Genomic DNA, 72,089 nt, shown 5'->3' with positions numbered 1-72,089 from the left:
CACTGCTCCGCTCCCTGTGTGTGTTTTTTTGTCAACCTCTTTCTCACTACCCTCTCTCCCTCTCTTTCTCTCTCTCTTTCTCTCTCTCTCTCTCTCCCCCTTTCAGCTCAGTTTTTGCTCTGAGTCACGGTCAAGGGATCTGGAGAGTCCTCTTCTCTCCTGTTTGACTTTAGCTGGATTTATACCGACACGTTTAATAATGGTGGTGATACTTGTGTTTCACCATCAACTGCTACTTTATTTATGTAATTGAGACATATGCTGTATGACACCCCTATCCTTAGTCAGGGGCATAAACAGCATTTTAAAAACACTGAAATGAGGCCAGTTACTGAATATAAACTCCTCTTCATGTCAATAAATCCTTGAAAAATAACCAAGGACCTGATCTTTGTGTCCTACAGCCCTGTCCTTACTTCAACTCAAGAGAAATCTTAATTCTGCAGCATCCAATTACATTTTAGCCAATGGTGTGCGTCCAACTTTGTGGCAAAAAGAACTTTCCTGTTTCTGCTTGACAATGCATGAAGGTCCATATAGAAATGTTTTCTCTGAATTTGGTGTGAGTCTGAGCTCAACCCATTCCCACCCCTTAGGGATGAACCTGAGGAGAGTGGAGGGTTATATTGCTGCATATTAATTATACCTATTGTTTTGTAGTTACGCTTTTATAGCCATTGGTATAAGGTAAATGATTCTCTTTTCTCTCTGCCCCCTCACCCCCACCCCCCCTCGCCACAATGTGCTCTGGGTGATTCGGACACAGGTTGTGAGCGTGTTTCGGACAGATTGTGAATGTGTGTGTACATACACCTATTTGCACAGCGTTATCCAGCTTGTGTGAGGCCAACAGGAGTCGCACAACTGTCAATAGTAGAAGTCTATAAAAACCCGTCATTGACAAAGAGAGAACAAACAGCCGCGGTTTGTTCAGGATTTCCTAACAAACACTCCACAAGGAGGGAGTGGAGAGAGGGAGAGAGAGCGAGAGAGGCAGTTAGGATTTGACTGTCCCTGAGGAATGACAGATGAAAGGGTGGGTGGGTGTGGGGGTCCTTTTAGTCTTCAGGTTATGCTACAGAGAGGTAAATGATGGCAGTGAGTGGATGCTGATGTCTAACCATACACATAAACACAATCAGGCAGTGTGACAGATGCATTCAGATCCTTGACTGGAAAAGCAGCAGCAGGCTAACACGATGTAAAAGTATTCAACTATAAATAAATGTTCTGCATTCAAAAGTAAGCAAAGTCTTTCAAGTGAAATTGAGTCGTGAGACGTATTATCAGCAAAATGTACTGAAGTATCAGCACATATAAACAAAGTAAAAGCATATACAATACACAAATTGGATTATCTGATTATTATTACTGAAGAATTGACTTGTGAGCAGCATTTTCATTTCACTTTCTATCCTGCTGAGTGGTTTAATCCTAAAATTGCATCATATTTTATCAGACTTTATTTCATTTATTTACAAATCTGAAAAACACTGAATCCTAACTTAACCTCCAAGAACAGACAGAAAGTTGAACATAAAATCAAGTAATCCTTATTAGACACCCCCTTTTTATATGAAAACCTGAAAATGACACACCTAAAACGAAATGAAAATGTTTTCTTCTTTGTTGAAACCTTACATTACACTCCTGATGTCTTACTGTCATGGGCTTAATGTCAAAAATTCACTGTTCTTTTCCCTCAGTGCTCCCGTTGCAAATGAAACTACAGTTGTAGCAGCTTTGTGCTTTCGAATGATGTAACCTTAGGACATGGTAACAACCCCTCGATGAAAAAGTACAAGATTTCATCAAGTGAAGTAGAAGTGAAAAGTAGCATCGAGTGGAAAATAAGTTCCTCAGATTTGTAAATTACCTTATTTACTTTCCGCACTTGCAATCATACCACAAAGATCTGGAGTTCACGGTGTGTGTAGATCAATGAAGTTATTCCATAAGTTACTGCACTTGTAGCTGACATCACCATGAAGAATTGCCTGACCCTCTCATGTCGTTGTAAATGTCTAATGCTGGTGCAGGCAGTAAGGCCGGGACAAATGTGCAGGCTGACCGCCTGTGGCCTGCGGAGAGGAAATGAGGAAGGACTGTGGGACCTTGTAAAAAAAAAAAAAAAAAAAAAAATCTGTCGTTAAGTGTCACATGCAGTTTGGCTGGTCAGGAAGCCTACATGTGTTGGCTGCGGTGGCTTTTACTTCTTCTGTGACTACGTTCTTCAGTTTCTTTTACTTGCTAATTTCAGTGGATGTTACACTTGCTCCTCTTACGATAATATGCTTTTACTCTCATGTTTTAAAGTTGTATTAATGCACTTTTACTTCTTTAAGAGAACCTGCTAATTAGTAAATGTGTGAAATGTGAATGACAACAGTGTCCCTGGCTCGCACTGTCCCTCGGGATAAGTCACCACAATGGGAGCACAACACTAGAGCCCTTGTGCAAACAAAGTGTTCTCAAATGAAGGAGGCATTTAAAAATGATCGCTCTTCACAAACAGAATGCAGCCCTCCTCTCTTTGTGCTGCCCACCTCAACCCCCCCCACCCCCCTTAAAACTCTCTCTTTTTGTCATTCTCGCCATCTTTCTCTTTCCTCTCTCTCCCAATTCTCGCTTGTCCCTGTTAAAGACATTTGGCCTGTGCTAAACCTGGAGTGACAAATACTCCCTTCCTCTCGTCATCAAAGGGCTATATCTGTGTACTTGTTTTCCCAGATCCTTTCAGGGGCTGATCGCTGGAGGACTGGTAAGGAGAGAAGGTGCTGCAGTGCCTGATATATAAGTTGGAAACAGGGAATGAGCGTCCAGACTGGCGAAAGAGAGGGGGAAAAAAATGAGGGGAAACTGGGATCGGAGGTGGAGAGTGGAGTGATTAAAATTCATCCCACGGTGCAAACAAAAGGAGGAATGAAAAAGGGGGAGAATGCAGGAGAGAAGCGAGGGTGAGTGTTGGGGAGGGTAAGAAAGATTTGGGGTGAAAAGAAGATTGTAAGCCTCAGCAGATCCCTGAACAGCCCCCCCCCCCAACCCGTCCCCCTCCCTAAATGACTGCCTTTGACTCACAGCACAATTATCCTGTGAGACAACGGAAAACAAGGCAAGGAGAAAGAGGGAACGTGAAGAGAAGTAGGAGATGGATAGATGAAGAGCAAGAGAGAGGGAAGGAGAGAGAGCATTAATTATTCGGCAGGCTTTTCCTCCCGAGGTTTTGCCGAGGCAGGCTGAACAGGGGGTCAACAATTGACTCAATTACAAGACAAACTCTCCAAGGGCCCTACACCACCACTCACCACGGACCCTGCCGCTCTTGGGCAGGCTGTTGATTTTTTTTCTCCCCCTCTTTTCTTTGCCGGTAAATGTTTGCCCCTCTTCAGGTGCCCCTGGCAGACGCAGGAACTCCAGCCCTCGGCTAGACTTTAACCTTTTCAGCCACTGAATGATTCCCCTTCTCTGTTCTCCATGAAGAGCCAAAGGGAAAGAGGGAGCGAGGGAGTGAAGAGGCAGATGAAGGACTAGAAGCCTTCTCTTTGTTAGGCTTTATAGCTGGTAATGAATAAGAAACGTCTGGTGACCCAAGAGGAGGGTTTTTTTTTTTTTCTCCATCGCACAGGTGGAATTTTCTTCTTCATTCTAGTCAGCCTGGAGTAATATGGATAGAACGTTTGAGGGAATGAGAACAAATTCAGCATCAGGATATTATTGCATCCAGCATCATCACTGTGTTACTGTTAACAGAAATGTGTTAAAGAGTTAAGAGTAGGTTTGTATTGTTTTTACTATAGCTTCTGTTCCTGCAATCAAACCTTCAAACTCAGGTTGTTATTCTCCTGTGATGGTGTGGAGTGCAGTTACTGTTTAGTGGCAATTTTGTCATTTTGTAATTTGGGAATAGTTTCATTTTACTAATTGGTATGTAAATGCACGATGCTAGATCGTGTCAGTGATTTATATCGAGTTAGACATTTTGGGAATTATGCTATTTGCTTTCTTGCAGAGAGTTGGATGAATTTATCATCTCAGTCTGATAAAAGTATGGCTTCAGCCAGCTGACAGTTAGCTTAGCGCAAAGAATTGAAACAAGGCGTTACAGCTAGCATGGCTCCATCCAATGGTAACACAAAATCAACCTCCGACGCTCGCAAATTAACATGTTATATTTTTATTATTTCATTTGTGCAAAAACCGAAGATTAACAAAGGCAAGCTGCAGTTTCATGGGAGGATGGACTATTTCTTGGCTGCGACCAACTTCCAGAAGTCTCAGCAGGTTCACAGTGCCCAGCCAAGAAATAGTCCAGTGCATAATCCCCCCCATAAAACCACAACTGGCCATTTTTGCACTTCCACAGTTAAACAAACAAGATATAATGTGTTAATCAGTGAGCTTTAAAGGTACTACTTGGTGGATGTTGATCATTTTGGACAGAGCCTGACTACCTGTTTCCTGTCTTTTTGCTAAGCTAAGCTAACTGGCAACTAGTGCTAGCTTCATATTTAAGAGACAGACATGAAAGTGACACTGATTTTCTCACTCTCATCAAGACAGAAGAAGTGAATTTCCTAAAATGTTGAATTTGAATGTTGATTAAATAAAATTCAATTAAAAATTTAATTAAATATAATTATTGGTAATCATTATTTTTGTTATAGGTAATAGGCAGATAAATGCACTGCAATTTGATATTTGTAAATCAAATAATCATCATATTAAACAAAGATAATAGAAAATGAATTTTTCATGAACCCCATGAAGAAATATTATTTTCAACTGAACTAAACAATAAATTATTAGTGTTTATATTAGCATACAATACATGTGCCGAGGATATTATATACTTTATCATGACTCCTTCAAAGTTTTACAGATACAAGGTTTCACAACAACTGAACTGAACAACTGAGAACTTATGGGAGCGTTCACCATTGTTCCGGATGACCCTGCATTGATAAGGTCGCTCAATACAGTGAGGAATGGGATTTCAACAATGGGTCCCCAATCCTTCTCTCGTCAGTCAAAAGGACTGCTCAAGCATAGTGCCGCTCAACACTGCTCGCTCTCTTTCTCCCTCTCTTTTTTTTTTCTCTGTTTCTCTTCTTCCATCAAATCGCTTTTTCTTCCGTTGTTTCTCTTTGTCACTCTCATTTTCTCTACCTTTCTGTCTCTGTCTTTCTCTCTCTCTCTCTCTCTCTGTCCCGTCTCATTCCCCCCACTCCTCCTTTGTAAAAGAGAAAGGAGGGCATGAATGCCACACACAGACTTTGAGTCACTCGCTGCACAGCAACGTTACTGCCGCCAGATTTTTTCCATCTCAAGTGAATCACTTTACCTCTTTTTTTTTTCTCTCTCTCTACAGGAAACGGTGGTAAAAGTGTACTCTCCTTGGCCTCCTTTTATCTTTAATTTCCCCTATGTCAAGTCCAAAAGCTCAGTTTTTTATTGAGTTTATGTAATGAGTTTTATTTATTGAGAGTTTTATCTCAGGATATTAAGGGTGCTTGAGTCCTTTGGCAGGGAGTGTGTGTGTGTGTGTGTGTGTGTGTGTGTGTGTGTGTGTGTGTGTGTGTGTGTGTGTGTGTGTGTGTGTGTTAACATTTGACATGTTTGCGTCATGACATGTTTGCTCCTTGCATTTTGGCCCATTCCACGTCTTAGTTTTGCTGTATTCATATAATACTGGATGGATTGTTGAGATGGGAAAGGTTTCCATTGTGAGTGTTCATGTCATTGGGCAACTCACCATGGTTGCATGATTTCAGAGTTGGTCATATAAGGGTTTAAAATATTCTGCATTGACTATGACTACTAACCCTGTGTCATTAAAGTTTGGTTTTAATTCTGCCATCCTGAAAAAGCCTACTGGCAGTTTAAGTGTCAAGTTGGATATATCAGAGTTTCCCACTTTTAATTATGACTTGGATGTTAAACGTTATTTAACGGTATTTACAACTTGGAAATTAGTAATTACAGTAACCCTGACATGAAATGAATGTGGAATTAGGTCTCCTTATAGGGATGTCATTGAAGTTACTGACTCAAGAGAATGTACCAGTTGTGACGACAGTGGCCGCTGTTCAGCTGAAGTTACATACACTCACTTTAAAGACAAAACAAGGGATGAATGCTCTGGAGAAGCTCCTTGAAGGATAGTTTGTAAAATCAATAGCAGGACAGACACAAGACGTGTGTGTATGTGTGTGTGTGTGTGTGTGTGCGTGTATGTGTGTGTGTGTGTGTGTGTGTGTGTGTGTGTGTGTGTGTGTGTGTGTGTCTTTAGTGAGCCATTCACTAGCTGGTGACGCAAACTGTGCCATTCTTATGTGTGTGTCACATCAGCTCCCTGGGTCATCAGAGCCATCATCCTCCCTCTCGATTCCCTGTGTGTCTGTTTTTGTTTGTATACGTGTGTGTGTGTGTGTGTGTGTGTGTATGTCTTCGCCTGTGTACGCATGTACATCTTGTATCAGTGTATAGATTACAATTTATGTGTAAATAAGTGTGCACTGTGTACAACATGCCTTTGTTTGCTTGAGTCTGTGTATCAGAGAGAGTGAGTGTTTATGTGTGTGTCTGTTTTGTGTGTGTGCGTGCGTGCGTGCGTGCATGTGCTCCCTGCGCATCACTGAGCACTGCATGGAGATACAGGGTGGAATTTAGGGCTGAGACGCAGTGAAAGGGAGCCCCTTCCTCATGCATGAGATAGGATCAGTGTTTACATGCACACATAGCAGAAAACTCCTGTGATTGCAAAATATCTCCCACATTTCCTGATGAAAACTGCAGCATTTGACAGACAGTTAAACATCTTTATCTGGCAGGTCTCTGACCGAGTGTGATATTGATTAACATTGATTGTGTAAAGACAGTGATTCTTGTTGCTATGTTTAGTAAAAAGATATTGTCGTTTTTGCTTGTTTACCCACTCTTCTGTGAACAATAAAGTTAATGCATTTCAGAATACAAATACAATAAGATATGATCCCCTTTCATTTATATTGATTATGATGATGATAGTGTGTCGTGTCAAAGGATAAGACAAGGATAAAGTTGATCTTGATGCTAATTTTTGTGTTGCTTGTGGGCTATGTTGAGATTTACAACCTGTGATGGATCAGCTTTGTGTGGAAAGTGTTTGAGTGGACACCTTTGCTCTTACCTGGTGCTTCCCCTGCAACTGGCATCACTTATTCCATAGCTTAGTGAGGGAAACACACTGAACTATTTGAGATTTAATGTGGGAACCGGCACTGATTCCAGCCGAAACGCCCTCTTTGTAAGAGTTGATAACCGCTGTCTGGCGCTCATTCTTACCCTACACTTCACATACTGTGTGTTAAATGTACCCTGTGCAGTTTTCATTGTAAACAAACTTGGTTTTGTTTACTCTCAGCGTTTCTCACCAGAACACACTGTGCATTTCCTTAAGGTCTAGAAAACACACGTTGAATGCATTTCATGAAACATTTGCAAAGAACTTTTAATGCTTTGTTTACCACGGTTTAGGTTCTTCCTCTTCTCTTTTATTGTCGCACTGCCTCTTTTTGCAACACATTACTGTCGCTGGCTGTCGATTTGCCTCTGCAGTCTGCCAGAATGCAACCCAATGTCTCCTACAAATTATGTTTATATAGAAACTAATTTGCAACAGCAAATATGTTTTGAAGGAAATGTCATTGTAACCTATAAAGACGGTGTGGTCTGCTTTAATACAGAAAGAGTTCACAGTGACTTCAGACACAGCATTTTATTTGCATTTATCCAAAACCACCATCTTTCCCTGATTTTAACCAAAGTGCTTTTGTTGCCTAAACCTCATAGTCACAGATGTGGAGTAAAACTTACAAGTTTTGTATTCATACCTTAGGAAGATGTGTAATATACATATATACATGTACTATGAATACCCTCCATACAGAGGTATTTACTGGAGACTCGTAAATGATTTCATGTCAGCTTAAATTGACCACTCACACTCTGTGTGGCAATACCCAACAACAATCATCATCCCTAATTTTCATGTAGTGTGAGGTTTGTAACAATTCAGTCTCGACTCCCTTGATCAGGTAACATCCCCACTGCTTTGGGAAAAAACAGCAACGTGTCCTGTAGTGTTCGCGAGTCCTGGAACTGCTGCAATGACAGAATGTGAAAAGTAGTTAAAATTATTCATAACATTTACTTACGGTTACAGATGCAAACAATCATTCATTCGTCAATTTTTCTGACAAACACACTGACAAAACTTTTCACAGACAGTTTATGCTCTCTATCCTTTTGTTTCTCTTGAAAGTCTACTAGTGTGGACAAAACAAGTGGTTGAAGACTTGCGTGCATCCAACAAGTGAATCAAGAGAAAAGTTTGAGTGACAGCTCTGAGGTCAGTCTGACATCTTGTTATTGGGTGATGTCTGCTGTGCCCACACTTCAGTGGGTTATAATAAGTGACAAAAAAAAATGGTGAAGACATTCTTTATGTGTGTGGTCTCCCACAGCTACAAATGAAGAAAATCTTATAAAATGTGTTCCCAACTTACGGATTGATTTCTCAATCGATTTAAATGAGCTGCAGTTCAGATTGTTGACATTCCTCATGTGTTTTTGATCTCACAAGTTTGTGCGTCTGTTTATCCGCGAGCAAAAACTAAAATGTGTCTACAATAACAAGCTTCAGTTTGCGTGTTTGTGAGTTCGTGCGTGCTTTAAGCTCCTCACCCCTCCAATTCACAGCCAGCTGATTAGCTGATTTGTTGCCTTTTAGTTATGTTAATGCCACTTAATTACAGCCCTGGTGGGAACTCAAGACACACACTCTCTCTCTCTCACTCGCTATCTCTCTCTCGCTCTCTGACACACACACACACACACACCAACAACCACCTTGTTTGCGTGGATGTGTAAATGTGAAATGTAATGTAGCAGGATGATTCTGCAATTCTTGTTCCTCGGTTCTCACCACCACTTTGCTTTCTCTCCCGTCCCTCTTACTCCCTCCTTCTCTCTCCTTCTCTCTGTCTTTCTCTAACATGCATCTTTTTACTTCATGCTGTAATAATCAGCTCGCCAGATATCATGGCCGCTGCTCTGTGCAGTCGTCAGCAGCGTGGCGTCAGTCAGTCCTGGGATCTCCGCGCGCACGCGTGTGAGTGTTTGTGTGTTTGTGTTTGTGTGTGTGTGTGTGTGTGTGTGTGTGTGTGTGTGTGTGTGTGTTGTCTGCGTTTGTTTAGTTTTGTAGACTCCTCTGGACAGCCATGACTCGTCTCTTCCTGACAGCGTATGAGACTGCTGCCTTGTCAGAGCCCGGCCAAGCATTTCATTCGTTCAGGGAAAGTGTGTGTGCCTCTGTGAGTGCATATGTGTGTGTGTGTGTGTGTGGGAGCTTGTGCGTGTGTGTGTCCCTGAGTCACATGCTAAGCCCCAAACATCAGCTCAGGGATCCCAGCCAATTAAAAGCTAACGCAGGCCCGGATGCCTTGCCCCTACCAACATCTGGGTATTAAACTAAACGCCTGCGATATATTAGTTATGAAGTCAGCAGCTCTGAGGCAGACCACACAGGAGAAGAGCACATTTCGCACTGTGTCTGAGTGTATATGATCCAAATAGTTGCTCTGTAATTTGTTCACTGTGTAAATTGATCAGGTTTATTTAACTAAATGGCAAGCAGAATGAAAAAGGAGATCCTCATTTTCACCCCTACTGTTTTGCATTATCGGACTTGACATCAGATCGCAGCCGTCATCAGTTCTCGTGTGATTGGTAGTTTACTGCAGATGAGTGTGGAGATGAGTTGTGGAGTGATACAAATGTAAGCACATTGCTCATGGAGGATGTGTTGTTTCACGTTAAAGTTGTAAAAACTAAACAAAAAACAGATAAGACAGGCATCAAAATGAAAAGGCAACTGTAAAAGTGTAAAACGTTTTTTCCTTTGACTCTTTGGGAAGGTGAGGAGAGTGAGAAGAGGGGAAAATGGGAACAGATAGTGGGGAAACAGGAGGAGGCAAAGAGGGAGAGGTCCAGGGAAAGCACCAGCGTGAAAGTGATGATATAATACGGTATAATACAATGACCCTTATCAAGGGGGGCACACGCTAACACACACACGCAGACAGACACAGTTGTGCACGTTTAGTCATACAACTGTGAAGGGACGAAGACAAGTCTCCACATGCGTGCTCAGCTGCTGGGACAAATTTAAGTACAGTTTGCATGCTGAGGAGAGAAAGAGACATACAAACGAGAGAGAAAGAGAGAGAGACTGTTTTCCTTTGGAGAACAACGGGATTTGTTTATAACTCTGGGTTGCCTGTTTCATGTATCAGGATTTAAAATGAGGGACCCTGGCAGAATGACGATGCCCGTGTTAAAGGGGAACTCCACCGATTTTACACATCAAAGGGCAAAATACGAGTTTGAAAATGAAGAAAATCTGGAGGTGTGGAGTTAGACAGAAGTGAGCTCACCAGACCTTTCGAGCCTGCTCCTCATCTCTGCTTGCGTTGTGTGTAATGTAGGCACCACATAGAAGAGGAATGCATGGAGGAAAATAGAAAAAGAATAATGTCTGGTTCTGCTGCATAGATTCTGATCCGATTTTTAAACCGTCCATCGAGTCCAGCAGTGTTACGAGAACGGCATGCTAAATTGGGGCGGCCTGCTCCTTTAACACCTGAACCGACTGGTCATAGTCAGATGAACTACACCGCTAACATCTGCTCTTACAGTACAGCGACAGCTGGACTTCAGTTTGTGACCGCTCAAGTTTTGCACATGGTCAGCCCCATACGACAACTCCATGCGACTTTTATGTGATGTCTGCAAACTGCAAAGAGCAGCTCATGTGTCTTTTATATCGAAGAGAGAGAAAGGGAAAAGAATCAAGGCCCACAAGTCCAGGTTTTCCAGGCTGAATTTGAGCTTGATTGCTAAAGTATATGTGTCGGTAGTATTCATATTGAAAACTGTTAAAAATCTAAAGTTTGCATTGAATGCTTGGTCAGATCAGATTTGTCCTGTTTAAATTAGGACATTTTGAAACATTCCTCTATGGCTGCTTGTGCTACAGGATTTTACAACTGCTTTGGCTCAAATGTCAGTGTGCAGAATTCCTAGTTTTAAGACTCCTGGTAGTAAGGCCACATTTAACACTGACATATTGAGATGTTTGACATATTTTAGGTTTGATGTGTGTGTTGCTGTTGGAGAGAAGATTGTTTAACAGTGACCACGCTTCGCACCAGACCACCAGAGATGCTTCATTTGGCCAAATTGAACAAATCTACAATGTCTGACTAAAGGTGGCATATAATATATTATATATAATATGCATCATATATACAAGCTGTGTTCATTCACTAAAAAAACACAATAATTGATAATCATGCATTACTATGAGAGAAAGAGCTTTCCTATATCCATCTAATGGGCCATATATTTACCCACCAGTTACCATTATCATTATCTGTCGGTCTGAGGATGACCCTGCCTTTAAATCTACACATTACCATCTCCCTTTCTATCCATCCATACTGCCGTCCTCTGTGATCACCTGCGCAGAAAAGACCTTTCAGACCCTGAAACAAAAGCCAAGTAATGAAAAAGTTAGCGGTCAATAAATTCAACATGGCTTTCGCTCGATTCATCCAGACGGCTGAATTTTAGTTTCCCCTCTGTGAGAGGCTCTCAGAGCTGCGGTCACTGTGTTCGTCTGGTGGCCCGCAGGCCTCGTCCACTGCTGTCGTCGTCGTGGAGGGACCGCGCCGCGGTTTCTCCCACACGCCGAATACAAATACACACACACGCACGATCACATAGTGTACTCTTCGTCTATGTCTCTCTCTCTTTCCGCCTTTCTTTGTCTGTCTTGATCTCAGCCACACACACAGACACAGACACATGCGCACACACACACATGCATTGGATATCCGCCTACGCGCACACACACACATACACTCTCCCCCTCCATCCCCTGGAGCCCCTCTGTCTCTCTTTCCTCTGTCTCTTTTTTTCCTCACAAGTTTTCCACCTCCTCTCTCTCCTCCCTCGCTTCCAGCTGTGTTATACAGCTAAGGAATATAAGTAGCAGCAGGCTGGCTATAAATATCGCCTGCCCACCCAAGACTGTTAGGATTATTATTTTTCTTATAATCACTGTGGTCTTTCTATAAACCGAACAGATTATTATCTGGTTTTTGTTCCCTGGTGCGGGTCCCCGTTTCAGTGTGTAGCAGCCAGCTCCAGCGAGTTTCTGTGCCGGACATTTTCCTTTTTCCTGGTGTCAGGGAGATGATTGACTGGGGAAGATTTACAAGGCCTTGATTTGTACTTTAACTGCCGCACTGACAATATGGCCTCAGCTGTGATGAGTAGAGTGGACAAAGAGCCAGGAGAGACAAATGACGTAGAGCTGCTGTAAGGATGGGAGGGAAAAAGCAACAAGCAAGTTGGGTGACGTTCAGGAGCACTGGTGAAGGTGAAGAGGAGTGCTTAGCTGGATTTACGATGACGACGCTCTGTTCGTTTTTTCTTGAAATTGGGGGGTTGGGTTCCTAGTTGTTTATAGATGGAGCAGTACTGCGCGCTGCCTCGGTCTACAGCTGGGAGCCAGCTGTGTGAATCAGCCGCTCCTCATCTGCTTTATCCATCCATCCCTCTCTCCCTCTTTTTTTTCCTCCCCCTGTTTCCTCCGGCTCTCCTCCTTAAAAGGAGTTCAAAGAAATATTTGTGGTCGGGGCATTGCGTACCTGATACACCGACATGCAGTAGTAGAAGAAGTAGAAGAGGGGAAGACGAGACAAGAGTTGGGTGTTACATGTTAGACAGAGGAGAGAGTAAGGTGTGCTTGGGGGGAGGGGGGAGAGTGTAGGTAAAGAGAGGGGAGGGAGGAGGGGAGCGGGGTACAGGAAACCACAGGTATGTGCAGGATGGCGGGTGGGTGGCCTGGGGAGAGGACAGAGAAAATGTGGGATTGTGGAGGAGTAAGGGAACAGCAAGTTACGGGGAGACTGAGGAGGAAGGAAACACATTCGCATGGTTTGGTAACACCATGTACGCCCTCTTGATGGAGTTGTTGGTTGAAATCACCAATCTGGCAAATGTTACAACATCGAACTGCCTCAGAGAGAGCGAAGCTGCTCAGTGGCTGGCAGTACAAAACTGCGCTTGTACAGGCAAATGAAAACAAGGAGAGGTGAACCACTCCTAATCCTAAAACAAACACTATCAAGTCACTGACTGATCAAGCCAACATTTACGGAGGTGGTAAAACAGTAATCATGACTGCGCAGCCAATGCAGTGTGTTATTGAGCAAATACAAAGAAGCCCCAGTGAATGACAGTGCTTTTTGGACCGAAATTGATCCTTTGTCGTTGTATTTTTACCTTCTTTGTTATTTTGTACCTCTTCATGCAGCATGTGCATAACCCTCTTTTCCTCTGCAACTGCTGCTTGAATAATAATATGGCTTTCAGCTTGCCTTGACTTTAAATCTGCTGTGTTTGCTCTACTCATTTATACTGTGGTTGGTTAAGCCCAGCTCCTGCCTCTGCTGTTTCTAGTCAGGTTGAGGTGCCGCGCTCGACCCCTCTAGTGCCCTGATGTCTGTCATCAGTCACTCCGGCTGTGTAGCAACAAGGGATCAACGTTTCATTCTGCCATTTCGACAAGGTGAGAACCCCAGCAGTGAGACATCAGCACCACAGCTTCCTCAGCCCACAGTTTACAGTACAGGGATATGTGAGGTGTGAATCCGTGGGGTTGAAACCAGGGCTACGGTGTTGACTGTATCAAACCACAGTGCTCGTGTAGTAAACATTAGTTTAGGGCTTCGGGGATTGACATGGCTACTGAATTACAAGTTTGTGGTCTTACACTCTTGAACCCAAGATTATTAGCAGTGCTGTTGTCATGTGAGAGAGGGAAGTCTGGGGTACTTGAGTGTATGGACCCATATTTTCACTGACATCATCACTTATCTGCTACACTTATACTTTCAGTAGCTGAAGAAAAAAGATCATTTCTATTCCAGTTTCTTAATAAGCTTACTTCCTTTTATTATGTATTTTATTGCTTCTACAGAACAAAATGTTTGCTGATTTATTCAATGCAATTTCTACATTCTACATACATGAGACAATATACAGCAGGCTACTACTGTATATGTATATTGTGAAATTTAAGATCGCAAGTGTGTGAAGGCACTGTGAATCACTGTCACGCCTTACATCAAACAGAACTCTTCAAATGAATAAATCAGATCCTTCAATTGCTAATTTTCATTTTTATAATGCTACATTTTTCAGACAAAACTTCATGACAGAAACGCTGCATTTTCAATAAACTTATTGCTGAGAGTGCGCAGGAATCCAGTACTTTCTTTTACATGATTTCAGTTTCCTACATACTTGTCGAACGGGTGTGCATTAGACAACAGTAAATGTCAATTTGCTTGCAATCATCAATTTGAACAACAGTTTCACAATATGATTGTATCATCTCAATACAATATCGCTGAGACTATCACTGAACAATAATTATGCTAAATTGTTTCTCAGCGTTAACTGTAAAGTGGTAAATAGTTGCTTCTCTGCACTTGTTTTCTTGTCACAATAATTTGCATTTTTGTTCAGTATCTTTTGAAAATGTCAGTTTGCGGCTTTACAGGGATGAAAGCTGTTTAAATCAAACTCAAACTGGCTGTTCATAAGTAGATATGACATTAATCTTCCCTGCAGCAGGTCAGTGAGTAGGGCTTATTGTACATTACAGTGATGTCTCCAGCCCTGTGGCCTTTCAGTGGTCACACCATTGGCCCCCATCACATTACAGCAGCTGTAAGGAATTCACAGTGTGGGTAAAAGGGGTAAAAAACACAGGGGAGGGTGGGTGGGGGAGAAAAGCAGGGACGGAGGAGAGTCTGTGTTGGGTGGGGGGGGTTAGAAAAACAAAGCCAGAATTTAAAAACAAAGTTTACCACTGAAGGAAAACAACTGGGCTAGAAGAAGTCGGTGGGTGAGGAGAGAAAGACAGAGGAGGGGGAAAAAAAAGAAAAAGAAAACGAGGTAGATTCTGGACTGTGGTTGGCTGAGGGCCCGAGCCCCGCCTCCATTCCCCCCCCCTCCCTCCTTCACTCCGTCTCCAGCCCTAACACAACAGAATCTCCCACAAGCCCAGCCACATCAGGAACGGCTGGCTACATTATAGCTGCCATTATCGTCTCTCAAGTCATAACAGCCAGAGAACACCCACCTCGACTGCAGCTCCGCCAGGAGGGGGAGGGGCAAGGGAGAGGTCGCAAGAGCAGGAATGAGCTGAGAGAGAGAGAGAGAGGGAGAGAAGGAGAGAGGGAGGGAATGAGGGAGAGGGTGGAGGCAGCGGGGGGAGAAGAGGGAGCAGGAGATAGCCAGAGATAGCGATACAGAGCCATGGAAAAGGCAGAGTGAGAGGATGAAAGTAAGGAACAAGGGAGAGGGTGGGGGTGAAAGACAAAATACTTTCAGATGGGTGTTTACACTACACAATATACTCCAAAGATGTGTGTTGAGTGTTATTTTGGCTGTTATTGTGTGTGTACATGCTGTCTAAGTAATAGATTATCCAGCAAACAAGCAAATGAGAACACACACATGAGCATACATACTGTATACTCATTACATACAATACATTCCCATCTGAGAGTAGAGTAGAAATGAGGTTAAGAAGAGAGGGGCTGTCTGTAAATTCTGCTTTTTATATTGGCTGGGGGATGGGGGGGGGGGTGCATGTGTGAGCCCCAGTTTAATGTTACAACCAAGAGTAGAGCAGTGTAGAAGCAGAGTGGAGCAGGGCCGGATCAGGCCTTTTGTCTGACACGACCAATGACCTGTGGAAATGTCTGTCCTCTCTAGAGACTTCCTCAGAGGGAGGAGGACCGACGCTTTATGGGAATGTCGCAAATGGCCAAACTGTGCAAGACTAAACAATGTTTCTCTTTGTATATACCACAAATACAAACTATCACCTGAGAGCTGAAATCACTTAATACAGTCTAGTCAAAGGTCCTGCAACAAGAACAATTGTGAAAATGATGGTGTTGATCTGCCAAGCAGTAGTTAAGATAATATTACACTTTAGTGTCAATAGAAAGCATTATAATAAAATAAACACAGTCACAGAGACATGTTCCAGTCAATTTTGACATTAAAGTGGAATTGGTTACGTAATGTGAGACTTGCTCAATTCATCACACTCAGGGGTTTTGCTGCTATAACCATACTTGGTCTCGTGTGACCAGTAGAATGGAGGCTAATGTTAGCTAGACTCAAAACACTTGGATCGTTTTTGCGTGTAACGGACATTACAGAGTCAGTTCATTGACTTTATGACTCTACGCTATGGTTACATCATGTTTTAGCGTTTACATTATCTTGTAAATTTTAATGGTAATGCTAAAATGTAGTGTAAAAGTTGCAGGAGTAGAGAAGAGTCATACAGTCAGCAAAATGTCTGTTGTGGAGCAAAAAAGTTTACTAACATTAGCCTCCATTAGCTACTGGTCATGCAAGACTAAGTGGGGCTGTAATAGCAAAACCCCTGAGTGTATTGGACTGGTAGAGCTGCGTTTTATATATTACAATTTTTATGTTCGTAAGAGAAATGTGTTCTGTCTTCTTTCAGAGGTTACATAAATCTGTAAATGTTTGATTCCTATAACAGAAAAGCCAGGACCAGATCTGTTCTTGTATTTAGCATTAGCTTTTGCTGAATGGCGGGTCCTTACAGTGCAGTGGTTGGGTTTCTGGTGAATGAGTAATAGTCCATTAAGGATACAAAACCATATTTTATTTACTGGTGGTAAGCTGGTTTGGTGACTAAGTAGGTAAGTCAGAATGGAAATTTATTGCGATAAACCACAGTCAAGACTTCTTGGGCTTGTTTTAACATATCCAGTAATAAAGGAAAGCTCAGCTAATATCACAGTCCAGGAACATAAAATAGACTTATATGAGTTTGTCTCACTCTGGAAACATAATACAGTGCCCAAAAAAGAACCATGAAAAGTAATAATGAAGGTAGGATTTTCATGCAACAAATGAAATTGGTAATGCTTTTTTAAATTTCTTTCAAGGTTTTTTTTTTTTTCATTAAGTACTTTATTATCTAAAATACACATGTTGAAATGAGTAGTTGTTTATCTGATTTATAAATGAATTTGTTTTTGACATTACATGGACTGAACAATTAGCACATTAATTAAAAAATTATAAGAGACAAATTAATTTTGAAATTGTTTGTTAGTTGCAACCTGTACAACATACACCTTGTTTTCACACTGAGTGTCGTGGTCATTTTATTTTCAAGGTTTTTTCACTCTGGTTTTGTCATAGTCCTGTGTATGGTTATTGATGTTTGAGACAGAATAACTGTGCAAGATGTCTGGCTGTTAGGTGTGGCTTATTTGTATGGGGTGGTGATGTTGCCGGGTAAGTGAACTTGGAGTGTTTGAATGGGGAGGTTTTGGGTGTAGAAAGTGGCTGGACTTCCTGTCCTCATCCTCAGCTCCAGCCCAGCTCGCTGTGCCGCAGTGGAGCAGGCTTGTTTAGTTAGCCGTTTGATTTATGGCCTTGGGGTTTTTAATATGCTGCTGCCCCGTCCCTCTCAAACCCAGCACCACAAATTACACCAGGAAGCAAACTCCCTTAGAGTTTCTCACAAAATATTGACCTAAAATAGCACAATGCCACGACACCTGTGTCAGCACCATGCATGTATGAAATCATCTATCTGTACATACATATTACAGATGGTAAATCCATATATCCATACATGTACACATATAATGGATGGAAAGCATATATACACATGCATTTTGCAAAATATATAGATGGGACTTGTTTAATTCTAGTAGTGAGTAGTATAAAGTTTTGAAAATTTCTCCTGACCTGAAAGTCATCAGTAAGTATATAAAAAATATATATATATGTTCTTCAAACAAATCTTTTTGTATGTAAATGCCCCTGCTTTAGTAGTGTTTCATTTTCACAGAAACAATCAATATTGGTGAGGGAGTGTTATTTTAAATGGTTAATGTGTAACTATATGGAGATCACATATCTTCAAATGATGCACTCTTGAAATATACGTATGATCAACACTTTGCATATTTACAAACATATTGTATCTGAATATGCTAATTTATTTTGTCAAGCATGTTGTGTATGTAAGCAATGTATGCATGTAAGAAGCACAATTACTATAATAGACCATGTCCACTGACAACATTTTAAGAGGTGCTGCAGTTTCTGTACAGAAGTCAAAACAAAGTGTAGGACTTTTACACTTCACTGGGTTCATGTCTCACTCATGTGGTTGGTTTTGCTATTGCTACATAGCTAACTTTAGCATTAACAGCTGTTTATTTACCAGTCTAGACTAGTCAAACAACAATCGCATTTTGTCTCTCCCTACTGGTAAAGAAATTACACAAACACCGTTGACGTATTCTGAGTTCGAAGACAAAAATACATTATTTACAGTAGGTGAATGTAATAGCTACATAGCCTACTTCAAATATTGTAAAAATACCAACCTGTCAAAGAAGAAAAGCCATACCGACCGAAATCTGTGTTTGTCCTAGCCGTGGAGTTGCTGCATGGGTTGTTCCAAGTTGCTGTAGCCTACTCTGTCTCCTTTGTTACGGTTGCTCCCTTCCTCAGCTCTGACAAACCAATCATTGCTGGTTGACGTAAAATGAATCGCTACTGGTGCTCCAGCGCCAGCGGGAATGTCACCACGGACACGGTGCTGATAGGCTTGAATGTAAAAGTCCCATACTCCAACTTTAATGTTTTCAGTATTTGGCGTCTTGGCAAGTGGGGTTATGTTTCTCTAAAGAGCATATTTGCTGTTGCAGATTAGTAGTCTATAGAAGTAATTTCTAGTAGGCAGGGTCGCTCAGACTTGCTAAATATTTATGATGTTGACTTACTCTGCTGTTGCACTGACTTTACAGTAATTCACTGGGTAGCAGTGTAAACTGTGTACCATGCAAATAAAATACACAACACAGTTGAGTGTGTGTACGTAGAGCTACAACAGTAACACTCAGGCACACACTCCCTGCCTTGCTCCCAGGAGAAACACATATAGGCACAAACATATTTTTCTAAAGATTCCAGCTTGCTTAAGGTGGTCTCATACATTATTCACTCTCACTCTGAGATCCACCACCATTTATCATGTCAAACACACTCTCCAACTCACACACACACTCACACACACACACGCTGTGCTGCAAATACACTTGTCTCCAAGACTCTCTTCTCATACACACCTGCCACTGGGCTTACACAGTACAAACTGTATATTCACAGCCACACTCACTCTTTCACACACACACACATGCACACACATTCTCAGTAGACTTGGTGGCCACTGGATTATCATGCTACCCCCTGGCGAGACTGACAGGTGTGTCAGTGTGTGTGTATGTGTGTGTCAGGCTGTCTGGGGACCCCCTTCTTGGTATTTATTAGTTCTGGACAGCTGAGGTGCTCGGCGAGATCTCTATTTAGCACTTCCGACTAATTATCATACACACATCCGAAGCTGGTGCTGAATATGTGCAATTAGCCCTGGACCGCCCACGTTATTTAGCCACTGGCTAACTTTGCCTACCAAATCCCCCTGTTGGCTTGTGGGCTTAAATAGGTCCCTGCTGCCCTTTTAACACTTGTGCTACTACATAACAGGCCTGGCAACCTGTTACACTGAAACCACAGAGCTTTCATCTGCACTGGACAGCAGCTTTCCCACTGGGTTTGAACACTTGTCACATGAACAACAGCAATGTGATATTTTGATTCCACGTGCATGACAAGGACTTAAAGGCAGAGCTAAAGAATGTTGCATCAGAAAGAAAATTTATTGTTGCATTGTTAAAACAAAATAGTTTCAGAGCACATACAAAATAAAGGAAAAAAAGCTATAGCCTGTCCCCATGACGTCGGTGTGTGCAGTACTTTTTTGGTGTTAATTACCTCTGTAAACTTGTAAGAGCCCTCAGTTCTGACTATTAGTACTTGCACTGATGTGGTTGGATGTCTGTAATGAGCAGGTGCTTGTTCCTGAGATCACTCAGCTAGAATTACCTTACACATACACTCCTGTTGAAAGATACCGTCTCAATATGAGTTTGATACAAAAGGCTGCTCTGTACAGAAGCGTAATGCATTCATTTGAGAAAAAAAAATGTTTCCCCTGTTTTTTCTGAATGAATGACATTAATATCTCAGAATTCTGAGAAAAGTTTTCATGGAAAAATAAAACCTCTGAGATAATAATCTCATTAATTCAGGAAAAACAAGAAATTCTACACTACACTGCCCAAAAACAGGGCAAGCCTTTTTCTTCTTAGGTGAATGCATTACGCTTGCGTAGCTCTGTTCTAGTCCCATTTTAATCTGATTTTGGTGCCAGCTTCACCTTAACTATTAGTCTTTTAAGCTTCGAGGCAAAAACCCTGATTTCCTTCTTCAGTGTGTCTTTTCCATGTTGATCACTACTTTCCAGGATGGGCAGGTGTGGCAGGTTTTTAGTTGTTTAGTTCAGCGACGTTTGAGGTACAAGACTGTTTAGAAGAGAGATTAAAGCCAAGCCCGCAGTTTGTGTCACAAGGTTTTTGTGTAATCTGTAGGAGTATGTCAGGGCACATCAGTACCATCACATGACTTGCCTTTAAAGTCTCTGTAATGTATACAGTCACCTCAGGTTGGAGCAGGGCATTTTTTTTTACTTCTTATGTATCTAAAGTCTCTTTTAAATGTGAAGATACTTTGTCTATTCCGTGTACCGGATCAAATTGCTGTCAAGAGGACTCACTTTAACTTTATGTACTCATATGTTCATGATACTTGTGTGTCACGTTTCATCTCTCCAAATGGAGTTTTAAATGCTTATATTATTATAAATGTGTGGCTGCAGAAGGGGCGTCTCTTGCGTTGTGATTTATTTGCTGCAGATTTGACCTGATTGTAAATTGACAACAGTTGTTTTAGTTTTATATTTGTGACTTTTAAGGGATTAAGTACACTGTTAAAAATGTTGTATTGTTTTACAGTTATATTCCAAATATAAACTAATAGAATATAACATATTGTCTATTGAAGCAGGTGGGCTACAGCACTGTGTAAAAAAAAAAACAAACACAAAAACAAAAACAACACATTTCTCAGTATTTTGAATGCAGGAATTTATTTATTTATAGGAGTTTATTTTTAATAATGTTTGATGTTAACTAAATAGTTTTACAATGTGTGTTTCATTTTCTACTACTATTATGTTTTTTATAGTCCTACCTTCACTTAAGTAATGCATTTAGTACTTTTATACCATCTGTTTAAAATAAGTATGACTCATGATTTTCAGAGAGAGCCTTTTTTGCCATTGAACTGTTTTGCTTGGTTTGGTATGTTATTAACATCCTACATTTTCTTTTTCTTTTCACCCAACCACAATTGTTTTTGTGTATTTGGTTTTTCTTTCTGGTGGAGTTTAGTTTTGTTTGGTTGGGCTGGGTTTGTTTGGATTTCCTCTTTCTTCCCTCTAACCGTATCCTTGTCTCTGTGTGTCAGGTCCAGGGTGTAAGGGGAGCAGCAGGTCTCCAGGAGCTCCAATGCCAGTGGACATGCAGCCACACCAGGGGCTGTATCACTATGAGACCTCACCCAGCCAGCCCTCCAGAGGGTAAGACAGCAGTTAGCCTATGGCTGTGTCCTCACGCACTACTCTGTAGCTGCATTTAAACTCTGCTGGTCATGGTGGAATACACAACTGTTTACATGAGAGAAACTGGAGGAATAGTTCAACATTTGGGGAAATATGGTTATTTGAGTACAACGGGAAGGTTAAAAAGCCTACTGCTCTCATGTCTGTGTGTTATGTAATCAGACAGAGTCGGGACATGGTTAGCCTAGCTTAGCATAAAGACTGGAAACAGGGGGAAACAGCTAGCCTGGCTCCCTCCAAACTTAGAAAATATAGACTCCTTAACTTTTTGACCGGGAATTCAAACCAAGATACGCATTTTTTATATAGATGTAAAACAACTTTTCAGTGTATCAACCAACATATATGGAAATATTAATATGAATTAATGCAGGCTCTAGTGATGCGTTGGAGCTATTTCTTGATGAACAATAGTTTATCTAAACTCCCGGCACTTCTGTGCAGCATGTTGGCACGGGTTTCCATATACGGTCAGTGAGCACAGGTTTTGGTCTGTGCACAAGCATGAAAGTATCAAACCTGGCAAGTTCACAGTGACAACAAGGCTTTGGTAAACTGCAAACATTCACTGAGTTCCATATATTCATTATATTTTTGTTTACACACAAGTTCAAAAAGCGAGATACATTTACAAGTGTTTGTAGGTGTATTTTTGAACGTTGGACAAAGCCAGACGAGCTGTTCATTCTTGTTTCCAGTCTTTATGCCGAGATATTGATCTTCTGATCTCACCCTCGAAAAAAAAGAAAATAAGGATTTTCCAAATCATTGAACTCTCTGATCTTGCTACAAGTGCTAATCTCATTCTGTTTTCCCACATGTCTTCAGTCCCTAGAAATTACAAATTATATTTCATCCTGAAGAACTAGAAACTGTTCCTGTTTTAACACGGGGATATTATGAGGGCACAGAAGCAATTGTTGTGGACACAGTACAAGCTCAGCCCCTTCAACCCCCGCCCCCCTCCCCCCCCCCGGCTGCCTTCTACATGCCCCCGTCTCTACTCCTCTCCCCTCCCCTCCCTTTCTCGCCTCCTTCTCATGCCACCCAGGTTGCGGGTGGACTCGGCCTCTCTCTGACAGCTGCTAATTACAGGCTGACCAGGCCCTGCTGCGCTCTGCATGACTGCCTCGCGCCCCGCTCAGGTTACCCAGAGTGAGGGAGAAGCGGAGAGAGTTGGAGAGAAAGGTGGCTGTGCAGGACAGAGAAAGACAGAGGAGCAGGAGGAGGAGGAGGGAGAAAGGAAGAGGAGATAGAAAGAGACAGAAATGACAGAGGGGCTAGAGAGTGAGAGAGAGGGAGAGAGAGAGGGAGAGACAGAGAAGTAGAACAGAAGGGATGAATGGGAGGAGAGAAAGGGAGAAAGGACTGAGAATAGGAGGGAGGTAAATTCGGGGGGAACCGGCACAGTGGATTAGAGAGGACAGATTAAGCTCCTGTGTGGAATACACGTTGTGGCGAAAGAATTAAAGAACTGAAAGGACGTCTTAGGAGAAGGTGGATGGATGAAGTCTGTTCCTTTAGGAGAGGAGCGAGACAGAGGAGAAGAGCAGCAGGGACCGAGTTTGAACTAACCAGTGAGACTGAGGAAAGGTCAGAGAATACATTGAAATTCATGAGAAGACTGGAAAGTTCCATTGAAGCTTCACTTCTAGTTTGGAAGGGGAAAACCCAGATGAGTAAGTTTCCACAGTGTAGACCAAGATAAGGCCTATACGCCATCTACTGGTGAGAAGGAGACATCACAACAGATCAGGGTGAAGTTGGGAATATGGAGTTTTTTTTCCCCCTGACTTCAGCGCTTCAGGCAGTGCGTTTTTTTTTTTTTTTTTTCAGGCTGTCTGTTCCTGCTACTGTAAATGCTTTAGCTTCTATATGAAGTTGTATTTATAGAAGTTGTGTCATTTGTATAATCTTCTCTCACTATGAGGGTTCAAAAGTGACACATGATGAACCTACAAGAAACTATTCCACAACACACAGGAAATGGAAAAATCAAACATTCTTTCAATTAGTTATTGATTAATTTTTTTTTACATTTTAATGAATTCATTAATTAATTAGAAGTTTATCGCACTCATTTATTTATTCACTTATTTATTTCACGTGTTACGTTTGGGCCCTGATACTTTCCTAGACCACCAATGAATATTACTTATCTGCCTCTCAGTGACTTGCAACACTGTTGACTGCCCCTCTTCTCTGTTATTACATTAAAACAGCTCGTCCTCAGGTTGAGGAATAGGAGAGTCAGAAGTCACATTAACAGAACAAGAAAGATGTGCTGTGTGTTGACGTGTTGCACATTTATTGCTTCTCTGATACTTACTCTGATATTTAGAGAGCAATGTACTATGCACTATTTTCTGTTATTTTCACAGCTCCCATCGCGAGTTTTGGCAGCAGCCATGTCTCACATTAAGTTCACTTAATTTTCATAATTTATATATTCATACCTATGATATGTGTGTTTCTTGGATATTTGCAGCCTAGTCCCATCAGACCAGTCTCCCTACAGTGATGTGTCTTCGCTCCGTGCCCCACTCCTCAACTGCCCTCCCCAGGACTGCCGAGCTATGTATAATCCCATGACTCCCAGTATGACTCATGGATCAGGGCCAGGACAGGGGATTGGCCACTGCATGGATCAATACATGAGGCCCCCTCAGGCCCCACCGCCCCACAGTATGATGGGCCACCGGGGCATGCCGCCCACAGAGAGTGAGTCAGAGTATCTTTTACACCTCCTGAATCTCACAGCTGCTACTGATTTGGACTTAAAGATACCTGAGAGACTGAGTAGGAAACAGAAACTACCTAGTGTTCTACGATAGCTTGCAGAAAAAATGGACAAATCAAAATTACTCAGTTAACCTTATGTGAACTAGAGATAAAAAAAAGAAACCCTGTAAACATTAAATATGTAAATAGTGAACAGTGAATCTAATGTAAATGATGTACAGATGCCATCTTCTGACTGTTACGGTGTGGCTTTTACATAACAATGTAATAATAATAATTTAAAATGAGTTACTAGTGTGGATGCTGTTACCTGGCATTACAATGCAATTTCTACCTCATGTTTCTGACCTTGCTGGTTTTTACTATTATGTCTCATCCTCTTTAAAAATACAGTGAAGTATCTCTCTTCCTCACTTCACTGCATTTTCAACATAATGCGTTGTTGAGAGTTTAAACATATGAACACTGGCCTCAGTAGCCAAGCAACCATCTGTCTGCTTCACACACACACACACACAACCTGAGAGATATTAATGTTGCTGTCTGTTTCTGTCTATCCTTAATGCTGTGCAGGTGGCAATAGCACCCCCTACTGTAACCAGAACAACATGATGTCCTCTCATCATAACTTCTGCCAGGTTCAGCCTGGCTCTGATCAGATTGGGTCTGGTGATGGTAAGGGATCACTCACAAAGTAATGGGGAAGTGGTGTGCACTGTTTGGATTTAAATTTGAATAAATCTTTTGTGTCTTCAAAGCTAACCCTCCTGCTCTTGTTGTCCCCCCCCCCCCCCCCCCCCTTCTGTAGGCTCAAGGTTCTCCACACCTCGTTCCATGCTGAAGCTGAGTAAAAAGAGAGCTCTGTCCATCTCTCCTCTGTCTGATGCCAGTGTGGACCTGCAGACAGTAATCCGGACATCACCCAACTCTTTAGTGGCCTTTGTCAACTCTCGCTGCAACCCCAATGGAGCCAGCTCCTATGGGCACCTCTCTGTGAGCGCCATGAGGTCAGATATTTCGCAAATGTCCACATTCTCCTATATATTTAGATATTTATTTTATTGATATATATATATATTTATTTGATGAATTTGAATACCTCAATGGTTCATATTGTCTTTTCTGTTACTTCGCAGTCCGTCCCTGGGTTATTCCAGCAATATAAACTGCCAGTCCAGGCAACAAGGTTCCATGTACAGTGGAGGCGGGGGGACACCTCTAGGTGGACACACACCAGGTCCCTGCCAAGCTTCCCGCTTACCTCCGCACAATCCTCGACTCCACGTTCCACCCAAGCATGGACATGTAAGACGGCTCTCTCACTCACTTTAGAAAGCGGTCAGAGCAGTTCAGTATCAGTGCGCCTTCAGTTACTGACAGCCGGAAGAGGAGGCATGGGAGGAGGGAATAGGAAGCTCAGGCAGGTCTATGATGAGGAGAATTTAAAATCGGTGTTAATTGCATGAAGGTGAATGACCGTGAGAGACAGACACGGATTGTGCAAGACAGATGAAACATAGTATGATGTGTGTATTGTTTTGTAGCTGAAAACGGAGCCAGGGCTGGGAGGTGTGATGGATGGCATGAATGTGAAGAGCCTGGAGGAGAGGTCAGAGGGGGACGTGGCTAGTCCTTCTTCCACTGGCACTCAGGTACAGTATCGCTCTTATTCTCGTAATGGGTATTTATATTTTAGTTTTTGGCCTTGGCAAATACGCATACAGGAATAGAAAAGCTTTTGTGTGTGTTTAATGTCAAAATGATGTGGAGTCAAGAAGAGTAGGTGGAAGTCAAGAATGGCTCTTTGTGATGTTTTTGCTCTGACACATAAAACAGGTATTGTTTCAAAGTATGACAATTTTCTTGCCAAAATTATACGATCATCATCACATACAAAGATACATTTATGCATCTTTTATGGTCAGTTTTTTTTATGTGGCTTTATTTGGAAATTAACCTCCATCATATCAACAGTGGATGGCATGACTGGCTGATATCTAATATGCAATATAAAGAAAACATAAGTAGCTTTAAGACAAGTGCACATAGTAAAATTTGATATGTTTGTTCAGTACTTTTTTTTTTTTTTTTTTAATTTTAACCATTTTTTTGTTTGTGCACATCAGGACCCTCTCCTGAGTCTACTGGACGGCAGAGATGACTTGGACAAAGAGGATGGGAAACCTGAGCCAGAGGCCGTCTATGAAACTAACTGTCGCTGGGAAAGCTGCAACAAGGAATTTGACACACAAGACCAGCTAGTTCACGTAAGAAATACTGATGAAAAAATGGAAGAATTGAGTTGTTCTTGAGCAAATCCAAGGTTGCATTTTCATATTAATCCCTCTTTTACTGAAGCATTTGAGTTAGGGTATCTACATTGTATCACTGTGATCATTAATGTGTCTCCCTTTACTGTTTACTCTGCAGCACATCAACAATGAGCACATCCACGGAGAGAAGAAGGAGTTTGTGTGCCACTGGCAGGAGTGCTCTCGAGAACAGAGGCCTTTCAAAGCCCAGTACATGCTGGTGGTTCATATGCGCAGACACACAGGAGAGAAGCCACACAAGTGCACTGTGAGTCAATCTTAAATCTCCACACACACACACCCCACCCCCCCAGCTTCCAAATGGATTCACTACCAGGTGGCAGGTCAGGGTGACCTCAGTGAGGGGCCTGTCCTCTGTCCTGATCCTATCATACCTTGCTAATTTATTTTACCAAGCAGCACTGTAAGATCTTTTCTTTTTCTCCCTTTGAAGACACAATAACGCCTCTATTTTAGTTTCAATATGAAACTCATTAAGAACAGGTTTTCAGGGGTCACAAGCCTTGTTGAAATCATTAATGCAAGGGGGAAAGGGATATTAATCCTCTATAAAGCTCTTGAAACTACACTGAATGCACTGTAGCTGAAATACAGTCTGGCTGTAGGATTCTAGGTCTGTAGCTGAAACTTTCATTGATTTACTATTTCTGTTTTTAGTCTAGACTATTGGAAGATGTTTTCTTAATTGCAAAAATGTAAATGTATGTGATGATTTGTTATGTTGCCATCAAGTTTATGGTTAAGTGTCTTGTGAGCCTATATGGGCTGGGCACCAGATAAGGTGCAGGACACTCTAATAAACAATATTCATTCATTGATTCAATATTTATATTTGTATTTCTGTCTCAGTTTGAAGGCTGTAACAAGGCTTACTCTCGCCTGGAAAATTTGAAGACCCACCTGCGCTCTCACACTGGGGAGAAACCATACGTGTGTGAACATGAAGGCTGCAACAAGGCCTTCTCCAATGCTTCAGACCGGGCCAAGCACCAGAACCGGACTCACTCCAATGAGGTACCGTAGTGTAAACCACTGAGTAATTATGTAATTTTATGTGCATATAGTTTGAAAGCTAATATCAGCATTTGTCTTGGCTATGTACAACATATAATCAGTCCAAGGCAGATAACTGATAGATGCTTTTTATTCAAATAAGTTAATATGGGAGTCTGGTGGAGATTCACACTTATGCAAATATTTTGTATGTTCACAATGTCAAGTTTAAAAAAGAAGGAAAAACATTTGTGCAAACCATTTTTAATAGTTTAGGCCAAGAATGACCAATGAGACACTCTCAGATGCAGTTACACAAATTATGCTATGCTAGACTGTCTCCACACGAACATCGTTTTTTGTATAGACTGACACCTTGTTCTTTTGCAGAAACCTTATGTATGTAAGATCCCAGGCTGCACTAAGCGGTATACAGATCCGAGCTCTCTGCGAAAACACGTGAAGACGGTGCACGGCCCTGAAGCCCACATCACCAAGAAGCATCGGGGAGACACAGGCCCTCGACCGCCTGGCTCAGCTATGACCCCTGGAGGGCAGAACTCTGAACTGCTGCTGGAGAAAGAGGAGACACGCCGGGAGGACTGCAAACTGCTGGCTCCTGAGACTGCTCTGGTGAGTGCTAAATTTTATTTATAACCTGCAAGGTTCTTTCAATATAAGAAAATAAACAAAACTCGTTACACTTTGAAAAAGACGGTCTGTAATTTAAAGTATACATGACAAGGCATTTACCTCTTTCAGAAATCCCAGCCAAGTCCTGGTGGTCAGTCATCCTGCAGTAGCGAACGTTCTCCACTGGGTAGCGCCAACAACAACGACAGTGGGGTGGAGATGAACCTAAATGCAGCAGGCAGCTTGGAGGATCTCACAGCACTGGAGGATGGAGTAGCAGGTGGAGGAGGAGGGGAACCAGGAAGTGTAGGAGGAGCAATGGGAATGTCGGCACAGGCTTTGAAAAGGCTGGAGAACCTGAAGATTGACAAGCTGAAGCAAATCCGCAGGCCTACTCCTCCTGGCCGCTGTGCCAGCAACAAGTTACCAACGCTTCCTGGTAAGTTCTATGGCGAAGTTATTCATAAATAATCAGAATTTTGTAATCATGCGCATATTCTTTGTTTATATTGATTGATGTTGATTTGCGAATTGTACAAAATAGAATTTTTCTACTGGGCTGAAGGATGTTACAACATAACAGACGTATGACTGACAGAGGGTTCAAGGATTGTTTCAGTGTGATGTTTTAATTCTTCTAAAATCAAATGAAATCAAAATAAACATTCTTGGTTTGTATTGATAAATATATATCTCTAACCTGTTGGATGTACATTTTCAGGTACAGGGGAGAATATGGGAATGTGTGCACCTTCTCCGCTCCTCTCAAATCGACGTGTTATGGAGCTGTCTAACCATGAGTTAGGAGGTGGAACTTCGATTGGCTGCTCTACTAATGACAGGAGAGGAAGCGGCACCAGCAGCCTAAGCTCTGCGTATACAGTCAGCCGTCGCTCCTCCATGGTGTCTCCTTACCTGTCCAGTCGGCGCTCCAGTGAGGTCTCACAAATGGGAGGAACGGCAGGGGGAGGATGTCACGTCCTCGGCCCAGAGCAGAGTGGGGGAGACCCCCTCTCTCCTGAGACCAATCGCAGAGGAGCTCCATGTCCTGGAGGAGGGGGATTGCCAGGTCTTCCTAATTTAACACCCGCCCAGCAATACAGTCTAAAGGCCAAATACGCTGCAGCAACTGGTGGACCGCCACCTACTCCTTTACCCAATATGGAGCAGCCAGGAACTCCGAGCAGAAGAGGTGTTTTGAGTGAGTACCAGGGGCAGCCTCTGCCTCCTTTCCTTCAACAAGCTGGCCCACGTAGGCACAGTGCCAACACTGAGTACGGCACTGGTGTTATCTACCCTCACCAGGCTCCAGGCAACAACATCAGGCGAGCCAGTGACCCGGTGCGGTCAGCAGCGGAAACACAAGCTCTCCCGAAGCGCTTCAATAGCCTTAATAATGTAGCCATGATGAGCCGAAGGAATGCACTGCAACACCGTGGCTCTGACACCAGTCTTGCCCGCCACATGTACTCCCCTCGGCCGCCCAGCATCACAGAGAACGTAATGCTGGAGGCTATGAGTATGGAGCCCCACCTTGCCCCTGTTGATGCTAGGGATCGTTCCATGATGATGCCCCCTGGAGAAAGAAGCTTTATGGGATATCAGCAACAGCATCAAACTCTTGGCGGTGGAGGTCCTCTTTCAAACCAGCTGTCCCCAAGCCATGACTCTATGGGCTGTCCAGAACAGGGTTACATGCAGGGGCACTTCCAGAACCAGGGAGGGGAAGTTATTTCCAGAGCTGGTGGAAATCCAATGGGCCAAGCCAGGCCTATTCACCCAGAGGGCATGTCCAATACACTTCTCCAGCAGGCTGAGTACAGTATGAGCACCTGCCAGCTCAGTCCCTCAGGTCCCCATTATCCCAGTATAAGCCAGGGTGGTGACGCTGGAGGCCCTTGGAGTGACGCCCACAGCCAAGTCCAAACCTCCAGCCATGCTCTCCAGAACCAGCGAGGAATGCAGTATTCAGATCCCACCCTGCAGCCTCAACAGTCACAGGCCCACTTCAACAATCAGACTGGCCTCTATAACGGTCCTGATGGAACCCACAAACTCACCATCAAGCCTGAGCAGCAGTTCCACCCTGGGATGGGAGGCAGAGACGCCTGTCAAAGTGCTAAGCTCCAACAGCAGCGGATGCTCCTTCAGCAGACTCAGGGTTACCCGCAACAGACAGGCCAGGTTATGATGAGGAACTCTAACAATCCCAGTTGTGATTTTCAAGGGCAGAACCAAAAGTCTTACCCCAGTGGAGGTGGCTTGAGTTTAGGTTGCGCCGGGTCTGCTCTTTCAGATGGGCAAAGGTCAGAGACCCCCATGATGCAGGTGAAGGAAATGATGGTCAGGAACTATGTACAGTCCCAGCAAGCACTCATGTGGGAGCAGCAACAAGAACAGCAGCAGCAACAACAGCAGCAGGGTGGAATAAAACCTACTTCTCTTCCTGACAATATGGATATGAGCGGCCAGACAGCAATGATGCAGCACAGTCCACAGCACCAAAACCAGAATCTTTATTCCAACCAACCCTATCCTTCCTACCCCAACCAGAACCTGGTCATGAGCCCTCCGGACCACAGCCGAGGGCCCAGCTCGGTGACACCTAAAGACCAGCAGCTGACAGGTCTCCCAGGCTCATGCTATGGCCAAGAGATGGTGGTGCCCAGGCCTCCTCAGGGCCGGAAACCTCTCAGCCGTCAGAACAGCCTGTCACAGGTAGGAGGAGGCTACCTGGGCAGCCCACCCCATCTCAGCCCTGTCCACTCTACTACCAGCCCCAGACGAGGGGTCAGACTGCCCCCAGTCCAGCATCCACAGCACCAACAAAATGAAATGTTCTCTCCTTCCAATAACAACAACATGTACTACTCTGGTCAGATCAACATGGATATGGAGAAACACATGGACCCCCAGAATGGGCCTTGTATCAATCAGCAGCATAGTATGACGTCCAACCTGGATCCAACAGGTGGCACTAAGTCTGCCCCCATGGCTCCCTATCCTGAGTCGGGCCCCATATCCAATGCCTTAGAAAACCTGGACCTGGACAATGCTCGCATAGACTTCACCTCCATCATTGATGATGCCGAGTCCTCCTCATTCAGCCCAGTCAACAATCCCCTCCAGGGTCAGCCGGGATCCTCCTCCCAGGCCTCATCCCGCCTCACCACCCCTCAGACTTCTGTCAGCCTAGCTGCAGGCTCTGGCCTGTCCAACATGGCTGTTGGTGACATGACATCCATGCTTACCTCGCTGGCTGGGGAGAATAAATACCTGAACACATTGTCTTAGAAGACAACTCTTAGGCATATATTCAGACTATCAATCAATTTTAGCCTTTGGCAAGGTCTTTATGTAACCAGCCTGGGGTTTAAAATGCTTAACTCCTGTTGCTTATAGTGATTTTCTCTTGTACATTGCAAGAAAGGTCAGTTAGGGTAAGACAGACAAACTTTTGAATGGAACATTTCTGTAATGGATCATTACTCTGGGCTGTTTTATACTTCCCCATAAGCCTTTATACATAAACCTGACACATTAACCCTTGTTCGAGCCAGGACCCTCAACTGGCAAGGGGTCTGTTGCTACTGGATACGCATGTAACAGGAATAACGTCATGTTGTAATGCGTTCTGGTTGCAAGTTGAGACGAAGGCTTACTAATGTGGTCCCATCACAGGTTTCAAAATTGTAAGAATCCTCGCCGTAAACCTTAAAACCAAAGGTGCCTGATCAATCTCCCTTGCTGTATTCTTCCTTCACTGCCTTGGTACTTGGTAGTTTTCTGTGCCCGAGACACAGACTTAAATGCCTGATATGAAACTGATACTGAACTTTTTCCAAACAGGCATTCCAGTCACAGGGCTGTGGCAACAGTAGACCAGAGAAGGATAGGCCTACATGTAAATAAGTTTTATATACATTTATATATGTTGTGTATATGACAATGAGACATCCCCTGTCTCGTGATCGACTGCTTGGATTGTGAAGGCCAGTGTTCAGATGGGAGTTAGTAAGATGGTTGTTTTGAAAGGATGAGAAAGATACGCTTTTAGTCTTTGAGAAATAATTTCTTGGTGCTACTAAATATTAATCTGTATTGCTAGGGATTTCTTCCTTGTCATGAACATCGCAATCTGTACCAGTGGCATATCAGTATTCCCACAAATGCACACACAGACACACACATAGTATTCCTACACATGTGCAAATGCAGACACAGATGCACACATAGCCTACACACAGACACTCAGGACTTTGAATTTTGAATCTTTGCTGTTCAAATTATGTTGTAATTGCCTTTCCAGACAGAGAGTTTGCACTCCACATGTTTACTGTAAGTGTTCCTGAAGCAGCTGTGTACATTTTTCAGTGGTGTTTATAACTGCAAAACAGAAAGTGCCTTGCTCTTTCTAAGGTACATACATAAGGGGTTACAAGTAAAGCTCAAATATAATATGTGCAGCAATCCCCTCCACATTAAAATATGTCTGATATATTCATACATACTGCATTCGCTCAACATTAACCAGACCTATGACTCGTACATGACTCAGCTGAGGATGACGGCTATTTTAATTAAACCCGAATCAGCTGCTTTGTATTTGTAAACAGATCAGTAATAGTTGTCTATATTTGAGAAATGGAGGTACATTCATAGTACAGTGCTGCTGCACTTTCTCTCTTATCCCAAAGAGGAGTTATTTGGAAAAATCTGCATTACTAATTCAGGATAGGGGATCAAGAAGCAGGAATTTTATCACTTGCTACCACTGTAGTAAAATACATATTGTATAGGTACATTGAGGTACATTGAGGTACTTTTTGTGCGACTGTTGAGCTGCGTCATGTGAAAGAAGGCTGCAGCTCTTGGCAGGAGAACTAATTTTACACTGTGGCTTTGCACTGACTACAGCACTGTGTGGAAAGGTCTCTGTCTCTTATGACTATTCACATGAACCTCATTTTGATAAAAGTAAAGAATTGTCACAGTATTTTGAAATAGTCATTGAAGAACACATCTGAGCACCGCTAGACTCAATAAGGCCACATGAAAGTGTTGCTGAAGCATTTTATGTGACTTTTCAGAATTTACTAGTAGTGTCACTTCAAAGTGTTACTAAGCATTAGCAGGAATGAACATGCATTCATTTTGGAAAAAAGTGTACGACGTACCAAAGACACCTTAAAACGACTGAGAAAAAGATGCACAAATAGTCTATTTTAACACAACACTAACACTAGCAATAAGCAACATTGACTGATAGTGCTGTTCTTTAGAATGTATGAGATGTTTTGTATAAAATTATCTTTTTATATTAATGAACTTTATGGATGTTGCCTTCTATATGTGTCTGTGTGTTTTTTTGTTTTTTATTTTTTTTTTATAACTGTCATCCTTCATTCGGACTTTTTTGCTGGCAAAAGAATATCACCTTTAGCAACAGAAAGCTATAATAGTAGCATTAACTATAATAGACAAAAGCCAAGTGTTATATTTTGTGTACAATTTTCTACATTTTTATACAAATGTGCTATATTTTACCAGTTTATGAATAAACATGTTCAGTTTGGGATGGATGCAGAATGTTTGTCAAACATTTTTCTTTTTGTGTGTTGTGGTGTGGCTTTGTGTTTCCTTACAGCAGTACTCAGATTGTTGTAACAAGCTATATTTACACATTTAAAATTTTAAGGAGACAGGTTTTTAGCTCATGTGTTGTGATTGTAATTTTAGGATGAGGAGTCAAATATCCATAAAACAAGTGTACTTCTATAATATGGGTATAAAGAATGCTCGCTCTGCTGGATTACATTTGCTTACGTGCCTTGTGGATTAATGCAGTGACTCCTTTCCTCCAATAGAGTGCAGTACCGCCTGAGAACAAGCACAGACAGCCGACAGTATTTCATTCACTTCAAATGAAGGCCCATAGCATAACTTGAATGCAGAACTTCCTACATAGCCCAGCTGTACTATCTGCTTTGCATAATTGTGATCCAGCAGAATCCACCCCATAATTTCTAAAAGTCTAACCAAGTGGGCAAACAGAGGATATTAATCTGACATAATTGTTCCCACAGGCTGATTGGAAAACCCCTTGTTATGAATATGATTTAAGCCTGCCTGTCATGGCAGCCTTTTATGCGCCACAGTGATCTGCTAGGCTGCTATAATAAATAAGTGGATGAGCGTTAAAAATGGCTAATGTTTATGACATCAGTGCCTGGACAGGCTCTTTGTGGTCGATGGGCACTGGCAGTGTGGGCTGCTGAATGCTGTAAGAAAGAAAAACTGCTGCTTGTAAAATATTATCAACATCACATATATTCTCTAAAAGACATCTGTGAGAGGCTGATGGGAAAACTGGGAGAAGAAATGGGAGTTAAAAAGTTCATACCCATGATACTGTGTCATATGACACTGTATACCAGTGGTTCTCAATCTTTTGGGCTTGTGACTCCTTAAAGTGAAGTCATGTCTATTTGTGACCCCACATCACAGGATATGGTGGTGTGGAAGTGAGTTATGAGCTGTGCAACCAACGAGTGATTTTTCCCGCAGATTGAAGCAAAATTAGAGAAAAGGCAGAAGAAATAAACATAATTTTGTGTAACAGGGGTATTTTTTTCCTTCTCATCCCTTTAAACACCCCTCAGATTTATCTTGGCATGCATGACGTATCCTTCTGCCAGGTTGAGAACCGCTGCTGTTCACTTACTTAAACTACACAGCTACAAAGTAAAACTGATATCCTAATTAGAAATAATTATAATTAACGATGAGTAATTAGACCATGACTACTGGAAATATTGAAGTTATAGTTTCATAATTGTTAAAGTCTGTCTCAAAAAAATATTCAGGTACCCGTATGATCATTGAAACAACTTTTTCTTGCTATAATTATTCCTCCAGTTAATACTTTTCAAAATGTGGGTTTATGGGGAACAAAATCTTTCCTCCTTCCTTCCATGTAAAAATATATTGAAAACTTACTTAAGATAATATAGGGATTCAGCCAGTTAAACAAATCAAGTGGGGATCTTCCCAAGTTACAGTCATTTTAGTACAAAGTTATTTTTATCCCTTCACAAAGTTAAAGCTCAACAGAGAAACACAAACAGGGGATTTTAACTTTGGAGGATACCCACTTGATTTTATTAACTACACTGCTTATAGGCCTATGACTGCTGAAGCCTAATAATAACTTCATTTAAACTTTGCAATACATTTTTGGCCATCCCTTGCATTGAAAGTGCCTTAAAAAGAGTTCTTTTTATGGTCAATATGAACAGAAGGAATGATTTAATAAAGCAAAACCTTTTTCCAGTGTTCATATGTGCTCCTATTGTTTTAAGACAGACATGGTGATTAATTTCAAGAACTGCGCAAGCTGTAGCCTAGAATTGTCTGTAACCATAGCAACAATAGCTACAGTACTTCTGCCATGTGCAGCTTTACCAGGTAGGTAAACTAGTTGATTCCCATTTTCAAAAGACTATAAGTTAAACTGTCTACAAGCAAACTTTTTAAAACTTCATGAGGATTTGAACCCAAACCCACACCCATGGAAAGTGGCAATACACTCAAATATTACACTGCCCGCATCAGAATATTCTAATAACAGACTTCTCCGCCCTGTCTGTTTCTTTTTTTTCTTTTTTCTTTTTTGTTCGCAATTTTGTAAAACACCTTGTCATGTGTTATCACTTTCATTTAATCTGCTGTGTTTGGTGAAAGCTGACTTACAGTAACCTTTTAAAACACCACCACTACCATTACTTTTTACAGTGTTGGCTCATATTGCTTCAGGGGCCCCAGTGTGCTTAGACGATATTGGCATTGTGGTGTTGTGGCATGGCACAGTAGACTCACGGCAGCCACTACAGCCTGGCAGTGATGTTAAAGTTGACTCATTTGCTCCGAGGCAAGGGGAAGTTCTCCTGACGGACTACTGATTTGTAATCTGGCGTGTCCATCATTTCTGGTCTGAAACAATAGCTGAATCTCCCCACAACAGGATCGAATAGATTTTTTTTTATTTTTTTGAAGGAAGGGCAGCTCAGAGGGGATCAAAGAAGACGAATCCCACTTTTCAGTTCAGAATTTTATGGCAACATGTTGAATACACACGTTTGTGGAAATATTTGTGCACAAAACAACAACTGTCACAGCCGACAAAACAACTTGAGGTATTCACACATCAAAAGTCAACATTTAACTGTCACCCTTGCGATGAGGTGCACAAGCTAAAAGAGATCGGTGCTATGCTCTGTAGAGGAAATTGTTGTTGAATATATTGAATAGGCTTCCCTTTATTTGTTTAGTGTTTAGATTTCTAACTTAACTCCTTATTCAACACAATGATATAAATGTCAGAGGTAAATCACTGTGACCTTCACTGATTGTTTTCCTTAAACACTTTGGACCTTTTGGAAACTTTGTTTTGTCTCCTGCCTCAGGCCAAAGTGATTGTAATGCAAAACTGCCATAGTTTCTCTATCACAGAATTAGAGTGAGTGTGTGTGTGTGTGTGTGTGTGTGTGCATGTTTTTCTAAATTATATTCTTGAACAGGTTTGTGTTAGACTCTAATATGTATATAAAAAAAAAGTTAAATAGCACTGATGCGATGATAGTGTTGTCGACTCTCCACAACATGATCTCCACTCTTCTGTAGAGTTACAAATGGAAGTGCCAAAATAAGAACTGAGTTTTTCAAATGCAAAGAAGTGGGCAGCATAATGACTTTTCTCTTTTCTTGTCTTGCCATTCAGAAGGAGCCTTTTCTTTTCCTTTGTCACTTAGGTTGGCATATAATTAACTCCTGCTTAATATGCTGTTTAAGGGCTCTCCTCCCCATGCAAGATGCTTTGAACCCATAGACCACAGACGGGGACAAAACCCCAGTGGGACTGCTTCCTCCATGCTCCTCCGTGTGTGTGTGTGTGTGTGTGCGCACATGTGTGTGTGTGAGAGAGAGAGAGCAAGCAGTTGTTTCAACAAGACAACAGAAAACTAAAACTATACCGCCACAGCATTGCTGTGTCCTTGATACACTGCAACTACTGAGCCAAAACAAGAATGTGCACAAACATTCAATGCTCCAACCTTAGTCCATCAGCAATCACATGAGTAAACCCTGCACACAGCAGGGTTTAAAAGAGGTGCAGTAGGTTCATATTTCAAACTAATGAAGAGGGCTGTACCGTGAATGGTTGATTTATTGTATCTTTGACTGGTTAAACATATCAAAGAAAACGCAGCATGGCACTTTTTATTAAAGTCGAATAAACAATAAAACCTACAGCTCTAAACTTTAGGTACCATGTAACAAGCTGCAATTTGTCCATCTGCACATGTAAACAAATCGGCCCTCCGTCAGAAATGTACAATTTGATTGAAATCAGTGGATATGAATGAAAAACATATCGACTTCATTTCAAATACAACTTTACATAACTTTAAAAAAAAAAAAAAAAAACAGCTCCCAGGACCTCTGAAGCACCTCTGCACCTTTGTGACCCTCATCTGTAGCAAAGTTTATTGCCCCCTCCTCACCTCCCTCGCTTTCTCCTCCCTCTCTTCCACCCATCCCGCCACAAAGGGCGGTGATGACCCTTCTGTCCCTCTCTTTCTTCGGCCCTCCGCTCCCTCCCCACCTTCAGGATGCTTTCTCTTCCAGAATCCATTAAGAGACAAACCCCCCAGCAGTCGTGATGGGTGAAGGAATGAAGGGGGATGTAGTTTTGTGGTTTTTTTTTAACTATGAGCTGGTAATGTAGGGAAAGGGTCTTATGTAAAATGTGACCTTGGGCTCATGTAGAGTTGAAAGAGTAATAAGGTGGAATTTTTTAATCATTGTTATCTTCGTATAAAGTGTAATATGTTCATAATTAAGTATGATTATGGTAGATTATGAGGATTTCTACCAAAATGGCTTATCATTAAATTATTGTTTTAAAAATATAGGCTATGCCTCACTTCAATAATGCCTCTGTCTAGTCAGTTGTGACTTTTTTTTTATATGGGCAACAAATCTCATATGGCAGTGTAATAAAAGGCTTATACATGTGATAATGCTGTATAATTATTGGAATTTAACCTACTTTTTTTTTAAATTTCTCTAATCTCCTTCACTGTGCCAGTTTTGTTTACTCCGTTATTTGGCAGGACACATTATGCGTCGCGAAAAGCTACCCCACTCGCTTTTATTACCTCACAGAGTTACTAAGAGGTGGTGGTGGTGGTGGTGGGGCACTAGAAAGCCAAGGTGGGGGTCCTGAACGCTGCGTTAGAGTTTATTTCGGATGTTTTTTTCAGTTGCAAAACAGATTAAGGTCCAGGTTGCAACACAAAGGACCGTCAATGCACCACTTCCTACAGCCATCCAGGGGTGAATGGGGCGCAGGACGGGGTCCACTCCAGGGTACTTGAGCGCAGGTGCGACGTGCATAACAGTCGAGCCATAAACCACTGAGTGGAGGAGGAGGGGTCGAGGGGGGGGGGGGGGGGGGGGGTGCGCACATACCTGTTCCCATTAACCTGCAGTTAGTAGAATCTTCACCTCGTGGTGAAAACGTAGCGTGATGAGCCCAATTTGCATCTCGTCAACAGCCTGTAGATTAAGAAGATTTAGAAGCTCACAGCTCGGGCTCTGTGGGAGGATAAAGATAAGATAGAGAGGAATGAGATTTTCTGATCAGTTACAGCATCAAAAGTGATGAGGAAAGTCCCACATGAAGTCCATAAAGTCCCCCAATCGCTCTCATAATTTCTTCTGAACAGATTCTGAACAGTAGCCTAACTAAATTACCCAGAAGAAATGACTTCTTTTCATACATGTCGTTAATCGGCTTTGGATGATATGGTGGAGAAAAGTTAATGCCGTGAATTCCCACGTTTACATGAAGGAAACAAGCACATGCTGGGACATCGACGATCCTGGGATTCCCTCTCTGAAGAGGAGGTGCAGTGCAGCGAATTCGGGGGAATACATTGTCAAAGTATAACGGATGTTTTAACATGTTCACAGGCTGAGTGTGCGGGTCTTAACGCCATTTCTTAGTAAATGAGGAAGGTGAACGTCCACGATGCCAGGGGCTGACCTCAGGGCCAACCTCTGCTGCTGACATCACTCCTCCTCACGGCTCGTCGCCTCCGCTTGGAGTCTCATCAAGGTCTGAGTCTCCCGCTGTGACCGAAGGCGATGCCTCAACACCATTCATTCTGCAGGCAGGCACTCGGGACAAACGCACACACGCGCCGCTCCCCGGACAACTTTTTGAGACGAAATTAAGTGCGATGATGACAGAGGAAAGTCGGGGCAAACGAAGGAAACAAGCCAACCCGAGGAGAAACCGAGGTAAGAAAAACGCGCAGCGCTGGACAGTTTGAAGAAGTTGCTGAATGATGCAGGCAGATGTTGCGGACACGAGCCCTTCATGCGAAGCGCGTCGATTTCCTCTGGAGTTTGTTGAAAAACGAACATTAGACAGTGTTTCATCGCAGTTTGCACTACAGTCATATTTCAGACATACGTTTTTCTTTACATCCATGGCTTGAGGTTGTCTGATAGTATAAAGTACAGGGATGAGCAGTCCAACTTTCTACAGGCTGTCAGCCGCTGGGATTATTCTGTACATATAGGCTACATACCTGGGAAAAGCCGTGTAATAAAAAGTGCGAGGTAATCCTCAAGAAAAGCCCACAACCTATGGCTGCACGCGTTTTGTGAAATCTCTTGTATATTTTATACACCAGAAAAAGAAAAAAAAAAGTTCTGTCCAAAATCAAAGGCGGGTCGTGAACTATTTAGAAGAATCCACACTGCCTGAAACCTAACAGAACCAGATTTTGTTTATTTAACTAAATCGTTTTAATCAAACAGAAAGACTTCTTACAACACTTCACCTCACTGCGTCTTTTTTCTTTCTTCTTGACTTTAGTTTTGTGGCTGTTCACACTGGAAGCTTTACCTGCTCTGACATCTCTACTTTCTAGGATTTTGTTTCCCTTATTTTCTATATTCTGTGCCATGATAAAAATGATTCGGTATTTCACATCCAATTTTTCGCGAGTTTGATACAGTATTTTTTTTTTTAAAATAGAGAGTGTTCTCCATCAGAAAGAAAGAAAAATAATTTAGATGGTTTTGTTCATTTGATCCTCTAAATTGAAGGCACATTTTGTATATTTGATTAGGGTTTTTTTTCTTTCTCTAAATCCCTAAAGGCCACATTTACAACAGAATAGTATAGAATAGTTACTCTGAAAAATATGAAAGTTTTTCTGTCAAATGTAAAGGTTTAAAAATATGATTATTATATCACTTAAATGCAATTAATCTTGCAGATATTTAATCTTTTGAAACCTTCTGTATTTTCTTACATGACTATCAATCACCTCATCAAGAATTTGTGGATGGCCTGCGTTGACATTAAAGCTTAAGATGATGTCAGTTATCAGTTTCTGTGAAAGCACTTCCTATGGCAGTGCTAAGGGGAACTTGTTGACTGTACTGTGCTGAATATAGGGACTTTGTTGAGACTTTGTTCTGTCTGCATCAGGCAGTGCCTTGTTCTCAAGTGTGTGGCTCTGAACTCACACACTGGAGTAAGGATAAACACACTTGCACATGGATACACATGTAAACATTTGTTCTTCTCTCCTTCTGAAGAAGACTGAGCATTTATGTTAGAATCAAAATCCTGCCTCCCTAAAGCCAGACCTGCCAAAACTCTGAAATTATCCTCAGCTTTGAAAGTTTCTCCAACCCTGAATTAAACTGGCAGCCCCTGCCTAAATAACTCACATCTAAATCTGACCTTAAAACTTTAGAATAAACCTCATTCTGAATCATGCTAATACTAATGTAGTAAGTGGGAGATTACAGCCAGTGTCTTGCTGCTGGCTTTCTATTTAGTGCAAAGTTGTTGGGTAATGCAGGGATACCCTTAACAAACCCAACCAATAGCCCAAGTGCAAATGTAGCCTCCAACTGCCGTCATCTTTCTATCACAGAGAGAAGATTTTGACCCCAAAAACACACAAGACCACACACACACACACACACACACACATTTTGCTGGTTTTATTCTGTACTTTCTGGAGGTTCATGAAGGCCAGTGAAAGTCAGGCAGCTTGCTTGTTTGCCTCTGATCTGACACACAGCCGCCACAAACCTGTTTGCTGCGAGGACTCTGTTTATTTATATAGTTTATTAGTTTGCTGTAAGTGTTTCCTCATTTTATTCAGAGAGGTGTGACGCTCAGCAGAGTGTCACCAGGGTGAGATCCTCTCTGGCTGCTCAGCATTAACGTCCTTTTTTGTGTGTGTGTGTGTGTGTGTGTGTGTGTGTGGGTGTGTGTGTGTGTGTGTGTGTGTGTGTGTGTACACACACGCACACATACACTCTCTCTCACCTTTAACTGTCATGTAGCAGTTTGTCGACCGATTGCACCCTATTTAACAAATCAACAGCATCGCAGTACTGTGAAAGCTATCAGCAAAAAAAAAAAGGCACACCTACTGACATGGACCCTATCACTGTCCAGTTTCTTTAATTCCTGTAGTCAGAGCACAGATAAGCATCACTTCTGGTCAGTTTCCAGTAAATTAACGATGGGATTAAAAAGAACTGAGGGTATCTCAAAAGTGAATGTAAAGAAAGAGGAAACTGATTACAAGTTGATCTTCAGCTGAGAATCTGAAAACTGTCTTAAATGTCACGTTGACGACTGTTATCCTTACTATGTTCTACATCAACTGTTATGAGAGAGTTGTGTGACTCCTTCTTTCTTTTGTATTTATTTATCATTTCTTTATGAATCTGCACGGGTGGTAAGCTTCTGTGCGTGTGCTGCATGTTCATCCTCACGTCGGTGTAGATATGTGCGTATTAAAGCTGTGTGTGTAGGATTTGTTGGAATGTGTTGGGCTGTGCGAGCAGGGAGTTAAAGGTCCTTGATAAAACCAAATGAATTTGGCAGGCCCGACTCTTAAGACAGCGATTTGAGGATCTTTTCCAAACCAGAAGAAAGAGAAAAAAACATAAGCTGACGTTTCTTCTCTCTCCAAGGCGCCTATTGATTATGTCTCTGTCTCCCTCAATAAAACTGTCAATGTTCACCAATATCAAGCAACGTGAGGAAATTACTACTCTTCATTCCTGGCAGATTGAAAACAGTCCTGGGACCAAGGAAGGAAATGTATCTATTGGAAATGACGACCTGTATTTACTGGCTGTGAGCGAGAGTTTAAGTTTCAAAGAGTGTGAAGTAATTAGCTGAGCACCCCCCCACCCCCCCATTTCAGACCTCCACACACAGTCAGCTCTCACACCATGGGGTCATTTGATAGTTTAATGCCTTTTTTCCATATCGATAGAGATGATGCTAAAATTCCTCCCAGAGGTTTTCATTATCACTGTTTATATATGAGACAAAAATTTCAAACATCACAGGATCATTTCTGAAAAATAAAGGTGATTATATCTCTGTTTTTCCTCAACAAAGAAGAATGCCATGCTTATATTTTTTTTACATTGACAGAAATTGAAGAAAATCGATTTATTTCAGTTTCAAGACAACTTTAATGAGGCAACCTTTTAAAATCCAGTCTCTGTCATTTTAACAAACGCCACCTCATTGGTGCAGTAACTGCTCTTTGCTCTTGGTAGAGGCAACACTGTTTAGATTCCAGTTTTCAAAAGTGTTTTCATTTATTTAAAGCATGCCGACTGTGTTGTGCATGGGCTTTCCCCTGCTCTCGAACTCAGCGGGCATCTTCGCCAGAATGACATCCGCACAACTGACCAGGCTCATTCAGTCCTCGCTCCTAAATCAGATGTGGGATTGCATTTCATGAGCACCCTCACAAACATATTTAGTCCTTGTGCTTTATGTTTTGTTAGTCCGTGAAAAGCCTCGCTCTGTTGTTGAGTTGATGTGCCTTTTTAAGAGAGAGAGCTCTCTCTCTCTCCCTGCTTCCCTCACTCCCTCTTTCTCGTTTTTCTTCTTTTTTCAAGTGCCAATTTATTTAAACTCCTTTCCCCTTTTCTTCTTTCTCCTTCATTGATTTCCAAACCCCAGTCTTTGTATGCAGCTGGGGCCCAGCTGTGTGTCTGTGACTGTGTATGTGTGTGCATGCGTGTATGTGTGTGCGTGTGTGTGTGTGTGTGTGTTTGTGTGGGTTTTTCTGGCACACTGCTGCCACAGTGAGCATAGCACACTGTACACAAAGGACTCAAGCAGCAAAAAAAAGAGAGGGAAAAAGAGAAAGAGAGAGAATAGGGGGGGAAAACATTGGAATGAGAAAGACTGACGTGCTTGTACTGTACAGAGTGCAGGGGCCGGGCCTTTTGGACCGGGCCTGCGTTAACGGCAGATGTATCGGCGCTTGGGGATGAGGGGTGGAGGAGAGTGAGACAGCAATGAAGAGCTCAGGCACCAAAGTTTATTACCAGGACTCTTCTAGGGGCTCAGCTCCGGCGTCAGAACCAGCGGGTGGGAGGGACAGAGGAGGAAGAAAGAAGAGGAGGATGACAGAGGTGGGGAACTGATGGGGTTGACAGGGCTGAAGACAGCGAAAACAGTTCTTCACCGTGAGAAGACAAGGGATGGAGGGGGTTGAGGGGGTGGGGGGGGCGTGAGGGGGAGAGACAGAAGAGACAGGAGGACGGGCGACAGAATGTGGGATAAACTTTTAAGTGTTTCCTTATTTGTTCCCCAACGTTCCCATAGCTCCAAGTGTCACAGATTTTCTTCCCATCCCAGCTCTGTGTGTTTGATGCCAAATCAACACAGCAGTAATGGGGAATCCCTTGATTGAGTCCCTCTGGTATTTTTCACATGTTTATTCAATTATTGCTCGTTCTGATGTTTCAGATGTAGCCCAAGCAGTCCCATGTCTTACTGTACATTCCTGCCGTGTGGCTGCCACACTGATGATCCACTCCAGGAGGAATTATTCGGAAAGTTTTGCGGTGCCATCGCAGGATGAATAATCGCACAGCAATATTAGCTCCTGCATATGGCCGTTTGGAGTTGAAGGATGTCTTTTGTCGAGATGTTACAGCAAAGTGTCCTTTTCTGCACGTTGCAAAATCGGTGTGGCCTCCTCTGCAGGATTTAAACTTTTGTTCAAACGATCACAGTCTGATCCCTTAGTAGATGAAGGTCAAATTCTGTGTAGTTATCAGGAACAGTTAAATTGTCTCAGTAGATAAGAAATAGCACAATAGTGTACACATGGCTTCACTAGAAACTTTTGAGTGAATGTCTGAGGATCATACTCCTTTCAACTGCAAGATAACACTAATGACTGCAGAGCCCATGAGGTGTGTATGCATGCGTATGTATATCTAGGTGCCTTGGTGTGTACTTTTCACACGTTTAACACCAACTCTATGCGGCTTCTCACTCATTTCTATTTTCTTTTTTCACATCAAAGGCGTTTTATCTGATTGAAAAAGGTCTACAGACTGTACAGTATGATGTTGCAAATTCATCCCCTTTTCATTCTCGACATATTCCATTTCCAGCGTTATTAATACGTTCTTTGTCATTGCTTTGGCAAGACTCCCCACCGTTAAGTCTATTTGTGGGTCTTCCTTTTGTGCAGACAGCTTGGGTATTGTGTGTTTGATATGCTGCACATGTTTGACAGAAGAAAGAGGTTAAAACTATCCAGATAGGCAGGCTCTCTCTGCACACAATTTATAGATATGTGCTGTTTTATCACACCTCAAATTAAATTTGGAGACCCTGCTTCAGCTGTCATGTATTACAAGGCCCAGATGGGTGGCAGAGAGAGAAGGAGAAGAGGAAAAGAGAAGAGACAGGGGGAGAGAGGGGAGAGAAGCCTGGCAGGCAGATCCACTCACTCAGCTGGCTGAGAGTGTGCCAGCGTTTGCCAGTACTGAGGAACCAGATATAACAGGGCAGCAAGTTGAAAGAGGAGCAGTGTGTATCGGCTACAGACAGGAGTGGGGTGGCTTTTGTTTGCTTTGATCGTCTCTGAGGCCAGAAAACTTCACACCTGCTGGTTCGAGAAAAGGAGTAGTGTTTTGTAGTTTCAGTTTGACACTTCTTTTTTTTTTTACTTGCTTCTCATTCTTTTTCTTTAATTCTTGGTATCTCTCCCTGAGGCCAAGTTTCTTTTCTTATTTTATTTCTCCATTTTTCAGTTTTTGTCTCATGTGCATCCGTCCTTCCACTTAGCACCACACACAGCGACCCCTGCAGCGCACTGAATTACTGTAGGAGCAGTGTTGACAAGAGAAATAATCAGTTGACATGTTTAGCTGTTTCTTTAGATAAATGAAACATGCTGTATATTAATTAATAGTCGAAGTCTACAGCGAGAAACAGAGTACATGTAGTTTTATAATACGATATCACTATATATCACGATATATTACGGTTTCTGGAAAGTCAGTTAGACAACTGTGTATGGATAAAACAACCACACTGGGCTATCACTAAGGGTTATTTCTGTTATTAATTAATCTGTCAATTATTTTTTTCAGTAACTGATCAATTGTTTAGGAAATAAAATGACAGTAATTAATGAAAAATATCTCTCGGTGACATCTTCAAACTGCTACTGTTTTGTATGACCAACAGTCTAAAAGCCAAAGTTATTCTATATTTACAATTGTACTAAACAGAAGAAAAAAAGAAAGAAAAAAAAGGAAATCCTCACATTTGAGAAGCTGGAACCAGGAATGTTTGGTATGTTTCGCATAACTGCTTGATAAATTATTGAGACAATAGATAGTAGTCAATCAACTCATCATCACACGAACGCGGTCTTGCCATAAAGGATGCCACCGTGATAGTGAAGTATGACAAAATCTCAGTCAGATGAATATACATCATCTCACAGTATCTTCATATCGCCTGCTCTGCTGTAAATCTGTACGAGCGCTCCTCGAAGGCAGACTTTCCAACTGACCTGACCTGCCCAGTCCGCCGCCATAAATCCTGCCTGTGCTTCTACCAGCCCAGGCCGGCTCCTCCTCTCTCACTCTGTCTCCCTGTACCTGTGATCACCTGGTACCACCTTCATCTGACCTGCACATCCCACTCTCTGGTACACACACACACACACACACACACACTCACACACACAGATAATGTACATACACATAGTTACCTGGTAGGGAGTAAACACATTCCATTGTGAAGAGAACATGCTGCACTGATCTTTAGGCCCACCTGTAACAGTCAAGGCTTTAAGTCTTAAATTTTACATCTATCTGACTCCCTTTCTTTTTCTCTGTCTTTCTTTCTATCTCTCTCTCAATCTCTTGCTGTGTTTCCTTTGCTGGCAGCATTTAATTTTGACACATTTCCACTTTGTTTCTAACAGACACTTTTAGAGGCAGTGAATGCATCGCCTCTGCAGATGTGAAATTTTCACTGGCAATGAATCACCTCAAAAAATTTATCCATTCATTTGTTCGTTCGTTCGTTCGTTCGTTCAGTCAGTCAGTCAGTCAGTCAGTCAGTCAGTCAGTTAGTCAGTCAGTCAGTCTATTACTTGTGTTATAAAAAAGTACCCCCAGTATCAGTCATTACACATCAAAAAGCTCACAATGAAATTGAAGCGTGAGAGGTTTTGGAAAGGAATGAGATGTAGTCTGCCTCAGGTCTGATCAAGACAAAACAGACTGAGCTGAAAAAATGTTGATGTTTGCGAGCAGCGTGCAATATTAGATCATGCGAATGGATGTTTAGCTCAGGTATGATAAAGAACCATATGCCGGAAGTGTTTTGTGCTAGAAAGGAAGCAACGCAAATAATCAGCCTTCTCTCGTCCACTCTGTCGTTTATCACTGTGTAACAATCTCGTAGAGTGTCTTATCTTTTTTAAAAGAATTTCACATGATACATGACAGGTTATCATGTATTTGTTAGTGTTGCAAAATTACAAACCGTTGAAGGTTTTTTAATTAAAAAGGTCAGTCACTAATAAAAGAAAATGAATAGGCAAGGAGCACATTCTGAAGTTGTACAAAATCAGTTTCTTCTTTTCCTTCTCTGCCGTGCGGTCAACTGTGGTACCTCAGGGAAACAGTGTAGTTGTGATTATACGGTGCATGTGTCCAGCATTGCTGGAGGGATGGAAGGGGAAGTAAAGTCATAGGGCAGCCTGGCAGCATATCAGAGGGAGGTAACGTCATCTAAATGATACTAGTAATAGGTAGGTGTGAATGCGTCTGTCCATGCTTCATTTTGGGACGAGGCTCTCAATGTCAAACACAGATCTGAGTTTGTTTGTTTTTTTGCTCTTTTTCTCTGACTTGTCGCTTTTCTTTCTTCTCTCACTCTTTATTGTCTCTTTCTCCCCCTCTCGCTGTTTCACTTTCTTCTTTCTTTGTCATCCCTTTGATTCCTCTTTATCTCCTCTTCCCCGTCTCCACTCCTCTACCTCCTCCTCACTCTTTCACTCTTCTTTTCCATTTTTATCCTCTGCGCCGTCTCAGGCTTTCTTCCCCTCTCCTTCCATCTATCCATCCTCTGCTCCACCCAGCCTGGGCTCCACGAGCGGCCTGTAGGGTCGCCATCGAGTCCCCCCACCACCCCTCTCCCCCACCCCCCTACTGCCTCCCCCCTGTGTGCCTCCCCTGTCCCACTGACACCACACACTGCTCCCATCCCCCGAAAACCACTTCAAACAGCCAGCGCCATCAAAGCCCACAGTCAGTCAGCCAGGCAGTCAGCCAGCCAGCCAGCAAGGCAGCCAGTCATCCAGCCAGCCTTCTGCTTCGACTTAAAATTACTGTCGTCCCAGTCGCAAGGCTGCTTTCCTCTTCTGATACACATCAAAGATCCTCTTAAACTCCCCAAGTTTGCTTTTTAAACCTTTCTTCTTGTTGAGTCTTTTTTATATACATTATTTCGCTGGTTGAGGTTTTACTCTCCCTCCCATTCTCTCTCTTTCTCTCCCTCCCACTCTCTCTGTCTGTCTCTCTCTCTCTCTCTCTCTCTCTCTTTCTTTTCTCTCTCACTTCTTGCCATCACTTTTTTCTCCAACATGGGCCAGGTCAGTAATGACATGCACACACTCTCTTGTGCGGTTCTGCTGCCTTTGCATTTCTCTCCATGACTTTAATTAGTTTCTTTTTCAAGGCGTTGGTTCAGGCTTCACATGCACAGAACACACACACACACACACACACATGCACAGGCACATCAAGCTGTAACTAATGAACATACGGATGTGTGTAAATTAATATGATATGTGACTCATACATCTTTCTAATCAGAACTGCATAACCACAAAAAGACTTGTTTAACAGTGCGTGTGTTCCTGTTTTTTTTCTGCCTGTATTTCTTTATGCGTGTGTGTGTGTGTGTGTGTGTGTGTGTGTGTGTGTGTGTGCTTAACGGGCAGAAAAAGGGATGAAAGAAAGGAGAGTTACTTAGAGACAGAGACAGAGAGAGAGAGAGAGAGAGAGAGAGAGAGAGTAGACGTGTGTGCTGGCGTGTGGAGAACAACTGAGAGAAAGACAAAGCAAATAAAAGCACAGTGACACATTAGAAAGGCATCTTTTCAATGTTTCAAAGCCTTCAAGGTCACATGTGGTCACTTGAAATGTTTCGCTCTATTATCGTCTCTCATTTGGAGGATGTAATGTCCACATGCGCCAGAGGATGGCGCCCTGTCTGTATGTTAACCGGGCAGGATCTAACTTCTAGGCCTCATCTCCAGTACTCTGTCTGTAAGAACAACATTTATCATTGTAAAGTAAATAATTTCATCACAATGATGCAGTTGCATCTTATAGTTTCTAATTTTACTCAATGATTTCTGATCCCAGCAGCAGAGGAAAAAACGTTTCTTGTTGTCTCTTCATGTTCTTTGCTGACAGTCGGGACATTACAACTTATTGGTCTTAATTTTTTATCTTAATTGTTGAAAGTGTAGTGAAATAAGGAGGCTTTTTTTTAATTATTAATATTGTCAGTTGTAGTGGCACTAACAGCTGTAAGAAGTTGGACTGGTGTTTCTGTAACTGCATGTGTAGTGAGTACCTTCACATGTGTGCTCTGATCTTGTATATCTTAATGTGGGTTCCCCAGAGTTCTTGTATCTTGCATTTTAAATCTTCTTTGAGTGGTTAGATTAAGACATTTTGGGTTTTTAATGCAGTAAATCGTCCTTTTTCAAGAACACCACATCACGCAAAACACCTCTCACAGATCATATACACAGATGTTTGAAGTAGACAAAGTCAGTGGGATACCAGGCATATTTGTTTCACCCTCAAAACAAATCTCCCGTAGTGAGTAACTAAAAGTCGAAGCTCGAGTTGAACTAACCAAATCCCACATTGTATAGCTGTTAAACTCAAAGAGAAGTTTTATTTAGCATGCACCCCTATTAAAAAACTTCAGAACCTTTGTGCTCCGTCAGAGAATGTTTTAATATTCAAAAGGAGCCACTATTGTGTGGTTTCTTGCGCCAACGTACAAAATAAAGAGCCACATCAGAAAGCTGGAACAGTCCCTGAGCATTTTCATGTGTAAAGAAAAAAGAGGGAAAACAAATTTGGAGGGGGGAGACAGGGGTATTTATAGAGTGGTGTGAGAGTCTTTGCAATGACAGGAGCCTAATGAAGTGGAGTTTGGGTTTTGATTCACAGTGTGGTGAGTGCGTGGGTCCCTCTGTGACCGTTACTGCATTCCAGCACCGATTCCTCGCTACACGGAAACCAGCGCAGGGCCACAGGAGGAGGCAGAGGGCCAAACTCCAAATAACGTGTTCCTCGAACCGAGCTAACCTTTTCTCAGCAACATCAGCCCTGCTTCCAGTGCAGCATGATACACATCATGGGCATGGTGGGGAGGCTTTACTCATATGTGCACGTGCACACACACACACACACACACACACACACTCACATTGATAAATACAAGACGCTCATGCACAGTATACATACAGTAGTTAAATCCGTTTGTCATTGCTGGTGAGTCATTGACATGGTAAGTGACTCAATTGTCACAATTCAGCATGACGTCGTAGGGAAGTCCAGAATGATGTTAGCAGTGTTTCCTATGTTAACTTTGTGTGGCAGGTCAGTGGAAATTATATTCTGCGTGAGAGTTTGTTACAGATCTCTAATGAGGATAGGAGAGCGAGACAACGAATCAAATCAGAGGCTGTAAGTAATCGTGACTGTAGTTAACGGTGTAAATGTTCAGGATGTTATACAGCTGAAATTCATAAACTGTCAAAACAGTTTTGTACTTTGCTAAAATTTTAAGAATCAAACTAAAATATCCTTATTTTAAGATTTTATTTTTAAATATAAACTTGCTTTATATCATTGTACTGTTCTGACAGCAGAACAGATAAATGAATCCGTAGTCCATTAAAAATGTTTTCTCTTGCTGTGTAACCGTTGCAAGCTCTCCACAAAGTTCAAAAATGTGGTGCTAATGCAGAAGCGACACGTATCAGCTTTGAAGGTAAAGGCCAGTGTGAAATAAGTTTGTTTTTTTTTTTTTGATAAATGTCACTGTGGTGGTCTGTAGGACAGGTAAACATGGTGGCAAACATGTAGGCAGCAGCATACAGGAAACCTCCAAAGGAAGAACAGGCGACCACAAAGGCTCATTGCACACCTCTTAACTCACACCTTGCCTCATTTCTGCAAAGAGAAAAACTGATTGCTGTGTATTTTTTTGCACACAAATTCATCATTGTGTTTGGTAAACAGCTAACAGTCACGGATGGGAGTATCAGAGCAGTGAGTCTTTTTTTTTTCTTTCTTTTTAGTCGTTTTTTTGTGCTAATTTTTCTGTCTCTACCACACAGCAGAGAGGTGAGAGGTAAAGGGAAAAATGAGGGAGCACAGAAAATCTAAACCTTGTCAAATATATTCAAAGCGAGTGATTGAAGTTGATTCAAGTTGTCGAAAACAAACAAAGACAAACTCATAGAAAATGAGACTGAGGTGCTTTACCCCTCTGTGGTTTGTTTTGGATGATCTGCATGCCTCCTATAGCTACAATGCTTCTGACACGATAGCCTATATATAGAAAGAGGCGTCATTATCCATAGTAAAATATAACAGTTATTATGAAACACTGAATGATAAGCTAACGCTATCATTGTCTGTTGAAGCTCTACCTGTGCGAAAATGTAAAGCTATCAATTTTGAAGTTCCTGCGGGGCCAGCTGTGCAAGTCAACATCATTACAGGCTACAAAAATATATCATGGATTTCTAGAGTTGAGTTCACCACAGTCTAAGAATACATACTGTAGCTAGGGTGGGAATCTATGGCCGGGCGGGGGCGGGGGGGGGTGAAAGTATATACCCTGCAAGTGTGCTTCTCCTTCACCACCCACCTCCTTCCGCTAGCGTTACCCTCCAATGTGAGTCCACAGCTCTGCCGCTGCTTCACCAGCACGTAAATGTACCTTTGTGGTGTGATCACTGGTCTAGGCCACAAGTTATTTGGGACTCTTTTCCTGTCTCTCACTGCTCCTATTTCTATCTTTCTATTTCTCTCTGAGACATAGAAACACACACAGTCATTGGTAGCACAGAGAATGATGTTTAGCATGTTTAAAACCGGTATCCTCACAAAAATGTACTAATCAGAAACAAGTTCAATCTCTATATATAATAATATATGCAATATATATATATATATATATATATGTATGTATATATAAATAGGGTAATGCATGTGGTTAGAATTCCCAAATGTCACAAATGAAACGATTAAAAAAAGGTTGCTCTATTATCTTCTTTACTTACAGTATTTATAGAACACCAAAGCTAAGCAAAAATGTGCAGTATGCATGGGTAAAGTGCAAATATGAGTAGGAGGAGATTAGACCTATCAGATGTAAAAATGAAAAACAACTTTGTCTAGGATAGAAGGTAAAAGATAAAGACAATAGCAGACAAGTCATTATCCTCTCAGTTTCATCACAAGGAAGATTAGCTTGCCCAGCAGTGTACGCATGGTACAGTAAGTTACAGCTTTGTTAACTATTTGCTCTGCATTCTTTAAGCCTGCGTGCTGTTGGTTTAATCTGTTGGTCCGTTGAAGTCAGATGAGAGCAGGTTTCCACTAAGCAGATGTGGTTCACTGTTTGGTGCAGTGATGTGACATGTAGATAGAGAATAACAGATCAGTAATACTGATATCAATCGATTTTCAGATGCTGGGGCCCTTTCAAAAGCAGCTGTACACAACACCAGAGTGTGTTACAGTCGGTGTCTTGGGGGCTGTGCTTTGATTCGCCCGGGCTCCTCTGAAATCGCACAGAGCGCTCTCATATGTGAATAATGAAACTAACACCAGCGCGCAGTAACACTAAAAGTGCAACTGGTTGACAAATCAACTTTGTGAGTGGTATCAGTGAATGGCTCAGTGGCTTTGAAGCTAATAAAATGCCAAAAGGGATTCTGTTTTTGTGTCACAAGGGCCCTAATTGAACAGAGCCATTAAAAGCCACACTGAACAAAGGCAAAAAAGAGTTTCAATATGGTGTTTGTTGTTCATTTAAAGATCACTGCTTAGTGTGCAGAATTGCGTCGCTGTTGTGTGCACTTCTGTTTTTGCAGAGCTTTAATCAATATGAGGAAATTAGCTTGGTGTTTATTTCTTGAGCTGATTGTTCTGTGCGCCTCCGTGTCTTTCAAAGTGCAGATGTTGTTGCCCCTCGGCTGCGCATTCTGTGGTGGCGGTGGTGGTTTAAATACTCTGACAGGGTGGTGTCTCCTAATGAGCGGGACATCTAAAGGCACAGAGCCGTGACTTCGCTGCTGTGGCACCGCATGGGCTTTAACTTCTCTATCTCTGACTGAGGCTCAGATCATCTTGGATCTTTGTGCGTGCGCACACACACACAAACACACACACACACACACACACACACACACACACACGCACAGTGTTATTGTGATGTATTTCCTTGCTGTGTCTGCAGCATCAGGTTGGTTCCAGCTCCCTGTTTTTGTCCCACAATACAAGTTGTGTTGTGTTTGTTTTTTCTGTATTTGTCTACACCCTCATTTGTGTGTGTGTGTGCGTTTGAGTGTGTGTGTGTGTGCGTGTGTGTGTCTATGTTGAGGGAATTTCCCTCTGTAGCGTGTTTTTCACAGCTCGACATCAGTTGGAGGATTTGTGTCAGGGACAGTTTGACACCGTTGCTTTCTTTCTTTTTGTTTTTTCTTCTCTAATCCCTCGCTCCTCTGCCTTTCTCTTATCTGACTCTTTCTCCACCCCTTTCCCCTTCTTTCTTTCTTTCCTTCCTTCCTCTCTTGCGCCCGGCGTAGTTTGTGCTCTCTGTGCTGCATTCTCCATCCACTGGTGTCTCTGCACCTCTGTCTCACTCTTGTCACCCCCTTTCTCTGACATACACACCACAGCACACTGTGTGTGTTTAGACACACTGCAAGAATGCAGAATCACATAGTGCAGCACACATCACATTTTAGCATCTCTTCCTCCACACTAATATGACCTTTACAATCCCCATTACAGCGTCACAGTTTCAGTCTGATTTATTCTCACCAGCAGCCATTTGCAGACCTTTTTTTTTTTTTTTTTTTTTGGCTTGCTGCCATTGAGCTAAGAAGCAACTGTATTTGTATCAATTGAACTAAAACTTGACTGTGTGACTTTCATATCAGTGTAGTTGTGGTTATTTTCACCATCATTAGACAAGAATGTTTGCACTTCCTCTTCTCTGGCCACAAAAATGCAATAAAAGTGCAGCAAAACATCACATTACCACCATTCTTATTGGTTAACATGTAATTTAGAGCATTTAATCTTCAATTAGCTGTCAACATTCATGATATAATCTGTGAAACATTTGGATAAATTGAAATTAAAAGTTGCATTCCAAAGCGAGGCAACCGCTAAGAGGAGAAATCAGCAGGGTTTTCAGCATAGAGTGCATTACACACACTTTGGAATATTATTGCAGTAACACCCCTGTGACCCTACAAAATGTGTTGTACAAAACTGTCGACAGTGTGTTCATTACATATTTAGTGAAAGTTCAGGTAGATACACACGGATGGATAAAGCTCAACTGGCACGTGGTCAACAGTGTTAGGGCAGGTTAAACCAAACCAAACCAGAGCAGGCCAAGATGCCAAGTAGAGGAAAGAACCGTCACCCAGAGAGAGAGAGAGAGAGAGAGAGAGAGAGAGAGAGAGAGAGAGAGAGAGAGGGAGAGGGAGAGAGAGAGAGAGGGTGAGATGCTGTTAAGATGAAGGAGGTCAGGTGGGAGGTGTCTGCTTTTGGTTGCGGTCCTGCCCTGACTCATTGTACGAATGTCAGGCAGCAGGTATGAATAGCAGAGCTGCCATAGTGAGAATTGTTTAACATGACATGTTTGATTTGTGTGATATATTTAAAGAGAGGTCATCATTGTCGTGCGCTCTGGAGATGAATATGGATCTGCCGTGTCTCTGAACTGCTCTCATAGGTACTGTAAAATGACAATACACACGTCTTCCTGTGCTGGGTTTTTGTTTAGCATGTGGGCGTCCATGATCCTCATGTGGTAATTTATTGAATCAAAATAGCAAGCATTTTAGTTCCTTTTGACACCTGTGAAACCATCAAAGTTTTAACAGGGTGGAAGAAGCATTGGTTCTTATATTAACTAAACCTGACTATTTAACTGAGCCAAATCATTTTTAAATGATACTTAAAGTGAATTTTTGATGTCTAGGGGAGTTCTGTTACAAAAACATGATGAATCAGTAAGTTTTTAATTATGCCTGAGTGTGTTCAGTTGGCTGGATCGACAGTTTAACCACCTACATTTTGTACTTCATGAAATGCTCCAGATGTTACTGTAATGTGGTATGTGCACCACATGCCTATGTCATATTACACTTGCACATGCATTATGTCATATGAAGAGCAACATGGATCTTATTTCTTCTGGGTAGCTAAATAACTTTTGATTGATATAAAAGCCTCACATGTGATCTGATATAAAACTTTAAAAAGTGACGTTTTAAAAAAAAAAACTGTTTAAAAAAAAATGGTGGCCTAAAAAAAGTAAAACACATTTAAATTCTAGAGCTAAAATCAGATCTTGAAAATATATATTTGATTTTATTTCCTATATATTATATTATATCATTTCAGTGTCATTGTAATGGTATGCATATGATGTGTGTATAATGGTTTATATTTTTACATATCAAAGAAAATGCAACCCAGCCTCATCATAGACATCTTCACGCACTCTAAAGTCTTTGTACACAGATAACGAGAGTTGCTAGAAATAAGACCATTTATTTTTAGTTTGGGTGTTGCTTTTCTCACAGCTGCCAAAATTGTCTCAAACTAATATATACGTGAATAGTTATTTATTTGGCTGTGAGAAATAAAAATCTACTAAATAGCACTGATAATATGATATAACCATTATTTAGCTTTTATGTAACGCTCATAAAGTGTAAAAATCAACAGCAGTGTAATAAATACATTGTGCGGTAAATTGGGCCTGGCCTTGTTTGTTGCTGTTTAAAACCAAAAGAAACAAACAAGGTAATTTCTAGGTAATTATTGCGTGCTTACCATTTAGCCACATAATTACTAAGTCAATACCAGATCACATATGTGCATCGTAAAATAAACTGCAGCTTAGTGTGTTGCTGTACAGTGGATGCCCTCTGGCATATAAACAGTGACGAATTAGACAGGACGAGAACGGAAACTGTCCCTGTGCTGTTGTGAGCCAGTGCTAAAGAAAGGTTGAGGAGATTTTATTTTTCTTTATCTCAAATGACTTTTTTTTTGTTGTGGTTTCTATTTTAATGTGGCTATATAAAAATTATTTCTTTCTGTGTCACAAACATGTGTGCTTATGAATTTATTCAAGCGTGATCTGTCTCTGATTGTGTTCCGGAGAACTGACTCAATGATGTAAATAATGAAATAACTACTGTTGGTCATCGTTGTTTTAGGCTTCAGATCACAAGCACCCAGAATATAAAAGAAGAGAAAACTGTGTGTTTTCTCAGAGTGAAATTCTGCATTTCTGACTATAGTGCCCTGAGCTGGAAAACGTAGACATCTCTCTGGCAGGCAGTCTTTCACTCATTCAGTTCAGTCACTGTCAGCGAGGGAGAGCGACAGGCAGATTAAAATAGTGCTGCAGTGTTTGATCTGAGCGCAATGTTGTTGTCAAACCATCAGAAAGAGTCCCCAGAAGACCAAGTGATCGACAATGTCAAGCATGATGCAGCACAGTTCGGTTAGCACTCTCTGGATATGACTCACGTTCTTCCCACGCACACTACAGTGCATGCACAATAGCAGTGTACTGTTCTCTACTGTGCTGTGCTGTGTGTTCTCTGGTGTTCAGTGTCTTACAACAAATCACACATGCCTAAAACTCTTGCACATTGCATGAATGCATCACTCTTGAGCTCATTTGTACCTTGACACATAATCTCTACTTGCAGGCAATCCCAAACCTCCTGCGCCGTTCAAAGGTTTAGCTGTCCTGCTCCAACAAAAAAAAAAAAAAAAGACCTATTTGAAGGATGCAATCGCTATCCAAATAAATAAATCACCAGGCCTGATAATGAAAGCCATCCCTGCGCGGTGCGGCTTTAATGACAGCACGTATAGACTCAGTGTCACTCACTGTCATGGGAGAGAAAATTAGAGCCAATTTGATGCTAATCTGGACCAGATTTTTCCCTTTTCAGGCCCAGCGGTATATCCTATCATCCCAGAGAGCTCCCCGCAGGGCCGCTAGCTCAACCTCAACTACATAATATAACTTCATAACTGCCTCCTGTAATGGGGCACATTTGATGACCAATTTCACCCCCCATAAGAGCAAGTCATTCCTCCCCATGCTGGTAGAGCAGCACCGCATGCATTGGGTGAATGGCCTCGGGTGAATCAGACTTTTTGCATGAGTGCAGTCTGTACAGGGGTGTACTGAAGCTGGGGCAGGACATACAACCTGCTGATACAAACAGATACAACATGTAGGTGTTACAAGCTTCATGTACTCATCAGAAGAATATGTGTAAATTTTACACGCTGACTGACACAGTGTTTGTGATTGTGGGCCACCCCCCTCTGCAACACCGGGCCCCTTTTTGTTTCTCTCAGTAGCAGAGTGAGTGTGTGTGTTATCCGTGTGTGTGTGTGTGTTTGAGTCTGATAAATGTAGAGATGGCAAGGTAGATTAGCGAAAATGTCACCCCCAGTGTACAGTCACAGGCCTTTGTCCCTTGCGAGCTGTGGGTCGTAGCTGGATGTGAAGGGGCGTTGAAAGCAAAATACTCAATCACTGGGTCCACTAGCCAGGGAGGGTGGTGGTAGTTGGAGCGACTCAAACAAGAATGAAAATCTTTCAGAGTGACTGAGTGTTGTTTTGACAGTTTAATGAGTAAACTTTGTTTGTGTTTTGTGAAATGTAATGATCTGTGAAACTTTATTTTCGCTCTGATCTGATGAAAAAAGGCACGACAGAAGGGAGGAAAATTCATTTAAACTAAATAAGAAGCATGACAATGTTGCACTGCGACCTTCATCGCGTACTGATTAGAAATCTTATTTTCACAACAACACGAAGAGAAGAATCAGCGCTCTGTATGTTGGCACAGTCCTTGCTCTCCCCTCGACAACGGTTTGGCTTTCCCCTGATGATATATTTCAAAGGCACTGGCAAGGAATCTATTTGTGTTCTTAAATGGTCATTACTTGGTTGTGATGAGATATTGCCAATCAGTGAGAGGAAAACAGAGAGTCCTCAAAAAAAGCCTTGGAAATGAGAGCCTACAGCTGAAATCCCAGGCATGTGTTTGTGATTGTCATTTATTGTCTTTGCCATGGGAAAAAGTAACGCGCCTCTCCAGTTTTGCTGCAGTCTGGGCACCGAGGGTACACTTTTAAATTACAATATGCTATCTATCTCTTCTTCTCACACCCTTGCCACATTGTCATGCGTTGTAGAAGTCACACAGGCTACCATACATGTGTAAAAAAAAATATAAGTTAGACACAAAAAATATTTTTCCAATGTCGCACAAATTATATTAAACTAACAAAAAGTAAATATTGTAAATTATACTGATTAATGAAAAAAAAAGCTGTATTTTATTTGATTGACATTTGATCACAACAGATACATTTCCAGTTTGCCTTCTTAATCATGACTGTAATTAAATACAAGTATATTTTGTATTTAATGTATCTATTGTCATTTTTAAATTTTTTTCTCCCAATCAGTTTCAAAATGAAAGCCATGCTTCACTCTCAGTACTGTCAGACTAAAACCTTCACTTTGAAATTGAATTGAAATTACCATTAATACTTCGTATTTCTCTCTGATGTTTTATATTGTGGGTGAGGGCTCAGTAAAATATTTGAAATAGCGTCATTTCTAGTTGGGACCTTCCTTTTCAAATTCTTCTTTGCAGAATTGTGTTGCATGCTGGACATGTCTGCTCGCATTGATCATTATCCACACATCAAACCACATAAAGCCATATGAAAACTCTCATGATAAGAAACACGCTGAACAAGTTAACATCAAGACAATTTCATTCCTCTTACTTACTGAAATACAAAAAAAATAGCTCTGAATTTACAAAACATTTTTGAATTTCTGCTTGTGTTTTTCCCCCGTTTGGTTTCAGTTCCTGACATATTTTCTTAAATCATGTAGCATTGTCTCTGGTTTCCATTGGTTATAATCTACAGCTCCAATAACTTAATATCATCTGAAATGATAAGAAACATATGTCCATTGCATTATGAATCATGTCTGAAAAAGTAAATATATATTTGGACACCACAACAAACTATTTGGCATCTCATACAGCATAAAGTAGATTAAAGACACGTGTTCATGATATTTGATTTTTTTTTTTAACATACCTGAAAATACAACATAGTATTGCAAAATCAGATGTCCCTAATAAGCAAACTGAACATTTAGTGCAGCACATTTCAACATGAACATTAAGTCAACCTGAGCCTGTGTCTCAGTTCCCCCTTAAACTTTTCTTTTTTTTACTTTCCGCCTCACAGTGGATGCTGAGCAAGTGACTTCACTGGGATCTGAGGGGGAGGATGAGGTGGGCCTGTGGAGCCTGGAGCCCCAGGACTTCCAGGAGAGCCTGGACAAGACAAGCCTGACGCCCAGCGAGGGGACGGAGGAGCCCGGCAGTCCAGCTCGCTCCACGCGGCCGCACAGCCTCAGCCCCGGCAGCAGGAACTACTGGGTGCAGGTGGAGCCGGAGGCCGAGGCTGCTGAGGACACCATCACTGCATCCACCACTGATAGGGAAGACCAGGAACCACTAAGGATGTACTGTAAGTTATAAGCTAAACTCAAACTGTAAACTTGTAAAGCCCTTTTTTTCTTTTCTTTTTTTAAAAACAACCCTGTATTTGTTTCTGAAGAAGTTCGGCCTTGCCAAAAAAGTAGCAGAGCAATGTGCGTGTAAAATGTATACTGTATGAGACTGCTTTGTAGGCCACTACAGTATGTGTAAACAAGTTTACAGTGTTTTTCTGACGCAAGACACCTCCAGTCTCATGCTTCTCAAAGCCCTCTAGATACACCTTCATATCAGCTCCTTGTGAAACCATGCCTTCCCTGAGAGGCTGTTCCTTTTTTTCACTGTTCTCTTTGAAAAGGCAGCCTTCTGAAAGCATGACAAAAGAACTCATCCCACACAATGTCACAATATTTCCATGCATCAAAGAGGTGACGTTACGGTACTGAAATCAGCACTGTGCGACGTGAGGCTTTCCCTTTTATTTAAGAGAGATCAAAGGCTCACGCGGCTTGCCTACTAACAATCACTTAGCTCCCTCGCCTCGTGTGATTCGGCCTTGCCTGATGAAGGCAAAGCTGAGTTTTTACAACACTCAACCACACAGGCTCTTCCCTTCACCACATTAAAAAACAGCTCAAAATATGCCAACATCTGCAAACATTTGAAAAATCTTCCTCAAAGTCGCTGTACGCAGAGCTGGCTGGCTTGAGATAGGAGACACCCTCTCTACTTCATGTACATCTGTGGCTTTTTCCTCTCTGCCTGCCTGTCACCGCACTCAAGGGCACAAATGAGAAAGAATTCTTAAAATCTCGTCTCGTTCTGGCCAACTAGCTCCTCGCATTTATTGTTTTATCTGTCAGTCTTTTTTAAGTAAACAATTTAGTCCCATTAGATTCAGTTGCACAGAGTCACTTTTACAATTTATCCCAACTCGCGCACTTTACACTCATGGACATATGAACAAAGCATGTACATGCACAAAGACAGGGAGCTAACACTTTCTTTACAATTTAATTTAGCACATAGTAAAAGTAGAAAATGTAAAGGATCGACCACACTGATGTACCCACTGACAAGAATGCTGATCATCTTGTGAAATGTTGAAGTGAAAAGGCTTTTAGAGATGTCTCAAGGTAATGATTCATTTGTGAATCTGCATCTGAACTGGATATTGCTTAAAAGCAAAACTAGCACAATATTTTCTTTTGTGTAATGTGTCTTTCTGTAAATATGGGGAACCTGCCTTGACACTTTCCTTATAGTTCTTGTTGTCTGTGTTGTGTTTACTGTCATTGAGTGGCTTTTCTTCTGTTTTCTTGGCCCGGATTTTTAATGAAACTTTAATGACACACAGGAAAAAAGATTCTTGCAGCAACGCTAATATTTTCCTGCAAATGTCTGTAATCAGGCATGTCTGCGTGTATCAAGAGTTATGTATAACATTTTACAAAAAGCCAGTTTAGTTGTGCATAAGAACTAACAGCTGGTTAAAAATTAATATATAGATATTTATAAATATTTCACTTTTTTTTCACTTTTTCTCTGGTCCCCAGGTAAGAACTCAGACTCCCAGAATGCCTTGGAGGACCTGGCTAACTATGCATTTCTGGCCCAGCTGAAGAAGACCTCTACCTCCACCAGTTTCTCGGACCACCTGAGCCACAATGGCACAGCAGCTGTGTACCACCAGGGCAGCAGGCACGATGATCTGCCGCCTGCTATCTGGTCACCAGGAGCTCAGCACCACTCACCCGAGGGAGCAGGTACACTAACGAGGCAACATCTGCAATCATATTAAATAGAAAATGAACTAATCTGATATGGCTGCTCTTGAGCCAGGCAGCGTGCAGTTACTTCTAATGAAACGTGCAGCTGCAGACTGACAGTTAATAGTGGTAAGAACATATCAGATTGTACATGCTAATGTCATTCTGAGAAAATGAAAAGGAAAACAAATTGACTTATCAGCCACTAATGGCTTTGCCTGACAAGGGCTAATGCATTTCCACATTTAAGCTTACATAAAAGGTTTGCGTCATAGTTTAGTTGTTTATTCTATCACCATGCAAACATATAAAATAACTTCACTTGATCAAATAAAAATATGGGTTTCAAACAATACTCGGTGCACAATAATAAAACAATTAAAAATAGCATTGTCATGTTCCAATATTCTCCAGTATTTTTAAGTAGGTAACATACTTAAGACTTTCTTGCTTCTACCGAACAAAGATCATCTGAGTTGAATTTCTCTCAGTTAGGAGGATTTAATAGTACAAGTTTTTCATTCTGTAGGCCACTGACACACAAGTAGGTGTTGTTCAGCTGGTGTAAGACTCCATCTTCCTAGTTCAACATGCAAATGGATGGATGCATGGATACAGTATATTTCATGAATGCAAGAACATCTCCATGCTCTGTTTAAAATGTCACCTCTCCCTCCGGACTCTAGATGCAGGGAGGACCCAGCAGGTTTGCCCGTTCTGCCACAGGATGTTTCAGCGTGGAGCGTCTTTGAGGGATCACATCAAGTACTGTCAGGAGAGGGAGGGGGGGCACATGGTCTGTCCACTCTGTGGATACACTGCCCCCCATAGGGCACAGATGGAGCAGCACCTGGCACTTCACAATCAAATGCAGGACAAGGTGAGACACAGAGAGAGAGAGAGAGAGAGAGAGAGAGAGAGAGAGAGAGAGAGCAGGATAAACTTTCACAACCACCATCAGGGCAATATGGTTGTATATTGTTCTCATTTAGTGTTACATGGTTACATTTTGTAACTTGTAAATGTCAGAAATAAATAACCTTGTAGAAATGGCAGCCATATACTTCTTCACACCTTGGAATTGCTCCCTAAATGTGTTCCAGTATAAAACTAATAACAATGTCCTGTCTTCCCAGAATCCCATCACGCTGGATCAAAGCATGGAGACCAGGAAGTTTAAATGTCTGCAGTGTGGGAAAGCATTCAAGTACAAACACCACCTCAAAGAGCATCTCCGCATCCACAGCGGTGAGACAAAATAACATCAAAAACTTGTACTCACCCATTAATTTGCTATTGTTTCCACTGTATCACTAACCCTTACTTACCATGTCAGTTATATATGGTATGAAATTATACCCAATTTGATTTGTGTTGACAGAAAATGAGTTGAAATAGTTTATGACAGAACAAGAGCATTATGAAAAATTCTAAATGATCACACCCTTGCACTAAGTATTTTCAATCCGCCCCTTTTGACTAATGCCTCCTCTCTGTGTTTTATCCCTCAGGTGAGAAACCTTACGAATGCTCCAACTGCAAGAAACGTTTTTCTCATTCTGGCTCCTACAGCTCCCACTTAAGCAGCAAGAAGTGCCACAGTGGTGGTGGAAATGGAGGGGGAAATACAGGAGGAGCCGGCGGGGCATTTAATGGACATAGCCAAAGCCCCTACCACCACTCATTTCTACCGTCTCCCTCTGCAGGCGGGGGGAGAAACAGTAATGACAAGGGCTCTCCGTCGGCTTCACAGAACCAAGATAACTCCAGGTCTCTGGGCCGAGTACCAGAGGATCCTCACCAGCTTTTACTGCAGGAACCCAACCAGAACCCTGCCGCCTTCCCCCGAGCTCTGGATCTGGCTCGATTTTGGGACACCTCATCAGAGCTGTCTCTAAGGGCCAGTATCCTAAAAGGGACCACCCTGCTGCCCTTTACTTACTCTGGGACCAAGTTTGAGCAGATGCTGCAGGAGATGCTTCACAGGGAGGTGAAGACAGATGAGGAGATAGAAAGAGGAGGGGGCGCTGCAGCAGAGGAAAGGAGGGTGATTCACAACGGAGGAGGGCCTGAGAGGAAGATGTCGCCTGACAGAAGGAGAGAGTCTGTGAGGTCAGGTGAAGGGGAGAGAGGTGTGCTTGGAGTGACGTGTCGCTGGTGCTCCCAGCTTTTCCCTAATGTGGCAGTGCTCCTGCAGCACGAGCGCTACCTCTGTAAAATGAACCGCGAGGCAGTGGAGGTGCCTGAGGGTCTTCGCAGCAAAGACCACCCTTCGTCACCTTCATTCTTCCCCATATCTGCCCTCCAACTGGAGAACAGCAAACCATGTAAAGTAACCAATGGCCTCTCTGGAAACAAGTCACCACTGCAGAAGCCCAGCTGGCACTCTGTCCCGCAGCAGCTTTTGGTCGCGATGCACTCTCCCACACAGCCCCGCCACGACGCCCTGTCCTCACGTGCCTATTGGTCGGTCCAGGAAAAAGGAAGCCCGAGCCAACCAGTCAACCATTCCCCAGAGCTGTCATCACCCAGAGCCAGAAGAAGAGTTCCCTCCTCAGGATTCGGTTCTCCCATCTGCCTCGACCTCACCACCTGTCCTCCTGAAATCTCCTCACCTCAGAACCAGACCGGCAGCCCCTGGTCCACGCAGAACGAACCTCTGGACCTCTCCCTGCCCAAGCAGCACTCAGAGCAAGAGGGGAGGAACAAAGCTGTCAACGGCAGCTCCTCAGCCAGAGGTGAGAGGAGAGAGCTTGGGACCCAGCATCTTAAGAGACTTCGTTCCAGCTTAAGTCCAACTTCACATCTAGCCCTTCACCACCACCCGGTCTACAGCGGGGCCGCAGCTCCTGTGTTTCCAGGCTCATTGTACAATGGTTTTCCTATCTTCAGCCAGTCTGGTTTAGGGCTTTCAGGACACGATGGCATCACAACAATTCCATTCGGCCAGCCAGCGAATAGCCCTGGGTTTCTCTCTCCTATGGCTTACATGATGGAGGCAGACACAGAGGCCACACTGAAAAAGATCCACCAGGAGAGACATGCTCTCATGGTGAGTAAGGCTTCTCTTTGAGGTTTAAACAAAGTACATAAGAAATTCATAAATTATCTCATATAACATATTGAGGAATTAAAAATGTGTAGAATTAAAGTAATAACCCATGCAAACTTGTACATACTGTACAGTCATAATCTACATGTTTTCTTCACAGGGTGAGGTGTTAGGCCGTGGCGCCCTGGACTACCTCTCTCTGATGGATGAAGGTCTGGAGGGAGAAGGCGGGCCAGGGAGGAAGAGACTGAAGAAGACAGACGAGGGGCTGTATGCTTGTGACATCTGTGAAAAAACCTTCCAGAAGAGCAGCTCTCTGCTCCGACACAAATATGAGCACACAGGTCTGCAGCTTATGCACTGTCTGCAAAAAAAACCCCCCAAAAAAAAAAAACACTTTAACTATGTGCCATTTCCTGTGGCTTATACATTACTATTATATTTGTAAAAAAAAAATGCTTAAAGGAATAATTTGACATTTGGGATAAACCCCTTGTTTGATGTCTTTCTGAGAGTTAACTGATAAGATCAGTACAACTGTTTGATGTAAGGGGTTTATCAGTGAAATTGAGAGTTGCTGGTAAGCAGACTTTGTTACCTTTGGACAGAACCAGGCTAGCGATTTCCCATTGTTTCCCTTCTTTGAGCTAAGCTAAGCTAACCATCTCCTGGCAATTGATTCATATTAACCTCACAGAGCATGTTTCTCAAAATGTCAAACTATTGCTTTATAAATGTTTATGATTAAACAATACAGACCTTTAAACAGTTTTCAGTACATTAAAAGTCTCAAATGTCTTTTCTATTTAAAAAAAATAGTTCATGGTTTTTTAAAATAGGATATTAGAAGTAATTTCTCTGTATTCATCACAGGCAAGCGTCCTCATGAGTGCAAGATTTGCAACAAGGCCTTCAAGCACAAGCACCATCTGATTGAGCACAGCCGGCTGCACTCTGGAGAGAAACCCTACCAATGTGACAAATGTGGCAAGCGCTTCTCTCACTCCGGCTCTTACTCCCAGCACATGAACCACCGCTACGCCTACTGCAGCAAAGACCAGGATCCAGACCAAGACCACGAGGAAATGCCTTTCACCCCGGGGTCAGGAAACATTCTCGGGGGGCGGCTCGCCGATGAGACCCCCCTGTCCATGGAGGATACTCAAACTCCACACTCTTTCCTCAGTGATTCCAGTCTGGATGGAGCTCCAGAGGCCCTCAAAGAGGAGGAGGAGGATAAAGAGGCAGGAGTTAGCGATGGTCATATGGAAGAGGCACATGAGAGTTTGTCAGGGGAGCAGTTGGAAGGTAGCCCCGTCCAAGAATCACCTGCAAGGGAGCATGGAGAGCAGCATGAGAGAAACAGTTGTGATGTGGGAAACCATATTGACAGTGTGGAGAGACACATGTGGGACCGAGACACTGAGGACCAGAGTGAAGACTTGGACAAATGTGAACTAAGCCTGGAGATAACAGATTTACCCAGAATAAAAACTTAAGGTAACTTTAACAAGCTAATACAATGCATATACTGTATATATTGAGAATTTTAATATTTCTTTCTCTCTTATATATATAATAGCCCCATTGACTTTTTTTTTTTTTTTTACTCACAGTATTTCACAACATGAAAATGCACAGAACTGCCAAAGCATAGATGGCCTTAAAGTGGATCAAGCCATACAAATAAAATATATGTGACAATACAAATTGTAGTATTTCATCATGGAAAATAGACTTGATGTACCGTCAATGTTTTTGTTTATTTTTTATATAAAATATATATATTTTTTTTTTTTTTTTCTTGAGAGCTAAAACATTCGGGTTGACTTATCTGAGGTCATGTCACATATCCAGATGTGGTATTGCAGAAATCTTCCTTTTTATATGCTTTGCTGCTGCTGACTGTTGCACAACCCATAAAGCAGAGACTTTGTTCGAAGCCTTTCAAGCCTTTATGTTTACATGTAGATGCACACCAGTGAGCGTGTGAGGAAGACAGGTCCTGAAGGAATTGCTTGTGTGACTGATGGCAGGAAGGAAGGACATCTACTGTTACTTTAACCTGCCATCAACGTTAGAGGTTACAGATGAAGCCATATCAACAGAATCACCTGATGCCTAGTTAGTATATTTATTCCTCTTAATAAGTGAGAGGAACATTCACTTTTGAATATCCTGTGGTGTATTTTGCTACAAATATTTACCTCTATTTTAAGAATTAGCAATAACTGTAAAAATGTTTTCAATTCAAACACACATGCAGCTATTACTTTGTCCCAAAGCCAGTGAGTGCTTGAGTATATACAGTGGGAGTTATCGTTGCCAGGATGTTTGTTATTCATGCTGTGAAATCACAAGGTAAAACCAACTCATCTCTTCAGGTTAACTATGGTGCTGTGGCTTTAATTAATCAGCAAACCTATTCAGTGTTTAGAGCGAGCAGAAGAAAGAGGAAGAACTGGAAGGCGGTTGTTTATTTATTTTTTATAAGCAAAAAGCAGTGGACTGCACCTATTTAATTGTATGCCTTTCTAGGGGGACAGTCATTTCTGCATTTGTGTATGGGAGGTTAAAAAGGGTGAAAGTCTTTGGGGTTATATTTCCTTTGAGGGAGCAAATAAAACTTGCACTGTCTCCCTGTTTGTGTAATGATCATACGGAGCTGCTTTATTTCATTTAATGCTAAAACGTCTGCTATTTCTTGTAATAGTTTACATGTGCTGCAGCGGATTTTCACACTTCTTGAAGATTAATGTGTCACATGTTCAGGCTGTCTGTTGAGGTGTGGCGAGGGGGTCAAGACTCAGGACACACATGCCAGTTTTTAACTTCCTCTTTCTGACTGCAGTGTAGTCAACGTGAAAAGTGCCTCAGATGTACTCAGACACTGTGAGTAAGCCGACAAAGCCTTGGTACGATGAGATAAGATGGTGGTGCATGAGGTGTGACTAAGCTTGTAGCATTCATGCATACAGTGTGTCAAAGTCACTTCTTGTTCATAATGTGTGTGTGTGTGTGTGTGTGTGTGTGTGTGTGTGTGTGTGTGTGTGTGTGTTTATCACCAAAGATGTGCATATGTGGCATGCCAACTGTCACCCTACTCTTGCATAGTTCCTTACCTGTTATATCTGTGTGAAAAAATAGAAAAAAAAAAACTGTTTACTTTCATTCAATGTCTGCACACCTTTTTATGTTAAGCAGTATTTTAATTTTTTACTGGCACAGATGCAACATTTGTATTAACTTTTTATATATTTTTTTGCATGTTTGTGGATATTTGTAATAAAATTGTACATATTTTTACACCAGAATTTTGCATTTCATTGATTTTTGATTGAGTTTTCTAATGTTCTTATTTATAACCTCATGATACAGAGTTTGTGAGACTGAAAATAAAGGCCTTACAAGTTTAACAACATGCTGGACAAAGACTTAATTATAAACAGTTGAAGGTAATTTTGTTTTAGAGGCTATTAAATATGTAGAATTATTGAGTTATGTAACATCAGAAGGGGCCTTAAAGTGTAATCTTAAATATATCACACAATCAAGTCATCAAATGCCATGGCTTCTTGGATTTTCGGTGTAAACACAAACATCCGCCAACAAACAACACTTCTGAAGCTCGGCTGTGGCCTGAGCCACTCAGTTTCCCATCACAGTAAACACTTCCCATCACCACACTTGATCTGCAGACTGCTTTGTTACACTAACTTTTTTTTTTGTGGCTCTGTATTTGCATGATGATTCATCAGAGGTGGCTGCTCTGTGCCTGTGGCTGGGGCATTCAGGGGTTGAGCAGCTCTGCTGATATTTGATACGCTCAGCTTTAGGTTAACGATAGGTTGAGTAAACCATCAGCTAACCGTAACACTAATAAAACCATGTCGGGTGACATAGGTAAGACAGTTTTGCTTCAGCCCAACATTTAGTCAACTGTAGCATCAACAACCGATGATGTCATGACATTTGTCCCGGACTTGACCATGAGTAAGGTGACATTTAATGGAGAGCTGCCTTGACTTAGTCAGACAGCAGCATCAGTATCACTTGCAACACGCCGCGAGTCTCATCCATGAGCAACAGGTTGTCAGACCGGGTGCTGAGCATTTTTAAGTTTCGATTCCCAGTAATAACAGAGTAGCAGAGAAACGGGCCTTAGAATGAACACAGCTGCGGATGTATGTCACTGCTGGGTAGAGAAACTGTTCCTCCACCAGGTTAAGGCAATTGTATTCGGCACATGAATTCCCCATAGGGGATGAATAAAGTATCTATATATATATCTATCTATTTATTATCTTGCTGAAATGTCTTTTCATTCATTCCACCTTTGTTTATACAGGTGTGGTCCAAATCCTAGATAAGTTTGGAAAATGGACCACTGAGCACATGAAGATGATGCTGCCTATAGGGCCAGCTATAGCAGTTTAGTCTACACAGATACAAGTAGATGTAATGTATCTGCTCTTTGCTTGGGTGAGAGAAGGAGTTAAATGTAGCTTAGATGTACGTTTGATCGGGGCAAGCATCAGACAGCAGCATCAGTATCACTTGCATCACCTGTCATGTGGCCCAGTAGATTTATGACTCCACAGTCTGATACCCAGGACAGAGCCTAAAGAGAAGTCAAAACACTCACCTAACATGAATACTGGGCTTCCGTACGAATGCTTACCTGACTTCTGGCACATTTTTCTGACCTATATGGTTGTTTAAGTCGAAAGACTTGTTGGGGTACAAAACCCAAGAGTTAGACAACCATAAAACTTCCAAGAATGCAAATAAAGGGTAAGGATGAAAGGAGAGAGAGAGGATGTAAAGAGGGACATCAAACAGGATGTGATCAAAATCCAACTTAAATTTACAGATCTACAGCTCACTCGGATTTAAACATTGCAGATACAGGAACAGCTAATGGTGGACTCAATTAAATGTTTTAAATCTGCCATTGAAATCAGGTGATTCAGCTTTAATTCCTGCTGAAATGTATTCTTTGAGCAAGATATTGATCGAGCGTGATTCTCCACAGACAAACTTCTCTCCTCTCCTCTCTTCTCTTTGCTCAATTGTTCACAACTAAACAAAAGACAAAAGCTGTGATGTCCAGAAACACAAAGGGCAGATTTATGCCATATTATGACCTAACAACTGTGCTTCTTTCTCCAAGAATAAATCATACAGATTCGTTTAATTACACTTTCAAAACAGGTTCATTTAAGCGTGGACTATTAAAATTGAATTAGTTTTGAGAGTTACTTGGATGAAAAACATTTCACAACCTTCTCATTCTTTTATTTCCACAAATTTCAATGCTGAAAAACATTTTTGTGTCAGTGTTGCAGCAAACAAAATAACTACCTACAGATGCAAAGAGGTTTTGAACTAATGTTGGGCTATTTATCTCATCAGTCCATGCATCAAAAATCTGTAGTTGGGAGCAAATTTATCAATCTCGTCTGCAGCAGGGATATACAGCGGCACATTTGTATATTTTGTATTGTTTAAAATTTATCACTTTAAAAACAATCAGTGCGAAGTCAAATGAAGGTCAAAGAAAGAGAGAAAAAGAAAAAGAAGAAAGCGGAAAAAAGCAGCACAAAAAGACAAAGTAATTGGGTTTGACTTTCACTGCCAACACACTGCTGATTAGGAGGGTGGAGTGTTTGATTGTGTCTCTTACAGACTGATTCTAATTTTAGGGAGTGATTAGCACCACCACACCGAAGTGAAATAAAACATCACAGGGCTAGAGTCTACAGAAGGTTTACTCCACTGCCTTTTTATTGACGGAATATCCCTTGAGCTTCAGAATTTGTAGAATGAACAAAACTATACTGTAAAACTACTTTGAGAAATATTGAATGAATTTAGGTTTTCAGGCTGTGATATTTGTTTCGCATAATGTAATGAATAGAAACATTATATGATATGAGGAGGTTCTGGGACATTCAGCTGTCAAAAGACAAGAGAGAAAGTACAAAATGACGGATGTATAAAGTAGATAACTGTGATGACTATGCGCACACACGCATTCGGATCAAATAAACAAGCGCAGTTTGTCTATTTAAGTAGAAAATATTTCTGTGTCAACGACCTTGGACAAGCACACAATGATCAAAAGTTCAGATGACTCTCCATCAATCAGCTACACATCATTCTGGCCCCTCCTCGCACACTCACATGACTTGAAATAATACGAGCATAAAAATGAATAAATACATCTAATAAAACTTTGCAAATTCTGTGAGCCCCCCCCCCCCACCGTGCCTCTTTTCTGCTCTTTTTTGTCTTTTGCCAAACCCACAGTCAATATAAAATTACCAAAGCCACAGAGTGAGAGAGTGAGAAGGTTCTGGGGAAAATCCACATTTTTTAAACATATGCATTTCCAGTTCCTCTTTTGTTCTGTTATTAAAAGCAGCATTTGCACCAATCACAGGGGATGCCTCCACCCGCTGAGTCTCCACGGCCCACATACCTCCACACACTTATATTATCTCTCACGCAACCCATCGCTCGTTACAGACAACCTGACACACATCCTGATCAAATATCACAGAATAGATCAAATCAGTTTGTTCACTTTTTTTTTTTTTTTTTTTTTTTTTATTGCAGGAAAGTTAACAATCACGTCCAAGTCATGTTTTAATATCACACTGCTCATTTCAAAGCAAATGTATCAAGTTTGAATTTATCTAATATATAATGTTTAGGTTACATACTGTATGCAAAGTGCTACAAGTTGACACACACACTATATCACATATTTACAACTTCATTTTTTTTTTAAATTTAATCTGAGAAGTTTGCGCTAATAAAAATAGAAGACAAGTCCCGATTTGTACAGTAAAGGAAACTGTGAAGGTCCACACACACAACTAAAACTCTATTTGGTACTAAGGAACATTTGCTGCCCTGTTGGCACATTCATCCCATCACTTAAATTATGCCTTTATCTTTGAAGATAATTCTCTCAAATGAACCTGAGAATTCTTCATCTGAACACTGTATAACTTCAATGGAGATGTGAGCACATTTACATGCCCAGCTTGCTTCCTGCTTGTTTGCATTATTTACAGTGTACCTACACTGACACCGCAGGTGGGTTCTGTCCATCCTTCCTGCATGAGGTGCTGGTGCGTGTGTTTTCACAGTGAGATGGTTCTGCTAAGTTTTGTTTCAGTGCTATGCTCAGACACACCCTTCCTCACACTCCTTGATAAATAACTGATTAAGACAAAGCTATCTGAACAGGCTGGAGGAGATCTATCACTTTTATGGCTTTTTATTTATCCTGATCAAGTGACAAGGAGGCGTCTGTTCGAGCAGTAAAAGAACACCGGGGCTGGGCTCCACATTTGCAGTCAAAGGCACAAGTATTGCAGCTAAAATTGGCTTTTTTTTACTATTATTGTTTTAACATGGCTTTATATGGAGGCCAGATGTCATGATTAGCAGCTTTCTGTC

The 72,089-nt window shown here is 41.9% G+C and overlaps 2 protein-coding genes across 2 annotated transcripts; both read left to right on the top strand.

Annotated features, from left to right (window-relative positions):
- Positions 1–21,662: 21,662 nt before the first annotated feature.
- gli1 (GLI family zinc finger 1) lies at positions 21,663–34,053 on the top strand. The gene is made up of 12 exons (XM_022748264.1): positions 21,663–21,733; positions 24,264–24,506; positions 25,101–25,192; positions 25,326–25,524; positions 25,654–25,822; positions 26,062–26,169; positions 26,644–26,784; positions 26,948–27,097; positions 27,700–27,864; positions 28,234–28,476; positions 28,606–28,915; positions 29,198–34,053. The coding sequence occupies exons 1-12, from the start codon at positions 21,663–21,665 to the stop codon at positions 31,768–31,770; spliced, it is 4,464 nt and encodes a 1,487-aa protein (XP_022603985.1). The 3' UTR covers positions 31,771–34,053.
- A 5,732-nt stretch (positions 34,054–39,785) lies between these two features.
- On the top strand, positions 39,786–66,174 carry LOC111223932 (zinc finger E-box-binding homeobox 2-like). Its single transcript, XM_022748244.1, has 8 exons — positions 39,786–39,843; positions 59,542–59,826; positions 61,352–61,561; positions 62,251–62,444; positions 62,701–62,812; positions 63,076–64,616; positions 64,777–64,960; positions 65,490–66,174. Exons 1-8 carry the CDS (start codon positions 39,786–39,788, stop codon positions 66,113–66,115), a joined length of 3,210 nt encoding a protein of 1,069 aa, XP_022603965.1. The 3' UTR covers positions 66,116–66,174.
- Positions 66,175–72,089: the final 5,915 nt, after the last annotated feature.

This window comes from Seriola dumerili, unplaced genomic scaffold, assembly GCF_002260705.1.
Source record: "Seriola dumerili isolate Sdu_G_001 unplaced genomic scaffold, Sdu_1.0 BDQW01000121.1, whole genome shotgun sequence".
NCBI classification, from domain to species: Eukaryota; Metazoa; Chordata; class Actinopteri; order Carangiformes; family Carangidae; genus Seriola; species Seriola dumerili.
Note: the sequence above shows the minus strand (reverse complement) of the source record. Positions and strands in the feature narration are given on the sequence as shown.

What these genes read in the sequence shown, in the direction of transcription:
- gli1 (XM_022748264.1), top strand. Translation starts at nt 21,663, where the DNA reads ATGCCAGTGGACATGCAGCCACACCAGGGGCTGTATCACTATGAGACC. An exon ending in CCCACAGAGAGTGAGTCAGA is followed by an intron (nt 24,507 to 25,100) that starts GTATCTTTTACA and finishes AGGTGGCAATAG; the next exon opens with CACCCCCTACTGTAACCAGA. An exon ending in ACCGGACTCACTCCAATGAG is followed by an intron (nt 27,865 to 28,233) that starts GTACCGTAGTGT and finishes GTTCTTTTGCAG; the next exon opens with AAACCTTATGTATGTAAGAT.
- LOC111223932 (XM_022748244.1), top strand. Translation starts at nt 39,786, where the DNA reads ATGACAGAGGAAAGTCGGGGCAAACGAAGGAAACAAGCCAACCCGAGG. An exon ending in GGAACCACTAAGGATGTACT is followed by an intron (nt 59,827 to 61,351) that starts GTAAGTTATAAG and finishes TCTGGTCCCCAG; the next exon opens with GTAAGAACTCAGACTCCCAG. An exon ending in AGGAGAGACATGCTCTCATG is followed by an intron (nt 64,617 to 64,776) that starts GTGAGTAAGGCT and finishes TTTTCTTCACAG; the next exon opens with GGTGAGGTGTTAGGCCGTGG.